General features: G+C 34.4%; 16 protein-coding genes, 2 long non-coding RNA genes and 1 other non-coding gene across 24 annotated transcripts in view; 8 read left to right on the top strand and 11 right to left on the bottom strand.

Annotated features, from left to right (window-relative positions):
* The window catches only part of LOC18009352, a 3,566-nt gene extending 2,133 nt beyond the window's left edge, over positions 1 to 1,433 (top strand). For both annotated transcript variants that reach the window (XM_024156422.1, XM_006391030.2), the window contains exons 8-14: positions 1 to 58; positions 139 to 347; positions 435 to 509; positions 593 to 653; positions 737 to 817; positions 919 to 998; positions 1,109 to 1,433. The exon at positions 1 to 58 is cut by the window's left edge and continues 195 nt beyond it. In XM_024156422.1, the coding sequence (XP_024012190.1) occupies positions 1 to 58; positions 139 to 347; positions 435 to 509; positions 593 to 653; positions 737 to 817; positions 919 to 998; positions 1,109 to 1,187 (643 nt within the window). In that variant the 3' untranslated portion in view covers positions 1,188 to 1,433. The remainder of the gene's footprint in view (positions 59 to 138; positions 348 to 434; positions 510 to 592; positions 654 to 736; positions 818 to 918; positions 999 to 1,108) is intronic.
* A 2,396-nt stretch (positions 1,434 to 3,829) lies between these two features.
* Positions 3,830 to 4,055, bottom strand: LOC18008086. Its single transcript, XM_024156261.1, has one exon. The coding sequence runs from the start codon at positions 3,968 to 3,970 to the stop codon at positions 3,830 to 3,832; it is 141 nt and encodes a 46-aa protein (XP_024012029.1). The 5' UTR covers positions 3,971 to 4,055.
* Positions 4,056 to 7,913: 3,858 nt separating this feature from the next.
* Positions 7,914 to 10,998, bottom strand: LOC18009465 (serine/threonine-protein kinase STN7, chloroplastic). The gene is made up of 10 exons (XM_006391028.2): positions 10,520 to 10,998; positions 10,352 to 10,438; positions 10,106 to 10,225; positions 9,916 to 10,014; positions 9,669 to 9,837; positions 9,481 to 9,574; positions 9,251 to 9,344; positions 9,113 to 9,169; positions 8,343 to 8,756; positions 7,914 to 8,244 (listed from the first exon to the last, which is right to left on the bottom strand). The coding sequence occupies exons 1-10, from the start codon at positions 10,910 to 10,912 to the stop codon at positions 8,083 to 8,085; spliced, it is 1,689 nt and encodes a 562-aa protein (XP_006391090.1). The 5' UTR covers positions 10,913 to 10,998; the 3' UTR covers positions 7,914 to 8,082.
* Positions 10,999 to 12,375: 1,377 nt separating this feature from the next.
* LOC112082886 (glutathione S-transferase T3-like) lies at positions 12,376 to 12,822 on the bottom strand. The gene has a single exon (XM_024150542.1). It carries the CDS (start codon positions 12,820 to 12,822, stop codon positions 12,376 to 12,378), a length of 447 nt encoding a protein of 148 aa, XP_024006310.1.
* Positions 12,823 to 14,636: 1,814 nt separating this feature from the next.
* LOC112086680 lies at positions 14,637 to 15,310 on the bottom strand. Of its 2 annotated transcripts, none has more exons than XR_002899544.1 (2): positions 15,198 to 15,310; positions 14,637 to 14,918 (listed from the first exon to the last, which is right to left on the bottom strand). It is a non-coding gene; the product is annotated as an uncharacterized LOC112086680 (long non-coding RNA). The 2 variants fall into 2 exon arrangements; XR_002899543.1 differs by having other exon boundaries at positions 15,058 to 15,297.
* An 8,255-nt stretch (positions 15,311 to 23,565) lies between these two features.
* On the top strand, positions 23,566 to 24,966 carry LOC18009163 (AP2/ERF and B3 domain-containing transcription repressor RAV2). Its single transcript, XM_006391027.2, has one exon. It carries the CDS (start codon positions 23,664 to 23,666, stop codon positions 24,714 to 24,716), a length of 1,053 nt encoding a protein of 350 aa, XP_006391089.1. The 5' UTR covers positions 23,566 to 23,663; the 3' UTR covers positions 24,717 to 24,966.
* Positions 24,967 to 27,465: 2,499 nt separating this feature from the next.
* Positions 27,466 to 28,127, top strand: LOC18009468. Its single transcript, XM_006391026.2, is given in 4 exon segments — positions 27,466 to 27,751; positions 27,818 to 27,951; positions 27,953 to 27,975; positions 28,079 to 28,127. Coding segments are annotated over 4 exon segments (492 nt in total).
* A 456-nt stretch (positions 28,128 to 28,583) lies between these two features.
* LOC18009329 (peroxidase 11) lies at positions 28,584 to 30,363 on the bottom strand. Its single transcript, XM_006391025.2, has 4 exons — positions 30,065 to 30,363; positions 29,762 to 29,953; positions 29,490 to 29,655; positions 28,584 to 29,190 (listed from the first exon to the last, which is right to left on the bottom strand). The coding sequence occupies exons 1-4, from the start codon at positions 30,284 to 30,286 to the stop codon at positions 28,763 to 28,765; spliced, it is 1,008 nt and encodes a 335-aa protein (XP_006391087.1). The 5' UTR covers positions 30,287 to 30,363; the 3' UTR covers positions 28,584 to 28,762.
* A 1,419-nt stretch (positions 30,364 to 31,782) lies between these two features.
* TRNAI-AAU lies at positions 31,783 to 31,856 on the top strand. Its single transcript has one exon. It is a non-coding gene; the product is annotated as a tRNA-Ile (tRNA).
* A 1,068-nt stretch (positions 31,857 to 32,924) lies between these two features.
* Positions 32,925 to 33,500, bottom strand: LOC112082881. Its single transcript, XM_024150534.1, has 2 exons — positions 33,375 to 33,500; positions 32,925 to 32,963 (listed from the first exon to the last, which is right to left on the bottom strand). The coding sequence occupies exons 1-2, from the start codon at positions 33,498 to 33,500 to the stop codon at positions 32,925 to 32,927; spliced, it is 165 nt and encodes a 54-aa protein (XP_024006302.1).
* Positions 33,501 to 34,289: 789 nt separating this feature from the next.
* On the top strand, positions 34,290 to 35,442 carry LOC18009334 (pheromone-processing carboxypeptidase KEX1). 2 transcript variants are annotated; one of them, XM_024156526.1, is made up of 2 exons: positions 34,290 to 34,709; positions 34,819 to 35,442. In XM_024156526.1, the coding sequence occupies exon 2, from the start codon at positions 34,827 to 34,829 to the stop codon at positions 35,223 to 35,225; it is 399 nt and encodes a 132-aa protein (XP_024012294.1). In that variant the 5' UTR covers positions 34,290 to 34,709; positions 34,819 to 34,826; the 3' UTR covers positions 35,226 to 35,442. The 2 variants fall into 2 exon arrangements, with proteins under 2 accessions (XP_024012294.1, XP_006391086.1); XM_006391024.2 differs by having other exon boundaries at positions 34,292 to 35,442.
* Positions 35,443 to 36,627: 1,185 nt separating this feature from the next.
* LOC18009184 lies at positions 36,628 to 37,441 on the top strand. Its single transcript, XM_006391023.2, has one exon. The coding sequence runs from the start codon at positions 36,917 to 36,919 to the stop codon at positions 37,364 to 37,366; it is 450 nt and encodes a 149-aa protein (XP_006391085.1). The 5' UTR covers positions 36,628 to 36,916; the 3' UTR covers positions 37,367 to 37,441.
* Positions 37,442 to 37,835: 394 nt separating this feature from the next.
* On the bottom strand, positions 37,836 to 38,347 carry LOC112086778. Its single transcript, XM_024156532.1, has 2 exons — positions 38,127 to 38,347; positions 37,836 to 37,976 (listed from the first exon to the last, which is right to left on the bottom strand). The coding sequence occupies exon 1, from the start codon at positions 38,307 to 38,309 to the stop codon at positions 38,130 to 38,132; it is 180 nt and encodes a 59-aa protein (XP_024012300.1). The 5' UTR covers positions 38,310 to 38,347; the 3' UTR covers positions 37,836 to 37,976; positions 38,127 to 38,129.
* Positions 38,348 to 38,555: 208 nt separating this feature from the next.
* On the bottom strand, positions 38,556 to 40,210 carry LOC18009472 (cinnamoyl-CoA reductase 1). The gene is made up of 5 exons (XM_006391022.2): positions 40,021 to 40,210; positions 39,716 to 39,885; positions 39,344 to 39,535; positions 38,903 to 39,255; positions 38,556 to 38,804 (listed from the first exon to the last, which is right to left on the bottom strand). The coding sequence occupies exons 1-5, from the start codon at positions 40,136 to 40,138 to the stop codon at positions 38,663 to 38,665; spliced, it is 975 nt and encodes a 324-aa protein (XP_006391084.1). The 5' UTR covers positions 40,139 to 40,210; the 3' UTR covers positions 38,556 to 38,662.
* A 2,222-nt stretch (positions 40,211 to 42,432) lies between these two features.
* Positions 42,433 to 42,820, bottom strand: LOC112086200. Its single transcript, XR_002899363.1, has 3 exons — positions 42,725 to 42,820; positions 42,580 to 42,642; positions 42,433 to 42,504 (listed from the first exon to the last, which is right to left on the bottom strand). It is a non-coding gene; the product is annotated as an uncharacterized LOC112086200 (long non-coding RNA).
* Positions 42,821 to 43,463: 643 nt separating this feature from the next.
* On the bottom strand, positions 43,464 to 47,462 carry LOC18009291 (agamous-like MADS-box protein AGL30). The gene is made up of 13 exons (XM_024155049.1): positions 47,138 to 47,462; positions 46,346 to 46,429; positions 45,418 to 46,087; positions 45,164 to 45,214; positions 44,646 to 44,831; positions 44,504 to 44,560; positions 44,386 to 44,404; positions 44,230 to 44,294; positions 44,092 to 44,107; positions 43,943 to 44,014; positions 43,757 to 43,853; positions 43,620 to 43,680; positions 43,464 to 43,521 (listed from the first exon to the last, which is right to left on the bottom strand). Exons 4-11 carry the CDS (start codon positions 45,205 to 45,207, stop codon positions 43,842 to 43,844), a joined length of 471 nt encoding a protein of 156 aa, XP_024010817.1. The 5' UTR covers positions 45,208 to 45,214; positions 45,418 to 46,087; positions 46,346 to 46,429; positions 47,138 to 47,462; the 3' UTR covers positions 43,464 to 43,521; positions 43,620 to 43,680; positions 43,757 to 43,841.
* Positions 47,463 to 48,803: 1,341 nt separating this feature from the next.
* On the top strand, positions 48,804 to 49,205 carry LOC18009478 (basic leucine zipper 8). The gene has a single exon (XM_006391020.1). It carries the CDS (start codon positions 48,804 to 48,806, stop codon positions 49,203 to 49,205), a length of 402 nt encoding a protein of 133 aa, XP_006391082.1.
* Positions 49,206 to 50,005: 800 nt separating this feature from the next.
* On the top strand, positions 50,006 to 60,065 carry LOC18008205 (protein PHYLLO, chloroplastic). 3 transcript variants are annotated; one of them, XM_006391018.2, is made up of 28 exons: positions 50,006 to 50,249; positions 50,333 to 50,542; positions 50,624 to 50,844; positions 50,973 to 51,087; positions 51,229 to 51,345; positions 51,778 to 51,879; positions 52,248 to 52,304; positions 52,433 to 52,501; positions 52,912 to 53,016; positions 53,089 to 53,283; positions 53,405 to 53,503; positions 53,619 to 54,182; positions 54,455 to 54,679; positions 54,829 to 55,128; positions 55,339 to 55,406; positions 55,531 to 55,689; positions 56,010 to 56,135; positions 56,217 to 56,348; positions 56,430 to 56,541; positions 56,698 to 56,853; positions 57,107 to 57,346; positions 57,544 to 57,711; positions 57,811 to 57,954; positions 58,202 to 58,663; positions 58,771 to 59,067; positions 59,141 to 59,298; positions 59,399 to 59,506; positions 59,609 to 60,065. In XM_006391018.2, exons 1-28 carry the CDS (start codon positions 50,085 to 50,087, stop codon positions 59,901 to 59,903), a joined length of 5,169 nt encoding a protein of 1,722 aa, XP_006391080.1. In that variant the 5' UTR covers positions 50,006 to 50,084; the 3' UTR covers positions 59,904 to 60,065. The 3 variants fall into 3 exon arrangements, with proteins under 3 accessions (XP_006391080.1, XP_024011888.1, XP_024011895.1); XM_024156120.1 differs by lacking the exon at positions 50,006 to 50,249 and having other exon boundaries at positions 50,984 to 51,087; XM_024156127.1 differs by lacking the exons at positions 50,006 to 50,249; positions 50,333 to 50,542; positions 50,624 to 50,844 and having other exon boundaries at positions 50,984 to 51,087; positions 52,248 to 52,321.
* A 3,509-nt stretch (positions 60,066 to 63,574) lies between these two features.
* On the bottom strand, positions 63,575 to 64,950 carry LOC18009317 (putative defensin-like protein 263). Its single transcript, XM_024150527.1, has 3 exons — positions 64,917 to 64,950; positions 63,851 to 63,904; positions 63,575 to 63,774 (listed from the first exon to the last, which is right to left on the bottom strand). Exons 1-3 carry the CDS (start codon positions 64,948 to 64,950, stop codon positions 63,575 to 63,577), a joined length of 288 nt encoding a protein of 95 aa, XP_024006295.1.
* Between the last annotated feature and the right edge of the window lie 1,253 nt (positions 64,951 to 66,203).

The following is a 66,203-nucleotide window of genomic DNA, read 5'->3' as shown; positions in this document are numbered from 1 at the left end:
ACATGTTATGAAAATTCCATTCATTACCTTTCAAATCATCCTTTTCATGCGCTTAGAGGTACATCACAGACAAATCCATTGCTTTTAGACATGATATTTTTCCCTGGTTTGAGCTGATACTCTTTAATGTCATTCCAGGGAACGCCAGCTTCTGCTAAAAACATTCCGATTTTAGTTCTGTTTGTACCTCTTTTCCTGCTACAAGGAGCTGGGGTTATTTTTGCTACATATAGATTGGTGGAGAAGTCTTTCTTGTTAATAACTAGTGGTGGTGGTTCTTATGGAAGATATTTTACTGCAACATCATCAGCTCGTGAGTTCCTGGGATTCTTTCAACATGGTGCAAGGTACAAGCTGCAAACAAACTGAATTAGAAATCTTTCGTGACTGAGTCCTCCTAAACAATTCATCGTTCTCATTATCTTAATCAACAGATTACTTGGCTGGTGGTCCATCGATGAAGGAAGCCGAGAGGAACAAGCTAGGCTCTACTCTGGAGAAGCTACAGGGTAAAGCTCTCATCTTTTGCTAATATGACAAATTTGGCTCTTTTGACTTATGTAACACTATGTTTGGCTCCTTTTGTTTTTAGATACAACACATTCTCACCAGAGGTTGTGAAGAAAATGCCAAAGTCTGATCTTGTTGAAGAGGTAAAGTACTTACACATAGAGACTTTTAAGTCATTTCATATTAAACATTCTGAAACCAAGCAAGATCTTAAACTCCTAACCAGATATGGAGACTGCAAGCTGCATTGAGTGAGCAAACAGATATCACCAATTATAGCCAGCAGGAGTACGAAAAGCTTCAAAACGTAATACATCTCAACTCATTTTCCGCAATTTGTATGTTCAATAACGGCCATGGAAGTAACGAATTGCTTACCCAAAACAAAACCAAAAACTTGAATTTCAGGAGAAGATTCTTTGCAGAGTTTGCTTTGAAGATCCCATCAATGTGGTTCTGCTCCCATGTAGACATCACGTCCTCTGCAGGTAAACCAAACCTTGCTGCTTCCTTTTTTTTCTCTTATCTCACTTAAACAGTCATTTTTGTTTCTAAAGATATTTTTTTGGGTATTTTTTATCTGGTTTTTGTTGTTCAGTACGTGTTGCGAGAAGTGCAAGAAATGTCCGATTTGTCGTGTCCTGATCGAGGAACGTATGCCTGTATACGATGTGTAGATTTCAGACCAGCATACTGAAGAATATTTTGTCTTCTCTTCGTTGCTTGTTTGGTTTTTTTTTTTTTTATTATTAATGATGAAGCAAGCATTTATATATATGTTACAACTTGCAAAGGAAAATCCAATTCGTTTTCCGGTGGATGTAGATATAATATTGTAAACCATTCGTAAATGTCATCAACATTTGTTTCTCTTTCGCTTCGTTTGTAAACAAAGTAACGAGGTCTACAAAATTAGTTTCCTTTTTCCTCGTGTAATTAATTTTTGATTGTATCGAAATGTGATTTATGTTGTCGAGAAATATAATACATGATTGGATGCTCCAGTTTGGAAACATAATTATTTTTGTTGTTAAACATACATTGCTTGACCCTCGTATATACGTACACGTTTTAGACCAAAACGACCGTGGGAGAATATTTCACATTCTACCCAAATGTTCACAAAGACATGATTATCGGATTTTTTTTTTTGAAAAATGATATTAACCAAAAAGCATCTCAACGTAAAAATTTACGCAAACTGTCATTAACAAAAACTCGTGATCATTATACAATTTGCAAAGATACAAGTATTAATGGTTAAGAAGGGAAGTAATTCTGATTTTTCAAAGACCTCTAAAGTCTAAACTCTACTTTTGCAGTATTTTGTGCATAGTCCAGTTTTGCTTATTTATAAAAAGAGTAGGTAAGGAACTGATGATAGTTGATACATGATTTTTTTTTGGGTGTGCATAATCTAATTGGTTTTGATATTATTCTGTCTACTCATTATTGCTACATCGGCGTATGTGATTATGAAAAAAAATAGACGAGGGGACGCCTCTTTAAATTGGCCGACAACAATAGTGTTTTCATTTCACAAAATGTTAAGGCCCCTTTTTATGCTCTGTTCGTCTCTCCACCTTTTTATAATCAGACAACTTAAAGTTTCAATGGTATAATATATCATTTTGGTATATAGACTACATATGTGATCGATAATTCAAAGGGATATGATTTTATTCTATTTCATAAGTTGGTAGTTTTAAAACTTGGATTTTCTCTTTTTTCTTAGCAGACAAGAACAACAACAGACACCAGAATCCCTTTGAAGTGGCCTATCAACCTGCACACTTTATCTGAGACAGAGAGAATAAATCAAAATCCGTGTATTTTGTTTGTGATTTCGGTATAAAAAATAAAAATCCATGCCTTTTGGCCCTTTTTAGTTTTTTTTTTTTTTAATAATATCTGTTTTGTAGTATTTTTCTCCCACTTAGTGTCGATCAAGATCGTACACGTGGCATATTAGGGGGCGATCACCAAAACTTTAGATAATTCGGTTCAACTCGCTTAATTCTTTACTCGGTTAACTATTAATTAATTCCACAAACTCCTAAACGTGAATTCTACATATATATGCCAATCAGGTAATAACATTAGTTCTAAATAGCATTTGTTTTTTTTGGTTCACCTATATGTTTCCTGTAATCTATTATATAATTAGAGAGTTTTCTCTCCATATAGAATGTCCACATAGCACAAAAAATTAAAACTGAATGATTCAATTAATTCACACACATTTAATAACTATTATTTTTTATTTTTTTTTAAAAGAAAAAACTAGTATTAATACTAAAATTCATGATTTAATTATTACTACACTATTTATAATTATCATTTTTTATCAAGAAGAATAATAATAAGAACTGAAAAAAAAAATAGAAAAAAATGATGATAAAAAAAGTTCAGAGACAATAAAAAAATTAAAAATAGGAGAAAAAATTAAAATTAAAATATAATTAAAACGACAGATGAAGACGAAGTTAAAAAAAAAAGAATACATACATCAAACATCAAACAAGTAAGAATAAAAAACGAAACAAAATAAAAATGAAAATAAAAAAAATCCAAAAAAAAGTAGAAGTCGAAGATGATGAACAGGAAAATGAAAAAAGGTAGAAAGAAGAAGAACAAAAAGTTGATGAAAAACAATTTTGAAAAGTATAAAGATAAAAACGTTGAAAAATGAGAAAAGAAATCGGAATATGAAAATAACAAACTATGAAAATATGAAAAATAGGGAAGAAGTCTAATAAAGTCAATAAAATATAAAAATAAAAAAAAAATAAATACAATAAATTAGCTTTTCAATAATTCATAATAATATTTGTTTAAGGAATGAAATCCTTCACACTTCATATTTGTATAAATTAGATCATGTATGTTGTTACTTCCATTATTATTATTATTATTATGATATAGAATTATAAAGGAGATGTTCAAACCTTTAACTGTAAATTTATATGAAAAAGTGAAACAACCTTTATGAATTTTTAGTGTGAATTAAGGTCTTTATTTCAGAACCAAATGTTAGAATTAATAAAGAAACTTGATCAGCGATAAACAAAAACAAAAGATATTGAACAGATTAGCAACTTTACATCTGAAAAAAAAAACCCTTCATTCGGAAGAAACAGAACTACAAAAAATAATACATATATAGCTCCGTATGGAAGCCAATACATGTAAGCTTCTTCCCAAGGGTTATAAGTAAGAACCCGCAAAAACCAAAAAACGAAACACAAAAAACGAAATATTTGGTTAGTCTTCGTTAAGCCGATAATGATGAGACAATACTGATATGATTTATCTTTTGTTAGTCATGCCAACAAAGAAGCATGACAACACACCTCCTTATGATGTAAAGCTTAGCCTTTTGCTCTCTAACCACTCCTCCCACTCCACGGCTCCACATCTTCCTCTTCCTTCCTCCCACATTCGAACCGGTCGTCTTCATTTTCACTAAACCGATCACAGATTAAGAAACAATAATTTTTTGGAAGTGATCAATGAGTGTAAGAGATAAAAAAGGGAGAGGGCAATTATTTAGGGTATATGTTTTCTTTAAACGCTGTAGATGATAATGAGGAAGGTGATGAATGGAATAGGAGCTATATATACAAGTGGGAAAAAGGGTGGCTCAGGACAGAAACCGAACCGTACCGAACCAGACCGGTCCAGAAAAGAGGCAACGGGTGGGTCCGTTGGGGTTTGTGCACTGTTCCCCAACCCACCGGACACTGTGCCCATCCATACCCACGTGGGGCCCCATCGTGAAGGAATCTTTGCCCTAATTGTAGTTATTTATCCTCTTATAACATGCTCATGCTTCTTTTTCTTCATGAAAACATTACCCAATACCCCAATTTGTAAAGCCGGATCATACTCAATTACATTACCGTTACATTAGCCGTATTGTTAAATGTTACGAATCTCACTTCATAAATGAAATGAGGTTTTAGAACAGTATACGTGGGTTATAGATTCAATTTTAAGTTGGAAAATTTTTAAACTAAATTAAATTTGTAAGTGTCAAAAAATTTGGTAAACATACAGTATTTTGTGACTTCGAACGCACCATGCCGAATGTTTTGCTAAAATCTTTTATATTAACCTTACAACATATAACAATTAATCTGGTTTACACAACTCTAACAATGTATATATATTTTTCACATTAATCCAAATTTAAAACGGCTGCACCTCCACAAATAGATTTTACCAACCGTGAATTTAAGGAACTAGAACACTCATCTAAGTTTGCGTGAAAATTTCAAGGCATAATCTCTCAATTTTACTGTTAGAGTGTTATCCAAAACTCTTCAACCATCTAGCCTATTTATACAACTTGTCTAAGATCCTAAACTAGACCATACACTTCTGATTTTAGAGGAACTCAAAACATTTAAGACTAAACCAACATAACACACCCTGATATTACCAAACAAAAAAAAAAAATTCCGGTATTTATCATTTTAAAACATTAGACTAGTTACCACTGAAAAGGTAACTTAACTGATCCAATTTAAAAGAAGATAATACTATGATTTCGGTTTAGTCTTAAATTTTTTGAGTTCCTCCAAAATCAGAAGTGTATAATCTCTACCTTTTTTATCAGCTGATTTTCAGGATTGAATGCCAAACCGAATTCGACGTCAGCAAGATATGTCACCAACCAAAATTGTCGGGTTTAACCAGCCAAAATCGACACGTAAGCTGTCTCGCACCTTATAAATTAGATTTGAATTTGATAGCCGATTGTGACTGATAAGAATAACTAATAATGAAGACTAACTATTATTTTTTTTTAATCAATTTATATCTCTAACAATACGTAATCTACCATTTGTAAACTGATGATATTTCCATACCAAAATCTGGTAGACACATGGAGATATATTCAAAGCATCGAATATATGTTTAGTTTATTGTCATGCGAGTCAGAATTAAATCATTACTATACAAATTCTATGGAATACCATAGAGAAGAAAAAAAGAAAAGGATCGCGCCGAAATTCGTAAGCGAAACAAACATCAAGAGCAGTTATTAAATACCAAACTATAACTAAATGAGGGACAGTTAGGCGTTAATTAGGTGGCATAATCTTAAATTATAGATTCTTGTATTTATAATTGAGATTCGATCAATCTCTTACCAAATACCGACAGCAAGTTGGTATGATTTGAGAACTTAACCGTCTTTTTCTTATTTGCACTAATCGTAAACCCAAAAGGTAATTCACATTAAAATAAGAAAAAATTAAAAATATAAGACAAATAAACATAATTATTGTCCCCTTACTATTTATATAGTAAATTTTGTCCCCTTAATACTTCTACTAATAATTTAACCTCTTCTACCTTTCTGATTCGAATTTATCCATATTAATTAAAATTTATGATATAAAATTTATTTGAAAAAGAAAGAAATATATTCGAAAAGGAAAGAATTGTAGAAAGATAATTCTACTAAACTGTAGAACAATGAAAAGGTTATACAATACGGTTTCATAACTTTGTAGAATATAGAAGAATTGTAGATAACTAATTCAATATATCTAGTAGAAAACTAATGAAATAGTAGATAGTCTATTCTATAACTTTATAGATTTATAGAATGTGCTTTCTACTAATTCATAAAACATTTGTAAAAAATTGTTTTAAAATTTTTTTTGGCAAAAATATATTATGAAATGTCTTTATCTTCCCTTTTCAGAATTTTTCAAAAAATTTTAGATTATAAAAATATATTTTTTAAATTTTCGTAATTATAAATAAATGATATTTTTGTCTAAAAGTGGTCAAATTTGAAAAAGTATTAAGGGGACAATACTACAGTTTTTTTTGTCCTATAAATATAATTGCCCCCTAAAATAATCACATCTTACAGTTAATATCAAGATTGAAGTTAATTAAAATAATTAGTTACACAATTAACCAAGTAGAGCTAGGTGTGGTTTGATGTGGTTTAAGCGCTCTTGTCATTGGTTACAGTGAAGTCCTCGGACATGGAGAGGGAGCCGCACGTGAGGTTCTCGTGATTCACAAATTGCCTTTAGCTTTTGGTCGTCTAAAAGAACAAGTAAATAAAATAAAAAGTTACAATTATCTTTTTCTTTTTAATTCTACGGTTTTATTATGTGAGTTAGTCTCTGTCATTCTTCTTTCCGTTGAATCTTGTCGTCCTTTTTATCAACCAACTTTTTCTTCACCTCTCGTTGTTAACCATTTTCAACAATTCATTACTCCCGTATCCGTATACGTCATTAATAGTAAAGTTACGTACGTTTGCTTTGTGTGATGGATAAACGTTAGAGATATCATTTTACCTTTTAGAATCCAACAAGCGCAAAAAAACTCCATCGGACCAACAAAAAAAAAGAAACCTTAGATGTTGACAAGTATGTCAGAATCATGGTGAATTATCGAAATAATCGAATACTGGAAACGCTTTAGCTAAAGAGAGTAGCAATCATAAACGCTAAAAGTTAATTTTAGTAGGATTAATGACGTTTTCATTTTTGTAACTATATTTTTTTAACACATTCATGATGACCATAGTATTAGCATAATCATTTTTTTAATATATGATTATAAAATTTTGATAAATATTATAAGTGGAAAAAACTACCGGGATCACGTTTTTTATAACGTGAAATTTGGAAACATACTCAAAAGAATGATAAACCATTCATCGATATTGTAGTAATTATGCTATCATCTAAAGCTTCAACAAAAGAAATCCATAAAAACCCTAAAACTTAGAGCATGTCCATCAAGGCTTCTTCAAGAGTTCATGACACATATTTTAAGATGAAATCTAATAAAATAATAATAAAAAGATAGAAGTTCATGGCTCAGGTTTTTCCCGACAAACCTGAAGAGATGGTATCATCACACATGGAGCATTCTAATTGGTCCAAAAAATAGTTTTCAAATTTAAAAAATAAAAAAACAAAACCCAAAAAAAAAAATATTATTATATTCGGATGAACTCTTTCCTTAAAAAATTCATTTGATGGACATGCTCTTATAATAGTCTGTATGAAAGTATTAATCGCATGTGCTGTCTATTTAAAAATCAAATAATAGTCTGTATGAAAGTATTAATCGCATGTGCTGTCTATTTAAAAATCAAACTTGAGTGAGGGAAACGACTCAAAACTTCAATGGCGTACGAAGGATTTTGTTTAGACAAAATAAAAATAGACAAAGCACTTATCTCGAGAGCCAGCAAGCTAAATCACTTGACCTGTTGTCTGTTGACCATAGACTTGTCAGAATCTTCGTGCGGAGCTCATGGATTCTAAGGTCCGAAGCCCGAAGGGGTAACGTACTGTTCAAGAAACATGCCTTCTCTCTTTTATTTTTAATTGATGGTTTCACAAATTCCTATGATATCAACAAGTATTCACAAGACTACTGAAACTTCAGACTGCAAGTGTGTAGATTTAGGTACAACGTTTTTCTTTAAGGTTACTTACTTTACAAGTAGTAATTTACTAAGGGCTAATAAGATATACATTGAGATTTACACTATCAAGATAATACCGTAAGTACAGTCTGTTCTCACTCCTCTCTTGGGATCCACCGGTTCCACCACACAGTCTTGCGGCCTTCGGTAATCTCGTCCATAGTCTCGTTAACAGTTTTCACAAGCTTCCGTTGAAGCCGAAGAGCCGATGCGAGCGCGTTTCTCTGCGCACTAGCTTTCTTTCGAGGCTCTTTCTCCTATAATAGTAGGAAACAGAAGCAGATAGAAATCAAACTTAAGTCATTCCACAGTTTATGAGTTTGATGTATTCGAATAGTGTAGATTGGCCACGAACCCTGAGTTCCTGGAGCTGTGTTTCTGTGAATCCGCCATCTTTCTCTGTCCCGGATCTCGCCATTAACTGAATCACCCAGTTTGCAGCTTCGCTGTAGTCTTGTTGTGTAGCCCTGAAGTACTGCATCCTCAGGTTTTGCATGACGGACAGCGCAAGCAATCCTTGTCTATCGAAATATGGGTGAGCAAGAGCTGCTTTTGCGCTGATTCTTTGCCTTGCTTTGTATCGGACCATTGATGTAAGAAGTTCCCATCCTATCCCACCGTCTAGATCTAATAGCTCAAAACCTTTACGGAGATCAGGGCTTGCACGAGGCTCCACTAGTTTTCTCCAAGCGGTTAAGTCGTAGTCGCATCTTTTCAGCTGGCGGTTGAACTGGATGAGGCTGCTGTCAGATCGTAAGGATGGGAATGCCTGGAACAGTAAAAGCATGTTTGAGAGATAAACATAGTATAATGCATTTGTTTCCCAACACAAGGAGGCTCATCTGACTAGAACAAAACTGGTTTCTGCTCTGCTTCCCCTAGGCCTAAACCAACAAGATACTCAGCACCTTCAAAACCTGAAGAATATCCTATTTACTCATATCCTAAGCATTGACTGACTTGCTGATGTGGCATGGATAGTTCATGAACAAATTTTTAACATTAATTAGTACAACCAGATTACAGTGACTATTTACGAAAGGATGTGCTTGTCAAAAGATAGTTGAACGTGCCTGAGTCAAAATCTTAGATAAAACAAACAGATATTGGTGGATTGCTACTTACCATTTGAAGGAAGATGAGGCCTATGCTATAGATATCGAACCTATCAGGCAAATTCATCTGTTTGAACAAAATCAAAACCCAACAGTTAGGATGGGTTTATATTAACTAAGCTCGCATAGTTAGTAACTGAGTTTTCACCTGCCACAGGACAGGGGAAAGTGCAGCTGCAACAGGTGCTGAAGGTGCAGATGGAGTTTGGGTGCTCATGATGTATTGCTCAGGTGCTGCATACCTGAAAGCAATAAGCCAAAAACAAAGGTACGACTATCACGGAGAACAATATTTCTGGATCTGCGGTTTACAACGATAAAATGATTCACATATATGATCCTTGGCAGAGAGAGATACTAATTTCGAAAGACGAAGACCTTGGATCTAGGAGAAACTCTTTTGGAATGTAGTTAATTCCCACTCTCAAATCAGCTGCAGCTCCAAGATCGATGATCTTGAAAGCACGAGAACCTGCTCAAGTTTCAGTGTACACAATAAACCCGTGTCTTTCATTCCGTTCATTTGGTTCCTTGCTCGAAAAGGTTCAAAAATTAAGATCACTTACCTTCTGAGAAAATAATGTTCTGAGGCTTAACATCCCTATGGACAATCCCGGTTGAGTGGAGACCATCCAATGCAAACAAGAGTTGCCTCATGATAGTCTGAATAATTATGTTTTCTCTTTCTAACCCTTTAGGCAAGTCTTGCACTTTCCCAAGAATGATAGTTTCTACCTATATCATTGCCTCAGAATGTGACAACCTATAGGAGATGACTGCAAACGAATAAATAGAACAGGGGATAGTACGGACATTATAAGGGAATTCTCTGCTCTGCAGCAAACCAGCAAGTGTTGATTCTCCTTCATATTTCCATAACAGCCAATACTCAGGTCCTTTCTTCGAAGACTTCTGTAATGGATTTAAGACAAACGACGAAAACATTAACCTAGAAACATGACTACTCGAGGGAAAATGTCATCTATAAGGAAGCCAAAATCACCTCGAGAAACCCATAAACAAAATCAGCACAGCTATTTCCACAAGCTCTTCGAACCCTCTCGTTCATCCAAATTTCCACTGCACCATACTCAGTCGCCTTCTTCAATACATACTCACTCTCCTATCATAGACCACAAATATCATCCTCATTTCAATAAATTCTCCATCGTTTACAGTTTTGATGTGGTAATTGAAGGTAACACATCACAATCCAAATCAAACATGAAGCATTTGATCAAGCACTTACCTCGGAAGCACGTTTCTTGGATAATGAAGCTCTATAGACAACACCAAACGAACCTTCACCCAATTTCTTCCCCAAAACGAAATCATCCTACAAAATCCCAAACCTAATCCGATCAATTAATCGAACCCAGAGACACACGCAAAATACTCAAATCATCCCATATTCGACCTTCCTAAAAGTCGGTCTAAACAATCTCTCAACGAAAGCAAGAACAAACATGTCGAAAAACCCAGGAGCCACGCCAGGTGTTGCCCAGAGATACGAGAGAGCAGTGAGAGCTAACGCCACTCCAGGGGCAGTGATCGTGAGACCGTTCGATTTCGGCAAGGTACTGCGATAAATCATATCGCCGCACTCCATCACCGTACATGGAAGACCGACTCCAACTCCGACGAAGAGATTGTGAACCGCGTCGATTAGCTGAGCGCGACAATCGGAGACGAGCTTAGCCGTTGGTTTAGAGCTCGAAATCGTTGGGGTTAGAGAGAACGGTTTGAGTCTCTTGCCGAGAAACGGAGAGGGAGTTCCGATGTAAGCTCCTCCCGGAGATATTGTGGCCATGGCGGAATTTCACCGGAAGAGTTCTTCAGTGTTGGAAGACGCAGTTTTTGCAGAGATTCCTTAAACGTCGTCGATTTCGCACCACTAGTTTCTTTTCATTTCAAATTAATTATTTTTTGTACTTAATAAATGTACACCACAAAGGACACGTGGATCGGGTCAGGTTCGGATATGTATGTTTTAATAATGGGCTTCTTATTCGGCCCATTATGAACAAGTGTCGGATGCTTGTCATATAACGCTAATGCATTGAAACAATATCAACACAAGTTTGTTCAAAACCTAGTATATGCAACATATTTCCAATAAATATAATATACTCAATTCTATGTAATACAAAATCATTTGTAAGATAGTGATTTATATTAGTGATCGTATCATAACATGAGTTATATACGATAAGAAAAGGAAAAAAAAATGTTTTGTGTCCCATATAAAAAATATTTTAGATTCGCCCCTAACTCCTCCATTGGATGGTACACACAGAAATGAGTCTCCTACTTAGATCTAGTTCTCGTAGGCAGCCTTCTAAATTCTTGTTTAGCAGGTCTTGTTTTTTAGCTAACCATTTTAAAGCTAAAAAGCCTAAAATACAGTATCAATTTCAAGTTTAAGAACCTTTTTTCAGTCTTCTAGAATGTAATTACTTTTAGTTTCATCTTATGGTTGTATCACAAATTCCCAAATTGTTTTATACTCCACAACCATTGAGTCACTAGAAAATAAAGAAGTACTAAGAGCACCCTCAATGGTAAGATGTAATAAGGGGCTCTAATTCTTTATTTTAATGGTTTTAATGATTTTGTAGGTTTTAGAAATTCAATTACAGCTTTACCAAATTTGAACATCCAATGGTGGGATGTAATGAGGGGTTTTAAAAAAAAAATTTTTTTTTTTAATTATAATTTTTAAAATAGAATTATTTTATGAATACAAACTATTTTATTAATTTGAAATTTAAACAAACATTACATAAAACCAACTTAAATAGAAATATACAAATCATAATCTTGGAAAAAGATTAGGTGTTGATTAACCAAATTTATTCCATATATGTTCAAGTAAATCTTCTTGTAATTGATCATGCGTATTTTGAGAATGAACTGAATTACGGATGGCCATAATATTGGTGAGATTTGAAGGTATACTGGTAGAATACGTCATATCCACATGTGAAGTTCTGTTTGCTTCTACTTGTGTGAATTCTTCAACGTTAAGCAGATTGTACCGATCTCGTTCGTCTTCTACGATCATGTTATGAAGTATTATACATGCTCGCATAATCTTTCCTATTTTAACCTTATCCCACATCAGAGCCGAGTTTTTTGACAATGGTAAACCGAGCTTGCAAGACTCCAAAAGCACGCTCGATATCTTTACGGTTAGCTTCTTGATGTCTAGCAAATAAGCATGCTTTTTGAACTTCCACTTCCTCTCCACTTCTGATCATGACGCAGTTCTCTCTAGCAGTGCTTCATGGTGAACTTGTGTTTGTAATCATTGAAAAAGATGTCCAAAGCCAGCTTCATTACATCATTTTCATTTTGCCCTGATGTTTTTTGAGCTGAAGCTGCCTCATACGACCCAACAAACGTACACACAGACTCATTTATCTTGGCCCATCTCTGCTTACAGTTAGTTGGACCTCTCTTGTCTTCATCAGAGATCTTATCACTCGCCTCATAATAGATGGCTATCCTTTTCCAGAATGCATCAAGCCTTTGCCCATTGCTAATGATTGGATCCTTGCTTGTATTAAGCCAGGCGCTTATGAGCACAAGATCTTCAGTGGGAGTCCATGGCTTCCTGGTCGTGCGGTTTTTGGCTTGTGAATCACCTGGACTTGGAGCATCACTCCATTGGGTTCCAAACACTGGGTATGGCTCACCGAGTGCAATGGTTTGTTGCATGGGTTCAAGGCTTTGGGTATGGGTCATTTGTTGGCTGGTTAGCAAGTCCATGAAGCCTAAAGTGTCAGAAAATGGATTCCTTGAGTCCATAGGAAGCAATGCAAATGGGAATGAAAGAGTAAAAAAACTAAAAAAGGAAATGACAAGGGAAGAGTTTAGGCGAATGAAAAAGAAATGAGAAGGAAAGAGTTGGCTTCTCTTGGCTTGTGTTGGGGTTTAGGCGAATGAAAAGGAATGAAAAGAGGTGGCTTCTCTTAAAAAAAAAATGTCTCCACCGTTTTATAAAAGCCACAAGTATTGAAGAGTTTGTGTAACTAGTTAAGCATTCATTGTAAGTTCTCAAACCACTTTGCATTGAGTCTTTTAACTAAGAGAAAAGAGTTTGTGGTGCATTAAAGAGAAAATCTTGAGTTTCAGTTTGAGTTTAAGTTTGAGTTGTTTGCATTGGTTGTGAAACTAGTTAGCATTGATTACTATGTTTTGAGTTAAAGTTAGAGTTAGCTTTTGCATAAGAGAGTTAGCTTTCAAGTTTTAACAAAAACTACTAGTTATCATTCAAGAGAGAGTAAACTAAAACAAGTTTTCTCTTCTTTTAGTTAGCATTCATTGTGTCACTTATGTTTTACCTAATCAAAACAACTTTGCATTGATCAAATGTGACATAAAGCACACCAAAGACAACCGATTTCAACCAAGCATTGATTCCACTCTCTAATCCAAAACCTAACTACAGAGCATTGATTCCAAACTACAGAGCCTAATTCAAGCCATCAAACCATCAATCACATCCGCACATCACACACACCCTAATTAAAGCACTCAAAAATTCTTGAATAACTAAGACATGCAAAGAAAACTTACTTGTACAATTGCATGTTTCTGACTTCGGTTGATCGGTATATTGGCATAGAGTTGGCTTGCTCGATCGATTGACTCCGAACTCCTGAACTCGCCGACAATAAATTCCTGTTGTCGGAACAGCGGAACGCCGGATAAGAAGAAGCTCGATCGATTGGCTCCAAGCTTCTTCTTTGGTTGATCATTCCTGACCTCGCCGACAATTTTTGAACTCGCCGACGATAAATTTGTGTTGTCGGAACGGTGGAACGCCGGAGAAGAAGAACCTTGGGTCGCCGTTGTCGATGCCCGGAGGAGAGGTCGTCAAAAATGTCGATAACCACGAAGAAGGAAGATAGAACATTTTCTATCTAAAACCATTTGAAGACTCTATTTCAATCAGAGTCTTTGCTTAAAAAAATAAAAATAAAAAATAAAAAAACGCAACTAACCAGATTGTGCCACGTCAGAGGCTCAACCCAGTCTCCTAAATCTCTAAAATTAGGAACGGCTCGGGCATTTATCATCCATTAATCATTTTTTTTTAAGTTCTAAAAAGAATTACAGCTCCTCCTCATCCTCCCATTGGAGGTGCTCTAACATCATAGAAATCAACGGTCTTGATGAAGTGATTTGACCTTTTCCGTACAATTATTATATGGCAACTACTAGAATTAAAGTTTTTTTTATTTTATTTCATACCTGTAAGTAGGAAATGGTGATTATAATTTTTTTAACTAATATGCCACTCCCTCTCTATATAGTATCATTCTAGAATGCACTAAATTAAAATTCGTCACACAATTCACTACAAAAAACATATCAAAAATACCACAAAAGTACTCGTTAAATTAGTGGAAAATGAATGTTATCAACCGTTTTCCAACGAAATGAAAATGATGGAAAATAGTTCAATGCAAATTGAAAATGATTGGAAAATGGTAGGAAATTTTCTACCAAAATATTGGTCGGAAATACGGTCGGAAATATTCATTGACAATTGGTGGAAAAATAACCCATTGATCCCCACAGAATTCCAACAGAATAGATAAAATTTATTTAAAAAAAATAAAAAACTAAAATACAGCAAAACCAAAAAAAATACAGAGAAATACTAGAAATTAAAATAAATTAAAAATACAAAATACAAAAAAATTAAAATTTTTGCTTTTTAGGTGATGTTCCGGTGATGCCAGAGATTTGGCAGCATTTACATACAAGCTGGTGAGATGAGTCGTGTTTATGCTCCTTTGATGGTTCTGCAAAAAATGTACACACCTTTATTTAACACAGAAAGGAAATTTTCAATATAATCTTATAAACAACACAATTTATTGGTTAAATCCCATATAATCTACCCCTAACCAAACAAAATGACAATAAATTAACAAAGCTAACCTTCCAAAAGATCACGACAAATGGAAGTGGCACATACAAATGGGAAAAGATAAGGAAGAAAAAGAAGATAAAATAATATCTAATACAAAAAAAGAAAAGAAAACGAAAGAAATCGAGAAGGAGGAGGAAAGGAAGCACACCAAACAATTAGAGGAGTAACTGGAGATGAGCGGACGGACAAGTGGTGTACATCAGCGGTGTTTCATCGTTGGAGAAGAGATGGTCCATTAATTAGGCTGCTGGGAGTTATAAGGATAAAGAATTTCAGATCTAGGTTTAATAAACTATGGTGGTCGGGAATTGGTGAGAAATTAATGGTAAATTTGCCACCGATTTTCGACGAAAATTATTGTTATTTAAAATATCAATATCAGTGGGAAATTGGTGGAAAATTTTCTGACAAAAAAAAATCATTGGCAAATTTGTGATTGTTTTTTAACAAAAATCCCGACGGATTTATTTTGATGGGTAATCGGTCACAAATTTCCTACCAAATTTCAGTCAATATATTTGGTTGCAAATAAGCAATAATTATTCCACTAAATTACTAAATTGTAGTATTTTGGTTGAAAATCAGTTGATTATTTTTTCAACCAAAATTTTGGTGGAAAATTTGGTGGTAATATAACATATTTTCTTGTAGTAATTGATCGTCGCAAGGCCAAAACTTTACGCTTGGTTAAGAATTAACATGTGCAAAGCTGGTGGCATTTATTTGAAATACTTTTCAAAACATAATAAATACACACACATACAGTATATATTTATATATATATATATATATACTCAAATTTGATTACAATGAAAATTTATATTGACTTTTTTAGAACATTTCAATCATTACTTAATTTGTCAAAAATATCCAATATGATTAATCCTGAAATTTTGACATTAATATTTCAAAGTAACGGTAATCGATAAAAAAATGCCAAAGAACTAGGTAGTTATTAATTTTGGTCTAGTATAAGTTATTCTTCTTCTTCTTTTAGGTAAAAATCTTCTTCTTTATCCCTAACTTATGAGTAACTAAATACTTACATAGGTTATAAAAAGAAACAAAAAAAAACTAATATAGATTTGTATTGGTTAAATTAATGATGATGTTGAATATAATTAGAGGACGAGTACCATATTTTTATTGGTACCACGTGATTTCTCATCTAGATATGTACTTGTTTTTATTACTTGTATATGTTGTACTGTGTTCAGTGGTGGACCTAGGATTAATTTTTAGGGGGTGCAATCATAAAAGTTAACTGAAGAAAAAATAAAAATAAAGGTATCTCAAGGACTCCTTGAACTCAAATAATGAGTGTCAAATTTAGTCTAAATAAACTTAATTGAGCTAAAAAATCTTTATTTACCCACAACAAAACTGATAAAATATAAATTTATAGGGTGTTATATAACTCACTATAGTTTAACATAGGTCCGCTACTGGCTGTGTTGATATTCTCGTGACCGTTTTGAAAAATCAAAGGTTTAATTAATGCTGGTAGTTGAATTTTTTAAAACATCAAAGTTTTTTTAAAGAAATAAACTACTATTATATTTGGAAATTTTAGAGACAAATTAAAAATCAAAATATAAATATAAGATCGTGTATAAAAACTTTTTTATTTTGCCATCAAATGTTCCAACGGATCCTAGCTTGCAAACCATCTAATGTTCCAACCGATCCTAACGTTAAGCTTTGCCAGGACTCTCCAGAACCTATTCTTGATGACATTCATGCTTACAAATGACTTGTTGGTCAGCTTATGTATCCAACTATAATGAGACCGGATATCACACATGCTGTCAACAGATTATGCCAATTTGCTTCCTCTCCAAAGAACTCATATCTCCAAGCTGCTTACAGAGTTTTATGCTATTTAAAAGGCACTGTTGGACTTGGTTTGTTCTATTCAGTGGACTCTGATTTAACACTCAAAATTTTCACAAATGCAGACTGGGCTTCGTGTGCTGATACTAGGCGTTCTACATCTGATTTTTGCATGTTTTTGGATTCTTCTTTGAAATTGTGGAAGTCAAAGAAACAGTCGACTGTATCTCACCCATGGGCTGAATCAGAGTATCATGCTATGGATTTCACAGTTCGGGAAATTGAGTGGCTGGTTCATTTGCTCAGCGGATTTGATGCTCCTCAAGCTTAATCAGTAGCATTTTACTATGACTCAACAGCGGCAATGCATATAGCATCCAATTATGTGTTCCATGAAAGAACCAAACACATAGAATTGGACTGCCATATGGTTCGAGATCGAGTGGAGAATGGGTTGGTCAAGCTTTTGCATGTGAAGACGGGAAATCAGCTCGCTGACGTTTTTACAAAACCTTTGTTTTCTACTCAGTTTCATTCTCTTATTGGCAAGATGATTTTAAATTCTATATTCTCCCCATCTTGAGGGGAAATATTAAGATATACCGGTTATTGTGTTAGACTGGATTGTACCGGAGTCATATGTACTCATATATAAACCCACATTGTAACAACATTTGATAATAATGAATAACAGAAATCCTTTTTCTTTCGTATTCTTCCTCTCGATTCTACCTAACTGACAGATTCCAAAGAAGCTTTGCCTCTAATCGCATTTTAAGGTTTTTGTGATGGTAGAAAACTGGGTGACTCTCTCCTTTTGTAGACGAGATCACAAAAAAGAGACTCATAAGCTTTTTTTCAAACGTTTCATGGCGTAGAGATATATACCTCGAGAACGCTGGAGACTCAGGAGCTTTTTTTCTGCTCTTTAATATGGTATATTCACAAATGCTATAACCTAACATTTCTTTTGAGGCTAACTTGAGAAAGGAAAACTTATTATACAACAAAAATGATCGCAAAGTAAAAGCAGTTTTGGGAAGCAGGGCCAGCTCTGGGCTAAAGCCCATGAAGCAATGACTTTAGGGTAGCCTAAAAATCAATATTTTTTGGGGCAGCAAAAAAAGTTTACAATTTTTTCCTAAAAAGTATGTATTGTTATTTGTCCGACATCGACCAAATCAAAAAAAATAAGAAAGAAAAGTTGCATTATAAATAAGAGTCATTATCCATTCTTTATTCTCATAGAAAATGTGAAGCTATTATTGGACTTGATTATAATCCACTAATTTTTTTAAAAAGTCGATTTCAAGCTTTAAAAAATTGATTTTAGGAAAAAAAATTGTTTGTCCTATTAAGGACATCATTTTTTTGATGTGTAGATGATTTAATGATCAACACAAAAGCTGCGGCCAAAATTACTAACATTATCCCTTTTGGTCGATTGCCACATGAGGTCAATTTTTAGGAATTGACCCCATATGACAATCGGTTAAGGGGATAATGTTAGTAATTTGTTCGATCTAAGTGATGGTTTGAAATTTACCTCCCAAAAGGATGACATTTTTGTCAAAACATAATAAATACATAAACACACACACATAGTATATATATATATATATATACTCAAATTTGATTACAATGAAAATTTATATTAACTTTTTTAGAATATTTCAATCATTATTTAATTTTTAAAAAGTAGATTAATCCTGAAACTTTGACATTATCATTTTAAAGTAAAGGTAATCGATAAAAAAAAAAACCAAAGAACTAGTTAGTTGGTCTAAATTATTGACTCTAGAGATATAGTAATATGGAGAAGACAAAATTGTTTCAAGCACCGACAGTCGACAGAACCATAAGCGCTCCTTGTTTCAAAGAGAGGAGGACGGGTAGTATAAGTTATTCTTCTTCTTCATCTTTTTTTAGGTAAAAAATATATCTTCTTCTTAATCACTGATTTAAGAGTAACTAAATACTTAATAGGGTTATAAAAAAAAAACTAAATAGGTATGTATTGGTTAAATTATTGATGATGTTGAATATAATTAGGACGAGTACCACATTTTTATGGGTACCGCGTGACTTCTCATGTAGATATGTACCTGTTTTTATTACTTGTATACTAGTTGTGTTGATATTATCGTGTCCGATTAGAAAAATCAAAGGTTTAATTAATGCAGGTAGTTGAATTTTTTAAAACATCAAAGTTTATTTTAAAGAAATAAACTACTATTAAATTTGGAAATTTTAGAGACAAATTAAAGATCAAAATCTAAAATATAATATTGTGTGTAAAAACTTTTTTATTTTCCTACAGATGAACATAAAATCTACACTTTGGAGTATGATGTAAGTACTTCTTTATTTTCTTTGGAGTAAGAAAAAAACTGTTAACATGTTCTTCATAAGAACAAGTGAGGAGTTAGAAAAAAAAAATGAGCAAGTGAGGAGTTAGAAATGAGCATTACCAGTAAAGATTATAAATACCAACAACAAAATATTTACAGTAGTTATATTGGTCAAAATATCCACGACATTTCTTTTTTGTTAAATTATTAATATCCACGACATGAAATAGGTTTTACTATATTTACAATGTGATGAGTCTGATGACCTAACTATTGGTATTTGGTTACGAAAATCCGTAATTTTATATCGGGTCCTAGATGAATCACGTAACGACGAATGACTTAACGGATAGATAGACAAATATTTTCCCCAACCCTTGCAAGTTACAAATTGCAATAAACCCATAACAAATTACAGAAAAGATGTATAAAATAGTAAATAAATGTGAAAAGAATTGTAAGAACATTGACCACAATGTACGCACAACATACACAGCATGTCGGTGTCGATGTTGACGCGTGATCACAGTCAAACATTGCCTCTCATATGATGTTCTCATGCTAATCACTACATTTCGCCACATGATTAAACTAAACTAATCAGGATTATGTTATCCTCATTTAGTATTATTTTATTTATTTAGTTGCAGTTTTGCTCGGCTTTATGAACAAAACAGCGAGTGGAAAAAGTCGCCTTAACTAATTCCAGATAGTCACTTTAAACTAAAGCACTGATTCGATAACTTTCGAATTTATTTTCTTTCTAGTAATTCTAAAAAACGCATAATTATATATTTGATCTAGCAATAATAAATAAAAACATGTGTATAAAAATGAAATAAAAAAATGTTTCATTGCTTATCCTCCGACACAATTGTTGATTTTGCATGTCTTAATTGGTTAACATGTCACACTACACAAACACAACTAAGAGCTATTAACATCTTAGGCTATTATATTCCATATCCTAAGCTTAATCTAGAACTGGATACGGATTAATCAAAATTAAAAATAATACTAGTCTAGATATATGGTAGCACGTAGTAAAATTTTCTATTGATATACCCTACAATTGATAAGTTTTATTGGCCAGATATCCATCAATCAGCCAACTACATCGGATGCTATATGATAGACTCAGGGTTAGTTAAGGTCATGGAATCTTGATAACGAGCGGCTGCTACAATTTTTAAATACTATACCATCTTATCTTGAAGATGCAATGAGAAAAGCTTAAATATTTTTTGCAGCTTAATAATCAGATAATCGTGTTTCAGATGTGTTTCATATTTAATAAGTTGCACGCTAATTCATATATCAGCTTCCTTCTTTTCACCTTTGTATCCAATTAAAAGTATGTGGGAGCCCCAAAATAGATCAATTAATTAAATTAGGCTGATTAGGATGGAGTAAATATTTTAATTTGGTTCTAGCGGCCTAAACTAGGCCACGAGATTCATAATTCCACCAGATTTAATTTGAATTAGTTAGTCAATGACTCAAGTTTGATTATGCCGAAGCTGAAACAATGAAAATGATAATAAATACATGTAGTCTCTGTCTCTTAACAAAATGTCCAAAAATGTACGATCTCAACGATGGAAGATAAGAATCTAAAATCAATGGCTGAGATGGAATCGGAATATTACTCAAATTAGGATGAGATGAGGCTTGGGTCCATGCTAACCAGTGACAATGATGAAGCTGACTTTTTCGTTTCCTGAAGCGTCTCACAAGTTTTCTTTAGATTGTTGACTAAACGCCACCGTTCCAGATGCCTTACCCGGCACGATGTTTCCCCTACGTGCATGGACTTATTCTTATTCTGAAAAATTAATAATTATTATTTTTATTCATTTTTTTAAGTTTCTAACGACTTTATAATCAATTTTCTTATTCTAGAATGTTGTATACTAGTTCAGTAAATTCAAATCAATAGTATAGTTTGTGGTGTTTTAGCTTAATATTTTTTTGGAGAAAATTTTAGCTTAATAGTTTTTTTTTTGGTCGAACATTTTAGCTTAATAGTTTTTTTTTTTTTTTTTTTTGGTAAAATGATTTTAGCTTAATAGTTTGTGGTGCTTTAGCTTAATATTGCTGATATTATATATCATTACTTTTTTTGACAGATAGTCAAATTGATGTTAGGATCTAGCGTATTAGTTAAATGTTACGTATAATGAAATGGGGAAATTTGGTGTACTCCTCTTCTGTTACGTTCATCTCCCCTTGAAATGTACGACCATTCAATCCTCGTGATTTTCTGTTGTCCCTACTCTTATAACATAATTAATGGAAAATCACATAATTTAATAAGTATGATATGACCCCGAAATTATCGATGTTTTTTCTTTCTTTGTTCATGCATATAAACTCGTCATGTGATTTGAGTGATTATTTAAGTGGGATCTTGGCTTCTATAATATATGATGATGGGATCATATTCATAATGATAGGTGATAAGCGTAATATATTGTAAATTTAGAGATATGGGTTCAAATTTATAATTATTATAAATCAGAACCATGGGAGTTTAATAATGGACTACTACGTAGTAGATAATATTTGGATAATATAAAAATTAATATTTTAAAGGTGAGAACAATCTCTCGATTGCCTATATATATATATATATTTTCAATAAAATTTTTTGTTCATTTTATAAATAATTGGACGTTATATGAAAATTATGACTGATGAACCAATAAACATAAAGATAATAAAATAAAGTAAAGAAATATTTAAAAAAGGAGAAAATGGAAACATAAACGCAACGTGGGAGGGTTTCAAATATCTTTGGTTGGATAAGCTCAAGTAATTAAATATCTCCCTCCCAAGAGGGAACACTCATATTTGCAGATATTAAGATGCATAAAGAGAATTATGAGTGGTTGGAAAAAAAGGAGAGAAAATGATGAGTATTTCCTAGTTGTAACTAATACATGCGTTTTATAATTGTGTGGACAAAGGGGAGCTGGAAATTAACAAGGAAACTGAAAACACAAAATGAAAGCAAATTTAGTATGTTAGGATATTATTGTATGAGACAACAGTATCAGATAAGATCCTAATCCTTTCGAATCCAAAAGTCCCTCTTTTTGGTTTTTTCAATCAGTTTACAAAACAATCAAACAATAAATATATAAAGATGGTGAATAAAATACGGATACAATCATACAACAGTTGCTTCATAAGGGGAATGAACTAAGTATGGGGGATGCACTAAAATATAGCAAAAAAAGAAATAAAGAGAGGAAAAAGGTCCAGTTGTCATGTGAGCCCCCATCCCACTTGGCCCTGTTGGTGGCTCCCATTTTTTCATGTAACCATTGGTTCGTCAAAACTCTGACTTAATTTTATTTTTGATTATCTTCTCTGACCTTTTTTCCTGCTTTGATTTGTTTTTTGTGTGCCAATCCCTGACTCTTCTCTGTGCGTCAATTTAACAAAATAGATAAATTCAACATGCTTCGATTGTTTAGTAATATTTTCCATCGCTTTTAGTTATAGTTGAATTAGTTTTATTTAGAATTATCAAACTAAACAAAAATCATGATTTATTTGGTAGAAAACTGAATAAATCAAAAACCGAAGATATCTAACCCAACTATATCGAAATATATATGGAGTTAGTACGATAACGATTTTTCGTGAAATCTGAAATACTGAAAAAACTAAACAAAAAATCAATTCAATATCTAGATTGAATACCCTTATAATTTAGTGATGAAGAAGCACTATCTTAAACGTTATATAGAAACTATATATGAGTTGATATTACAATTATCTATGAATATAATCGAGAGTTGACGTTTGACCATATATAGTCTATTATCTATATGGTAATACAGGATCGTCTGTTAGGAAACTATGGGCTGTAAAACATAAAAAAGAAGAAGTAAAGGTTCGTTATTCAAGAAAATAAATTATACTATCAACTATATGGTTATATACAATACTCCAAGTCTAAGTAACTATCATGATGATACCTTGCGAGATAATGTGTTGTAAAAATGTACTCAAGTCGTTGAAATGTGTTTCTAAGAATGTACATAACAAACGTACGAAAAATACAAAAGCCGTAGTACTACATTTTCTCGGTCTGCCCTATTCAATAGAAACTTCCTTCAAAGTTGGTTTGCCATTCATTTAAGCGTCGACCCCACCTTCCCATTTTTCTTAGTTTATTCAATTTCACCATCTTTTTTCTTTAAGCAATTATTATAACTTTAATATATAATAGATACGAATAATAAACATGTACATTCACTTGCCTCGTCAATTCCTCATCATATCCCTTTTGTTATATATAAATAGATGACATCTCCATATAAAGAAAGACAACAACGTCACCCACATTTTCATCACCTAATTTGTGTTTTCTCATTTTGGTCAGAATATTCAAGAAACTTAAAAAAAAAAGAAAAAAAATGGTTTCATGTTGCATAGACGAGAGTTCTTCCACTTCGGAATCTTTCTCCACCACCACAGCAACCGCCGCAAAGTTCTCTGCTCCTCCTCCTCCGCCGTTGCGCCTCTACCGGATGGGAAGCGGAGGAAGCAGCGTCGTGTTAGATTCCGAGAACGGCGTCGAGACAGAGTCACGTAAGCTTCCATCGTCTAAATACAAAGGCGTTGTTCCTCAACCAAACGGAAGATGGGGAGCTCAGATTTACGAGAAGCACCAGCGAGTTTGGCTCGGAACTTTCAACGAAGAAGAAGAAGCTGCTCGTTCCTACGACATCGCCGCACGTAAATTCCGCGGCCGCGACGCCGTCATCAACTTCAAGAAGTCACTCTCCGAGGACGATAACGGAGAGTTGGCTTTTCTTGAAACTCACTCCAAAGCCGAGATTGTCGACATGTTGAGGAAACACACTTTCGCTGACGAGCTTGAGCAGAACAACAAACGGCGGTTTCTCTCTAACGGAAAGAGACCACTTCAAAACGACACCGTTTCAAGAAACCGTGAAGTGCTTTTCGAGAAAGCTGTTACGCCTAGTGACGTTGGGAAGCTGAACCGTCTCGTGATACCTAAACAACACGCGGAGAAACACTTTCCGTTACCTTCGCCGTTAGGCCCGTTACCGTTGGTGACAAAAGGCGTTCTGATCAACTTCGAAGACGTGAACGGAAAAGTGTGGAGGTTCCGTTACTCTTACTGGAACAGTAGTCAAAGTTACGTGTTGACCAAGGGATGGAGTCGGTTCGTTAAAGAGAAAAATCTCCGGGCCGGCGACGTCGTTACTTTCGAGAGATCGACCGGACCAGACCGGCAGCTTTATATCGATTGGAAAATCCGGTCTGGTTCGAGTAACAACCCGGTTCAGGTTGTGGTTCGGCTTTTCGGAGTTGATATCTTCAATGTCACAAACGCGAAGACGAACGACGTCGTAGCCGCGTGCGGTGGAAAGAGATCTAGGGATGTCGATATGTTTGCGTTACGATGTTCTAAGAAGCAGGCGATAATCAATGTTTTGTGACATTTTTTTTTTCCCATATTTCTTTTCACTTTTTAGTTAATTTTAAATTTAAATTTTGTCAAGTTGTAGGCTGTGATTTTCGCCAAGTTGTACCTAGGAAAAGAGGAGAAGAAAAACAAAACAAAAACTGAAAAAATGTTTTTTGGGAGAAGTGGTAAATAAAAGTACATAGAATACAAGTGGTAATCGTGATTTTGTGTATACTTTTTTTTTTCACCGATATTACTGTTAAACGTATGTCAATTATCAACCTCGTCTTGTCTTATACCGGTGTATTTAACTTAATATTATATTCTAACCCCATTCATCCGCACCGGAATATTTTTTATTGTTTAACGAATTTTGTAATATAATTTGTGTTTTTGAGTTTAGATATAATTATTTTTATAAATATATTTTTTAATAAGTGAAAATATTGATTTTTGTGTTTAGATATATTTTATAGTATTAAAATTAATTATGATTATAAAAATATAATTTTAACCCATCCGCTAATATTAATTCAAAATAAACTATTATAAAAACATAATTCTAATTTTTCCGTTCATATTACCGTATAATATAAATATTTGTTAAAAATTTGAGATGTATTAACAGTATTATTAAGAATTATAATTTTCTAAAATTTAATCAATGAAAGGAGTGTACAACTGGTTTTTCAAACCACATTATAGTGTATGCAATAATTTTTAATTTTTATATTTTTATTTTGTATGAAAAATATATTTTCGATATACATGTATAATTCAAAATTAGTGATTTTAGTTACCAAAATATTTTTAACTCGGTTTTTATATATATTTTTAGTTCTATGAATTTTAAAAAATATATTTTTAATATTTAAATTATACATTTGAATTTTACCTATTATTTTATTATTAATTTGTAAATAAATCATAATTTTAAATATATTATATAAGCAACATAAATATCATATCATTTACATCATTATAAATATTTTATATTTCAAATATGACCATTATTTTTCATATGTGAATTATTTTTTTTTCAAAAATTCTAGATATTTTTGATAAAAATGTTTAATAGTATAAAAATTATTTAAATTAGAATCTTTAAATCAAATCTAAATTAATATCTGATTTATTATTTTTAATCAAATTAAATCAAATCAAATCTAAATTACCTATATTTAAGGAACTCTAAAAATATTTAAATTAATAACTAATTTTCGAAATTAAATATAAATAATTATTAAAATTATTATTAAACACTTAAAAAAAATTTAAGAGTATTTGAAAGCAAATACTAAATGTGATTCTATTTTAATATAATAGATTCACTTTTGAGTTTGTCGTATTCTTTTCATGTGTACAGCTCAACTTAAACTTTTCATTTATCGAAAGTTTGATACAATAAAGCAGAGCATCCACAAATGTTTTAACCTCAAAAGTAAAACTAAGGAGTCAAGATATTATAGACCACAGATACATTTGTGTAATTAGCACACTGTACCAAAAAAAAAATTCTCCTATTAACAAAACATCATTTCAAAACTATTATAAACAAAATATCGTAGACTGTAGACATAGTCGGTTCGAGAAAAAGAAAATATCATAGACATAGCCAGTTGTAAATCCACTTGTCACCACCGTGCTAAATTCTCAAATGAAAAGAAAATGAGAGAAAATATATATAGAAAAATTGACAATGCTGAAGATATTTTTTTTTGTGAACTTTAAAAATAATTTTTTTTTGTTTGAGATTAGATTTTAGTGATCCTTTGTTAGAAAAATCAGATTTTAAATTTATTTTTGGAAATAATAATAGGATTGAATCTGGGTGCATGTACCACACATTTGGTATTACTTTTGTTCTTCTAGAGTAATTACTTTTACATCAAGCTAAAGAGAATACATGTATGTTTTTTTTCTTCTTTTTTTTGTCTTTTTTGTTTTCTCTTTTTGTTAAGAAAAAGTAAATTATACTGGTCTACTTTAACAAAATTGAAGAAATTAATTAGAGAATTGGAAATACTAAATTATCTAATATCTTATTACTATGATTTTAAAATAGAAATAAAGAATATAGGAATGTGTTAAAAGAAATTTATAGACACATGTCAAAATCTTGCAACTCTTTTGACATATGTCACGATCTATTGAGGTATAAGATAAAAACGAAATCAATGGTATCTCATCCTAACGAACCCTAATCGATGAAGATGGAGGCATACGAGTCAGGTCTTGTAGCACATCCAAAACTGTCTTTGGCTGGAAAGTTCTTCATAAGTCTCGCTCCACCGTCCTTGGACAGAACAGAAAGTACACTGCGACAGCAATGGAAACTTTCCGGCGCCTTGAAGGTTTTCCCTTTGGAGAAAGACGACAATATAATCTTATTTGAATTCGAGGAAAAAAGAGACAAGAAGAAAGTTGTAAAGAATGGACCTTGGAACGTTGATGGTATCATATTAGTCCTCAAGGAATGCTCACAAGACATACTCATGGCCGATATTGATTTCTCGGTTGCTTGCTTCTGGGTCAAGGTAATAGGCTTGCCCTATTTTAACTACACAGAAGAAGATGCCGAGAAGATTGGGAAAAAGCTTAGCGATGAACCATTGGTTTCGTTTAACTATGACTATTCAAAAAGAAGCTTTTGGGTTAAAGCTGAGATAAATCTGAAAAACCCTCTAGCTCCCGGGTTTTACATTAATGGTAGAAGTCGCAGGCGTCCGTTTCTTCCGTTCAAGTACAAGAATCTAGGTGATTTCTGTGAAAATTGCGGTATGGTAAGCCACAGGAAGTGTGGAGAAGTCGCAAAGATGAGATCTTTGACAAGAAAGTTTAAAACGAATGTGTATGGGCCATGTCTAAGATACGAACCTGAGCTGGCTGGTAACGATTTACCCGTGAAGTCGCATTACTCTCAGATGTTTGATTACATGGATTGCGACCAGTACGAGGAGACAGTTACTTACGCTCAGTTCTTTGTAGTGGTCGTGGTTAAATTTGTCTACGCGAGCGAGCATGAGTGGGGCGGCAAGAAACTGGTTCGTTCCTTATTGTCGAATAGTGAAGGATATGATTATCAGTTCCGGTTTCCTTGTTTCCCTACACGAGTCATTAAGGATGTTTTAGCGCTTGAAATCGATAAGATCTCACCTCTGACGAAGTTGACGGCAGAGGACAAGGCCAGCATCGTCCATGGCCTCGTGGATCATTTAATGAATAAGAGGAAGACTCGGTCGGAGAAAAGATGGGTTCCTTTGTTAGTTTCTGTCAAGAAAACAATAATGGTACCACCAGTGGATATGGAGGCTATGCTCAAAGAAGACAAAGATATAGAACTTCGTTACACCATTTATGACAAGATTTTTGAAATGGTGGGCACAACTCTAGGGAAGTCAGACGATTCACTGATGAAGACTATTCGAGATGGTTTAGTTGAGGTCGGTTTTACACAGTTCCCAGGTTCTTTCGTTGAGTCGTTGATGGAAGATGTGAAAAGCTTCGGTCCCAAAGTAAGTTTGTATCCTAAAGGTAAGTTTGTCCCGGTGCTTGGCCCTGATATGGATCGGTTTGGTACGTGTTGTATATGTCAAGAAGATTTCTTTCTTGGTGAGCAAGCAAACTTTATTTCTCCTTGTTCTCATCATTTCCACACTCTCTGCATCTACGACTGGGTTCAAGAATCTCCTAAGTGTCCACTTTGTTGTTCCCAGCTTCATGTGTTTAAATCCATGTCTTGAATGATGATATCGAGTCTTCATGTCTTTAGCTAAGCTAGTTTCCATATCCACAAAAATAGGCTCCCAATTGTGAACCAATTGATTCTTGATTTTTTTTTTTTTTTGGTATTCTTATTAAAGCTTTCCAAACACAGAAACTAGAAATAAGGAGAAAAAGAAAATCGATTTCAATTTTTTTTTTATAATGAATAACGTATCATAAGAATGCATTTTCTAGAATGCAAAAACCAATCATAGAAACTAACTGCATCTAGATAGTTTCGGTCGTTATGGGCCGTTATGGGCCGTGATAATTGAAAGTATTTAAAATAGTTTCGGTTGCTAAATGGATGTTTCATGTATTCACGAATCTGCAATTTTTTCTAACTTCTCCATCGACGAAACTCTCGGAATTCAAAATATTCCCCATCTTCACCATCGACTTCGAGAACTGCTCGAAGAAAGCCACCGGATTCTCCGCGTACTTGCTCACAATCCGCCGCGTCTGTATCCCGAACATGCTCGTGTACATCTCCTGGTCCGAATTCAGCAACCCTTCGCCTCTCAGGAGCGTGTGGTAGATCGAATTGTCGAAGAGATTCGGCGTCACGTTGTCGATCGCCGTCACGTTGCTGTCACCTTCTCCGCTGCTCGCCGGACAAATCTCTCGTAGGCTCGCTAAATACGTCTCCGACACCGGATTAAGTGCTGACGTCACCTGAAAATCTCCGTATATCCGCGATCGAAAGTTCCGGCACTGTGCCATCCCGATCGTGTGAGCTCCTACCATTGATTTTGGTAAATTTAAGAGATTTAGTGATCGGTTTAATGCCACCGTAACTTATCCGGCCTAACACAATACCGAAATCAATTGTCCGGTTTTCCTTTTGGTTTTAAATGTTGATTCAGTTTTCCGGTTTTCATTTCCTTTTTAGTAGTCCCATACTTCCATTCAATATCAGATAGATTTGGTCAGATTTAGGGATTTTAACAATCGGTTTGATGTTAGGATACCAAAATCAGTTTCCGGTTTTGAGTTACTATAATTTCCGGTTTGGTTTGGTTTAGAGGTTTGATGTTACCTATAAGGGCGACCATGTCTTCAACAGAGAGACCCTGAAAATAGAATTTAGAGATGATGCTGATTAAACCCTCTTCAGGAGTTGGAAGGTTCGTTGTCGCCAGCTCGTAGCTTGCTGTTTTTGAATCTTTTCTTCCCACAGGAACGTCCCAGTAAGGTCCACCAACCTTTAATCAAACCAAAGATTAACTTGCTGTTACATTTCATAATCCATGTATATACCATATAATATGTTGAATATGATAATTCGTCCACGTGAGAGAGTATATGTACCAGGATTGTAGCATCTCTAGCAGAAATTGTGAGAAGATCAGCGCAAGAAACAACTCCAGGACATTCGGATTCGATTATGTTCTTGATTCTGTCTACAATTTTGTATCCCTTCAATGAGTTTATGTTTGGAGAAGCTTTCTTCTCTCCCTGCAATGTCTCTGTTTCGTCAAGCAACACCGATGCATCACACCCCTGCAATACAATTTGAACCCTTATGTAAGCATCCATAAAGGCAAAGCAAACTTCTTTACTTACTTCTTGTATTTCTTGTATTTCAAGCAAAAAGTGTGGATAAGTGCTTACTTGGACAAAGCAGTCGTGGAAGTGTAAACGAATAAGTATGGCTGCATTTCTAGGATCTTCCTTCACTATGCATTCCATTTCTTTCCTGATAACGTCAAATACGGTCGGGCAAGTAGACTTGTAGTAATCTAGGGTAAGAGGAAGATCCTTTCCCGGTACATCAAAGGAAAAGCAGGGGCCAAAGATGGCGTGGATGATAAAGATCACAAGGAGGAGCTTCATAGTTCTTCTCTCTTGAAACCCCTTTAATAAATGCAACTGTTCGGGGAAAATGTAAAAGTGTTTGTGGGAGATAAGGAGTGGGAGAAATTGGGTGGGACTTGAAAGAGATTTATAAGTTTGAGAGAAGAGGGTATTGTAGGGTTTTAGTTTTCTTGTGTCACAAGGGTCTTGAGAAGTTGGCCAAGTGAGATGCAACTAATTTTGTGAGATGGTTGTTGGGTTTTCCTATGACCCAAAGATTACAAAATGAACATTTATTTGGATTATAGACTTATAGTACAGAGATGATTACCAAAACCAAGATATTATATTATCATAAAATGTGCTATTTCCAGATTTATATATTATTTTTGATGTAACGAAAGATTTTTTGTATGTTTGCGAAAATTCCAACCGGGATCATTATAAAAGTGATTCTTGAAACAAATCTAGAAGTCTCGATGTTTTTGTAATTAATTTGTTCAACTATTTTTATTTATTTGGGCATCAATATGACATTATTTTGGTTCGACTAAGAAATTCAGTTAATATATAGTTTCATTAACAAATTTTCATATTAACGTTGACTGTGTCTGTGGCACTATGGCGACACTAATATAAACCTTGGTCAAAATTATTTAATATCATTCTTACTTTGCCCATAAAAATGGTGGTGAATTTGGAACTATAACTGCCTAATTTGCATCACAGTATCATGAGTAATTGGTGATACATGCAGGTCGCCAATAGGTTACATACTTACATGAATAAATATTTTGGCGTTATTCATTTAAATCAGGCTTTAATAGTTTTGGTATATGAATTTCTCTCAACGTCGGCAATAGTTTATATTTTTTGTTTAGAAATATTATTGCTAAGTGTCCTTCTGCTGTTCTGTTTTTTTTTTCCCCCAAGTGACGAAAGATCAAAAGGTAGGAGGGAAAATATGATCCACTCTTTGGCGTCATCTTGAATTTTACGACTAATTATAAACAAGCTCCAAAATCAACGACGTAGTCCAACGATCTTTGCTAAAACTTACATTTATTTGATTGTCGTTAACTTGTTATTATTTTTTAAGTAGTTTAATTAGTCTTAAAAACGGTTAAAAACAAGGTTATATGTATGTGAGGGATGCATTAGTTGGAAGAAACTTGTGTTAGGTGGTTTTGGTAAAGAGGTAGGAGATTTTGATGATGTCTTTGTCTTGACCTTTTGGATTTGAATCTTCTTCATATCTTCAAACAAAACTATCTTCTTCATATCTTCTTCAAAGAGTTTACTATTCAAACAAAACTATCTTCTTCATATCTTCGTTCTTTCATTATCCGCTCTCCCTCACATTTTTGTATATACATTTTTCATTATACATAAATTACTTACGTTCATATTTGGATATTTGCGTCTTCCATGAAATTATCCAGTACTATTCATCATATTGTACAAGTTTTTTTATTCATTAAAGCCATCAGAACGCCAATGGGTAATATTAATCTCTTTGAATGACTTAGCAACATGGCCCATTAGCTCAGTTGGTTAGAGCGTCGTGCTAATAACGCGAAGGTCGCAGGTTCGAAACCTGCATGGGCCATATTAAATATCTTTTTTCTCAAAATAAAAAGCAAAATGAAGGCTTTTGAAATGTTAGACTTTCTCCTCGCTTTCAAGACGAACACCATTGTTCCCATGCCGTTATGAGGCAAGGCGTACGATTGCAGTATTTCCAAACCTTTGAGCATACTATAGAGTATGAAAAAGCGAAAAAAAAATGAAAAAGCGAAAAAAAAATGAAAAAGAGTGGAGAGTCTGGAGACAATAGATTAACTGCCAAAATGTATGTAAGGTTTGGGCTTGTGATATGTTGAGACTTGTGACGTTTAATGATGTTTTCTACTAGCAAAAAATAGCTGGAGATTAACCTCGTATCCGTAATGTCTTCTCGCTCAAGTTCTCTTTTTATTGACAACCTTTCTCTTTTCTCGAGTGTACTTTACCTTCCAACCTTTCTTATGACCCATAACATATGCTTGGACTAATTAAAATGGCATGGATATGCTGAACTTTCTTATTTTTAGTAGCTTTAATTTCTGTTAGGAAAAAAGGCTATACAATCTGGTACCTTTTTTCGTTGTTGTCACATATAATCTGGTACTTAAAACAAATACATTTTTGTCATATTTTAGGTTGAAGACAAAGTTCTTCACGATACCTACTAGTTTAGAAACTCATATGGTAACGCGTAATTGACTTGACGTTTATGAGCTTATTACAAAGCGAAATGTCTTTCCATAATCTCGTTACGGTCCTAACTTATATATGTGTTCTCATCTAATTGAGTTATGAGAATTAAGGTTTTAAACACACTTTAAAAATCATTGAGAAAAAAACAGTAACAGCAGAGAATTCTGAAACCAATAAATCTATTCAATTATTGCACTTTTTGCATGAAAAAAAATACAAAAAGTTGGGCCGAGAAATCTAATCGAAAGGTATGATGTTACAGCAGAGATTTTTTGTCATCTTATCTAAGATGGCAACCAAATCATGAAAAAAGGCTTTAAGAAGTATAGCGGTGTGTCTAATTTAAATGAGAGAAGTTTCCAAAGTTTATACATACATAATAGTTATATATTGATAAATACAATTTCACATGGGAGACTTATGAGTAAGAGACAAATGAATCCATAGGGAAGTATACCTGACAAAAGCAGGCATTCAAAGTAAAGCAAAAGTTTGGTGCTAAGGGACATACCCACTTTGTTGTTTTACAGCAACCAATTAAAAACACATATTGAAGAATACTACTATTAAACATAAGAACATAAGTTCATCGACTCTTTTACTAACATCATATGTAAATTATTCTAGAACCCATCAGAGAGTGAAAGAGAAGCCAATCCAAGTTATCTTTTTCTTTTTTGGTTTCTCAACTACTCACCCACCTTTGAGTGTCCAAAATAAACATTTTAATACTGATAATTATAATACTGATAATTCAGAAACGTTTTTTCTGAATGTATATATAAATATATATGTTTCTGAATTATTAGTATTATAAGCTAATCCCATTACTAATGAAACAAAGATGTAATGCAGAAACAGTACTCACACGTGTAGGATGAAAGATAGTACAAAGACCCACATGAGAAAATCCAAGGAGTCTCCCAAAAGAAACAAGCTTGGAGGCATTAACGATGCATACAATTCTAATAAATCCTAATATATCTCCACTCATGAGACCCACACTGCGTATTATTATTTGTACTATGAGGATCAAATTTCAAAAAGTCCAAAAACCAAAAATTAATTATATGCTCAAAAGATAGGGGTCAAAGTCTTACTACACCAATACCCTTTTTTTAATGTTACATCTAGATTCTCTCACACTTAATTTGCTTAGCTGTATAACCAGTATGGGTTCCTCCAAATGACTGTAAACAAAATTAATTAGGGCCCAAATTATGCAAAAGGTGAAAGCCAAGCCATATTGAAAGAAATTTACTAATCTCTGTTTTGTCCTTATCCTCTAGAATAAAAGTATCAATAAATCCAGTTGCGTTTCCTTCAATGCAAAAGAAAACAACTCTACATTTTGGGGGAGAGAGAGGAGAGAGGAACACAAAAGGCTGCAACACTTTTTATGACCAAGACAGGACTGGGAATAGGAAGGAGAGTATTAAAGGAATGAGGAAGAGGAACAGCTCCTAACCTAATTAAGAAAATGGGTTTCATATTCCTTCTTGTTTGTTGAGTGGGTCTCATCTGATTCCCACCTCAAAAAGCAGGTCATTTTGTAGTTGTGAGATTGATTATAGCTCAGTGAATGAATGAAACAGAGAGAGAGAGAAGTAAAAACTAGTAAATGTTGTGTCTATCCTATCATATGGTTATTATCAATCAAAAGAAAAAAAGAAAGAAAGAGAAATGAAAAAGGTGAGTCTAACCCACCAATGAGCATTGCTTACACATCACTTAATGAGAGCTCAATTCAGATAACTCTTGTTTGATGGGTATTGATGTTTTCTGTGGTTCGAACCGTGTTTTGGGAACTATAATACTCAATTCCCTATATATATCTCTAGGGGTAATAAGAATTAAAAAATTTTTTTTTACAGAAGTGTACTATTTTTATTTGAAGAAGGTGCTACTAATTAACCTTTCTCCTTCTTTATATATATCTGAAAATGGCTTGTCTTGTAGTGCTTCAATTGGGCGAAAACAATGGTGCAAGAATTGCCATGTGGTGATACTCACTCCTGGTATTCAATTATATAAGTGTGATTCAATAGGCTCCGGCTTTTCCTGATTCTGAAACACAAGAAAGGCAAAAAAAAAAGAAAAGAAAAATCAGACAGTATTTATTGATGATGAAGAGCAAAGCCAAAGACAGCGAGAGACACAGAGGCTATATCAGAGGCTAAAGGGATATTGGAACAAGCTTGAGGTACGTAACGTTAAACAAAAGAAAAAAAGGCTAAGTTAACTTTTTGTGTTAGCAATGGAGTCTCCAAGAATCCATGGAGGTACTGAGGAGAAGACTAGTTGTGAATCAGGATGGACTATGTACATAGAAGACACTTTCCATGGTAACCATCATCGCTCTGATGTTGTCTACCAAGACTATGATGAAGATGGTGACGATGGGGATTTCCGAGTAAAAGATGATGGTGAAGATGGTGGTGATGATGATGACGATGATGATGATAGTAGTGACAATAGGAGCGATGACTCGATGACCTCTGATGCATCCTCATGGCCTAGCACTCAGCTTCCAAGAAACACCAAGAATCATGCAGCAGCTGCAAAGAATAGTAATGCCAAACAAGTCAATCACCAGACAAAGAATAGAGCTTGTGAGAAATTCAGCGACCAAGAAGAGGAATCTGAGCTCAAGGCTAGAACAAGAACCACTGCAAATAGTCGTGTTCAAAGTAGAGGCAAGGTGAGCAAAACCAAATAAGACTCATACTTCTTTTAATAATTTCTATTGCAATCCCAATGTTTCTCTTTTGTCTCAATGAAAAAGAAAAGAACAAGTAGTGTATTTACCATCATTTGAGGATGCTTTGCTTTCTTTAACGGGATTATGTTTTTGCTTAAAGCAAACTCCGTTCATGTAACTTATCCGTGTGGTTAATCATTGTAGCTATGCTAATAATATCTACCTTTTCCACATATACTCTGTTCTAACACAAAAGGGAACATATGTTCTGATTTGCATCTTCAACAAAGGAGCAATCAAGAAGGTAAACAATTCAGTAATCCGTAGTCATTGACTAGCAACAATGTTTACGAATTTTACTCATTCAAACGAATTTCGATCCAAACGATTGAGTTTTGGATAAAACAAAGAGGTTGATGACAAAACAAGAGTTTCTAACGTTTACCAAATTGTTCTATAGGTGTGGCCCCAAAGTAGCTAACACACCATAGCTTTGCCTGTTTAACAGAGAGTCCTGCTGCTTTCAATGCTTTCACATGATTCTTTTATTTTATTTTTTCTCAAAGAACAAATTTCAATCATTCAAGATATGTCATTATCAACTTTCACACAAAATTCTATAATCAAAATTCATAATATACACATCAGGAAAAGAGTTAGTGAAGATCCAAAAAAAGAACCTGTTTGTGCTATTCTTCTCCACCTTTTCCACACAGTAAGAATCATGTAGCTTCTGCCTGTTCACAACAGTAAGAAGAAACAGAGATCAATAACAGAGTTAACAAATCTTTGGATACTCAAGAACTGACAATTGATCAAGCATTTATAAAATTAGTCGCTTTTTTTTCTTCTAATTGTTGCAAACTAACCGTTTGATCTAATGGTTTAATTATTGTATGCTTATCCTAAACCAATCGAGAACGACTAAAATGTTAGTCTTAGAAAATGACTGAAAAAGTATTGAAATGACGACAAATAGTTTTTAGCTGGCAGCTTGCTAGGAGAGGACCGCTCTCACCTTCACGTAGATGTGATTCTCAAGTCACTTTCGACATTGTAATCTCAAATCCACCATGCACGTGTAGATGAAGTAAACAGGTAGATGATAATGAAATAAGGGTCGTCCAATCTAATTCTATGACCCACAAAATGTGAGAGAATGTGACTTAGTAAATGCACAACACATTGCCCCTGGTCTACCAATTTCAACTGATCCGTAGAAAGAACCAAGCATTTTTTTTTTTTTTTTTTGTCAAAAGCTCCATTGGAATTAAAAATGACAAGTTTAATGGCAAGTTTCAAGACAGAAATTTACTGTTAGGACTCCCTTAAGTTCTGCTTCTTAAAACTAAATGAAGAACATGCGGAAACAATTCTGAAAATCGTTCAACCAAGTCACAAAACCATCTACACAACTTGAAAATAGATTGTCTCAAAAACTATATTGATTTTGAAAATTGTTTAAAATGTAAATTATAAAAACAACACGGAAGACAACTCAGTGTTACAAACAAACAATATCCTTAATTTCCTCCCTCAAAACGCTACCACAACACATTTACTTGCAAAAACAACTTCTCATTCCATTTCCCATATTTTCAGGCTCCTTGTACTACCTAATGACAAAAGCATGACACCATATTGACAAGTATATATAAAGGACAGTGATCCTTCTCAGCCTACAAACTATTAAACACCAGAAAGAAAAAATGACAGAACTCAAATATATTTGCATTTGCTTCTCACTAACACTTATACTAACCTTAGGAGTTGGATCTCTAGACCAGAAATGGTCTGGTGGGAATCAGTTTGGTTACGAGGGCGGGTTCTGTCTTCCCGGTCTTTGCATCAGAGGAGCCGGTGGCAGCAGAGTCCAGTATGGTGGTGGTGGTCGTGGGATTCAATATAATGGTGGTGGTGGACGTGGCATGGACAGAATTGGTTTTAGAGAGACCATGTACTGCAAACCGTTGACTTGCTGGTCTGGCTCATGTGATGCACTCCATTTGCATTTAGACAAGGGGATTTACGAGTCCCTCGTAAGCAAGGAGGCAGCAAAACAACCATCTACTGTTGATTTCATCCCAGAGACATTCAAACACAATGCCAACACAAACTATGAAGTGAAAGAAGCTGCAATGGCACCACAATCTAACTAGCTAATCAAGTTTTAGCCTCTGTTGCATTTTAGTTTGTATATCAATAAACATAATCTAATAAAACTCTCATCAGGCTGAGATGTTTATATATCTCAAGGCACTAAACTAGTCCATTTGTGATATAAGTTTCTTCAATAACAACTGTCATGAGTTTCTTCATGCAGATGCTACTTTCTCATGTTATTGGATTAAAAGAGAAGATCGAGTCGTTATCCACAAGTCACACACTCTATGAGAGAAATTTGACAAATTTAGCAAGAAGAAATATGTAGTGTAAAACCATGCTTCTAGGTTGCACAAAACTCCACGTCTCGCCGGTTTATCTCCGGTTTCAGGTCGATCCGACCGAAATTGACAAAACGCCGTCGTACAGACATTTCATGCTCGATCAACAACTAGGACCGTTTAGAGCGTAAACAGAGGAAAAAAGTAATAGAGTAACGAAATTTACTCCTAAATTTTATTTAGTTCCGTAAATCACAAGTTACAGTTCCCCAGATGTTCTAGCAATCTAACTTTAATCAATAATTCTTTCAGACACCATTTCTCGTGATAGTATATCTAAAGAAGCCTTTGTGCGAGTTCTTGTCTCCCCCACCATTTTTCGACTCTGGTTTTTCCGAAAAAAATTGCAGAGATAAATCAAACATTGAGTTATAACTGAAAAAAGAAACGAACTCAATTGACCAAGACAGATTTTTTAAGTGACGAGATCCATGGAAGAAGGAAGGGGTAAGTATATAAAAGGAACATCTCTTACGAATTATCTCCGGCGAGAAGTTAAAATGGAGGGTTCGGAAGGAGAAGCTCTGAGATGGTGGAGGAAAGCAACGGAGCAGAGGACAGAGGCGATGAGAGCAAAGAATCCAAATCCGATCATCAGAGAGAAACCGGCGACGATCAGATCCATTACCGTCTGGATGCTTATTATTCCCATCATCATTATCAACTTTGAAATGGTTAAGATTTTGGAAGAAGAAGAAGAGGAAGAAGAAGCAGAGAAGGTTGTTTCTTAAACAGAATGCATTGCCTTGGGGACGGTGAAACTCGCATTGCCACGTTACGTGATAAACTCAAATTTACGACACCTTGAATAAATCCCAATTAAATATAGAAAAACAAATGCTCCATGCATTTTCATGTTTTTAAAGGTTTTATAGGAAAAAAACAATCAGCAAAGAAATGCAAGAAAAGGATGATGAATATATATTATTTGATGAATTATAAAGAGGATACAAATTTTGTTATTCATGTCACTTAATAGCTGATATATAAAAAAAAAAAAAATACAAGGAATCACACAAGACATTTCTCCTTGAGACAAAGAACAGTATCTCTAAGGCTTGTTTCTGTAGGAGTGAACTCAATTCCCAAACTTTTCACTTTCTCCACACACACTTTGTATGTCACTAAATCAATCCCAATGTCTTCATTATTCCTAAGATTAATTCAAAATAACAATACTGTTAATCTGTACAATAAAAACGTATTTGTAACTAATAAATACATGAGACTAAAAAAGCAAAGAAAACTCACTTATCATCAGCAATGGACAAATCAGGATAGAATTCGCGCAAAACTTTTTCAATGTCGCTCAATGTCACAAGCGGACCATCAATGATGTATCTACCATTGGCTGATGGAGTCTCGAGTGCCTTGACATGAGCTAGAGCAACATCTCTCACGTCCACAAACCTATAATGTTTGCTATTAAACGGATCCTTACCCTTTATAAGATCCACAACCACCTCCACCGAGAAATTAAGACTCGGCTGCAATATTGGTCCTACGACAAGTCCTGGATTCATCACGATCAAGTCGAGCCCATTAGCCTTGGCAAACTTCCATGCTGCATCTTCTGCTAAAGTCTTAGAGAGTGCATACCATTTCTGAAAAAGGAAAAAAAAAAGTAAGAATTATATTGCGAGTTCTCATGAACTCATTGATGTGTTATAACTTTTAACACTATTTAAAGACCTTTTGCTTCTCACAAAAACTTGGATCAGAGAATGTGGTTTCATCTACTAAGTCGTTTGGTCCAAAGCGGGAACCACGGGCAAGAACTGCGGCCATGGACGATGTTACGATGACTCTCTTGACAGAAGACACTTTGATACAAGTCTTTAGGACGTTTAAAGTACCCTTGACTGCTGGATCGATCATATCAGCCTACAAAATCCAGAATAACGGTTAAGTTTTATAAGTTTCCAAGTCAAAACCAAGTAGCTATGAGTCATGACTGGACTAACGTGAGGATGATCTACATATATGTCATTTATGTATTAAGTTATATCCTCTCTGATTATTAAGGATTGTGTTGGTCAGAACAAAGTGATATCGTTGACGAACCTGAGGATCAGCAACAGTGAGTGTAACCGGTGAAGCTGTGTGGACGACAATATCGCATCCATCGATTGCATGGTCGAAAGAACCTTCTTCTAAAAGATTTGCTTTGAATAATTTGAGTCTTTCTTTTGCGCTATCAAGTGCAAGAAGATGATCAGTTTTCTTTTGATCTTCTGCAGAAAGACAACACGTACATATATGTCAAAGTGCACTTCAAGATACCTTCTTTAGTTCTATTCTTCTATATATGGTATAAGGAAAATAATATTTAATTGTAGATTAAGGAAAAGAGAGAATTGGAAACAAACTTGGGTCTCTAACGGTGGCCCTGACGGTGTAGCCACGGAGAAGCAACAGCTTAACAATCCAAGACGCTATGTATCCGGAAGCTCCGGTGACGCAGACCACCTTTCCTCCGCCGTTCATATTTCTTCACTTCAAACGCAATAGTTGTGATGGGTGTAGAAGTGTTCATCAGAATGAGGTTTTTATATTTTTGGCCAAACACATATGAGGAAATATTTATCACTATTCAAAGTCAATATCTTAGAGGAATTAATTCTCTAAAAATACCACAAGATTACCTCTTTTTAGCAAATGGCATCACATACTTTGACGTGTGTCCTTTTGTAATCTTCTATACATAACTCTAATTAATTATGAGATCTTGACTTTTAAATTCAAAAGTAAAAACATTTATAACAACAATAAATTGGGAATCAATGTAATTACTATCTTAATGTATTTTCTATACGTATGTAATCTAATAACTTTAATGAATAAAAAATACAAGAAAATTATCAAATTACACATAAATTTGGCAGTTGTAAACAAAAATTTATTGTCTAGTCTATTCATTACTCGGACATAGGATAATTATATGCGCTTACAGATATGTAGTCTATAATTACGATGACCCTTTATTGCATGTTTTTTTTTGGACGTTAATAATGCCTTGACAGCTGGTTCAATCAGATCAGCCTACAAAATCAAAAGTAACTAATAAATCTTATAGGCTTCAAATTCAAAATTAATTGGTAATGACTGGATTTCATGTCATATACTTTCTGTAATTGTAGATGTGGGACTACTGACAGTAAATTTAATTTAGTGGATTAGTAAATAAGGATTGTGTTGGTCAGAACAGAGTAACATCGTTGACGAACCTGCGTGCTCGAAAAATCCCTTGTCTAAAAGATTTGTTTTGAATAATTTGAGTCTTTCTTTTGCACCGTCAAGTGAAAGATGATGATCTGTTTTCTTTTGATCCTCATGAAAAAAATACCTACATGTTTAATAAGAGAAACGCCACTATTTTATTTCACTCAAAGAAAGAAGTACAAAATCGATCACGTCTAAGACTCTCAGACGATGAGCGATCCGAATCGATCCGAATCGAAACCTCAAGAACAATCTCTTGAGCCTCGCCAATTGCTGAGAACAAACTCTCCAAAAACTATGATCAATCACAAATTCATAAAAGATCTAAAACTGTAATACAGAATTTCTATATACTATTCTTCTCCTCTAACAGACTCCCCTTGACTCTGTCCACGTCAGCCGACGACTCTGCTCAATTCTCTTCTTCTTTATCCTTTGACGATCCAGCTCAGCCTTCTTCCTTAATCTATAGTAAGCTCTTAATGGCTTATCAATGTCAAAGCACTTCAAGATAAGATATGAGTGCTCTTTACTTTCAAAAAGAAAAAAAACGATAAGATAATGTGTTCGGCATTCGTTGTGTTGTGTTGTGTTGTGTGGTTGTTTTTGAGTGTGTGCGTGAAATTCATTTGTATTGTGTGTAAGGTTTTTTTTTTTTCTGCTTTGGTCGTTTTTTATGTTGTGATGATTTGTATTTGAGTTTTGTTCTGTTTTTGGTGCTTTTTGTTGTGTTTTTTTTTGGCAAAAAATGTTTTTTGTTATGTTTTTTGGTTTTGTAGAGAATGTGAGCACTGAAAATCGACTTACTATGGGTGAGGCAATAAACATGAGAATAGAGTAAGAAAATTACTTCCCTTGACTCTTCATTGATCATTGCCTATATAATTTGCATGTAGAACCTTTGTTGTTTGCAGCTGAAAGACCTATGCATGAGGCAAAACACACGAGGGAAAAACAAATAAGACGCAGAGAGTTGATTTTCTTTACTTATGAAGCAAGAAACAAGAGAAAAAATATGAACAGTGAGGAGAATTAAAAAAAAAAAGACGAAGAGAGTTTGATTTTATAGAGTTTGTTTATTTACCTGACCATTCTTTTTTCCCTTAGCTGCTAAAATTGATGATACACTCTTGTTTTTCTACTGAAGGTTCATATTTTTACTCCCCCCAACAGAAAATCATGAGCAACCGTCCATCTTCATATGATGAAAAACCAATATACTCATAATCTAACAGAAGAAAAACAAAAGAATACATCTACATAATAATGGATGCCCTTACATTCTTTTTTTTTTTTTTGGATAACATGCCCTTACATTCTTTCCCCGTAGACTTCATAAAATGTCTTCTTGTTACTAGTGACATTAAGCAATAGCTCAGTAGAGACAATAAAACAACATGAAACTCTGTTAAAAACATCATCATAGAGTGAAAGAGGGATGTAGCTAATCTGGGGCACACCCATTTAGTATATGCTACATTACGTATGAATGAAGAAACTATCAAATGGAATGCTAATAAATGGTTTTAACAGTCTATGCTACTTATTGTAAATCTTACTAGTCTGATCCAAGCGGGGAGTCGACTGCTTGCTCATACTTTCTGTAAATCTAGATCTATTTCAATATGCAACTGCATGAACACAATATGTAAGCTCTCTTAATATACACACATCCAAAGATCTCTAATGTCAAAGTTGATGTGTACCTGATTTATGCATTCCGAGGACATAAATTGATCCTGCTGATGTTGCACTTGCAGCATATTCACCTATATATATAACTCGTAATAAGATGCATAATTTTTAAAAAATGAAACCATAACTAATCGTTTGGAAGATGGATTTATATACCTTATGAGCACCGATTTGATACAAAGATTTTTCTTAGTGAATTTTCTAGTTGCTGCAAATCATCTAAGCTGTCAATCTTCTCTAGCTCGGTCCAATAGCTATATCGGAAAAGAATGTAACACACAAATGAGATAGCAGAAACCGGAGAAGAGAATTTAACTGAAAACATGTAGAAAGATTTTAGCACCTTAGTCGTGTTTGTAATTCTGATAAGTGTGTTTGCAGAAACCTGACTTTTTCTCTAAGAACCTGAAAGTTCCCGGTTGCGAGAAACAATTGAATTAGATGATATTTTCATGATCAGTATTAACATCATAGTAGTTAGTTGTACATACCTCAATTGTTGATTTACTGAGAAAAGACAACAAAAACAAGTCACATTAGTAATAATACTCACAAAGACTAAACAAGAACAAACAGAGAAAGAGTTCACAAGATTATTAATATATGTGTAATAATGTACAAACCTTCTGTTCAGAAACTCTGATATATTTACATCGTGGTCAAGCTTCATAAATATTTTCTTCAAAGCCTGAGATATTGTGAGAAGAAAATAGTATGAAATGATAGTTTAGGAGATAAGAAGAGAAAGAGACCAAACAGAGCCAAGCAAAACTACTTACTTCAAGAGTTTCCAACTTCCTGTAAAACGTAGACAAGAAAGAAAAAAACAAATAGTTACTCTCAGTGTAACATCTACGCAGAAAGATTCGTGTTTTTATAGAGTTAACGGAAGTAACCTCTTTGCCCTTTCTTGAGGAGTGAGTTGAGAAAACTTGGCAATGACTTCTCCAATACTAAACAAACCCCCACAAGCAGAACATCAAAACAACAGCCAGAAACTAAACAGAACGATGATTAAACAGCCTTTGGTACATAGAAAGAGTCACCAGACCTGTGTTTCCCGCAGCACAGTGAAGCCTTTCCCACAGGAGAGAACATGAGAAGCACAACATCTACATCGTAATAAGATGCATAAGTTTTGTAAAATAAATCCATAACTAATCGTTTTGGAATATGGATTTTATATACCTTATGAGCACGGATTCGGTACAAAGATTTTCTTAGTGAATTTTCTAGTTGCTGCAAATCATCTACGCTGTCAATCTTCTCGAGCTCAGTTCAATAGCTATATCGGAAAAGAATGTAACTCACAAACGAGATAAGCAAAAACCGAGAGGAGGTTTTAACTGAAAGCATATAGAAGGATTTTAGCACCTTAGTCGTGTGTGTAATTCTGATAAGTGTGTTTGAAGAAACCTGACTTTTTCTCTTAGAACCTGAAAGTTCCTGGTTGCGAGAAACAATTGGATTAGATGATGTTTCCATGATCAGTATTTAACATCATAGTAATTAGTTGTACATACCTCAATTGTTGATTTACTGAAAAGATAAAAAAATAAGTCACATTAGTAATAGTACTCACAAACACTAAACAAGAAGAAACACAGAAAGAGTTCACAACGAAGCTCAGATTCTTAATATATATGTAATAATGTACAAACCTTCTGTCCAGAAACTCTGCTATATTTACATCGTGGTCAAGCTTCATAAATGTTTTCTTCAAGGCCTGAGATATCGTGAGAAGAAAATAGTATGAAATGATAGTTTAGTAGATAAGAAAAGAAAGAGACTAAACAGAGCCAAGCAAAACCACTTACTTCAAGAGTTTCCAACTTCCTGTTCAAACGTAGACAGGGAAAAAAAAACAAATAGTTATGTTCAGTGTAACATCTACGTAGAAAGATGCGTGTTTTTATAGAGTCAATGGATGTAAACCTCTTTGCCCTTTCTTGAGGAGTGAGTTGAGCAAACTTGGCAATGAATTCTCCAATACTAAACAAACCCCAAAAGCAGAGCATCAAAACAAAAGACGAAAACTAAACAGAACGATGATTAAACATAGAAAGAGTCACCAGACCTGTGTTTCCCGCAGCACAGTGAAGCCTTTCCCACGGGAGAGAACATGAGAAGCACAATATCGACATCGCATAAGATCGATAACTCTTTAGCCGTTTTTATGATGCCATGTTTTCTTTTCGCATACGTAACTTGACGTGGAGTAAAGCTCTCTAGTTTCTTTATCTTTAGCTTCACTCGACCCATCCTGCATAACTTTGGACCAATCAGAACTATTTTACACTGAATCAAATTTCAGGAGCCAAATGCAAATTATAGAACAATCTTGTGCTAATCAGCACCGAATTTCCTTCACTGGCATTAAAAACCGATAAAGAAATATCTAAGTGGCTTAAATCTGACTTTTAGAAAAGCATAAAAAAGACAAAATTATAACTGCAAGTTGGTTCTCCTATTTTGGCTAAAACGATAAACAAATCTTCGAAACTATCTGCTTTAAAGAACAAAATGATAAGTAGTCGCCAGACAAAGAAAACAAATTGATATTGGAAGATAAATGAGAAGAGAGAGGTACTTCACCTGAAATTGCATCGAGATCGAATTACACAATTATGATATGCCATATTTTACCTAAAAAAATCGAGATCAAATTACACAATTATGATATGCCGTATCAAGTTACAAGTCACGTAAACACAACATATATTCCCAAAAAATACTTTATATCAAATTTGGGACAATATATGTTTATTCGCTTTTCATCCAAACAGAGCGTCACAAACAAAAGAACTCCTGTCCGTTTTCATACATATCTAAATGAATATAATAGTTACCTCGTTCTTTTTGTATGCAGGGCAAAGTTCAGTTTTCGCTCGTAGTGGCTTGAATTTCTCTTTTGGAGTAGCATAAAAACAACAAAATCGTTAAGACAGCATAATAAGTTTAAATGTGAGCTCATTTGACAAAAAATTATAAATAACTTTTCTCGAATACTATCAGCTTTGACCAACAAATAATTGATAGTAGTAAAAGACTAAAAAAAAGAAAGAGAAATGGGAAGAGAATGGTACTTCACCTGAAATTAACACCACAACAGAATCTCAGAATTCTTGCCAGTAAAGAAAGATATGCTGTGCTTTAGTTATGTGCCCGACTGCCCGTGGAACTTAACTTTGTTTCAGAGTGTTTTTGATTGGCTCGTTTTTTGTGCTGAGTTTTAGTTTTGTTGTCAAGTTTTTGATTGAGTTTCTTGTGTGTGTGTGATGTGATTTTCTCCTGCTCATTAATTTGTTGTATTATGTTTGAGTTTTGTTATCTTTGCGTGTGTTTTGAGTTTGGATGCAATTTGTTTGAGTGTCTTTTGGATGTTTCTAGATAGTGTGAATAACTCACACAAGCCGAACTAGATCGGCTCGTCAGAGACAGAATAGAGGGAGAGATTTACTTAACATGACCTCTCACATGCGCTTGGCTACAAAATGGCCTCTGGAAACTCAAAGATACCTGCATGAGACAGAACACACGAGAAGAAAGAAATTAAAAACAGTTACCTGACCCCTCATATACTCTTGGCTACTAAATTTCCAAGCAAATTCTATTGGCAGACAACACACAACAACAGAATGAGACTACAAAATCAAGGCCAAGAGAAAAAAATGCAATAAATTAGGAAAACAATCTCACACATTTAAAAGCTGCAAAACGGCTAAGAACACATTAAGATCATCATCTATGCAGCAAGAGTGTTTTTTCAAAACTCACATTTACTCCCGTCTCCGAATAGAGATATGAATTGCCACTTGATTTGCTGAATCATATGACCACAGGCTGAGTTATGTTTGAGCTCTGAAATCACGACATAAACATACAAAGTTAGGAAGACGGATAGCGACCACATACTTGTGTATAGTATTGTCATAGATTGATTAATCTTGCGTGAAATACAACCATTGACAATTTTTCCAAAATTCATCTTCATAGATAAAAGACAGTGATAATGACGAATATGGTGGGTTCCGTAAAATCCAAGCCACAGTTCATTCAGAGTCATGAGGAGAACTCTTTAAATCCTTAGTTTCATTAACAAATTGAAACTATTTCTATATTCACAGTATTAAACTATCCAATCTCCATCTTTCAAAAAATCCATTAAACAAATACGCAATTACCCTAATTGGAAGATTCGGAAGAATCGAATCACTAAACCCCAGCAGGAAACTAAGAAGAAAAAGGTTTCCAAATCAAAACCCTAGATTCCCAAATCAACATTTCGCTATAAACAATGTAACCATATATATAGTTATCTATATGATGTAGACTTTGCGAAACTGTTTCAAAGTATTAAATTATCGGATAACCAAATTTCAAAAGTCCATTAAACAAATACCCTAATTGGAAGATATCGTAACCATCGAACCACTAAAATCCAGCAGGAACTAAGATGAAAGAAGTTTCCAAATCAAAACCCTAGATTCCCAAATCAACATTTACACACCGATCAAGTAGTAAATTCCAAACTTAAAAAACCAAAAAGGAAATCGAAAGCTTACACACCTTCTTGGATTCGGTAGGACGATTCGCACGATCCGAATTCAAAAAAAAGAGGAAATTCGTAATCCTCGAATCCATCGACCCCAAAATCAAAACCCGGATTGAATTGACCCGACGAACCAGACGCCATTGATCAGGGTAATTAAAAATCGATCTGAGATAAGAATGAGAAGAAGGCAGAAAAGGAAAAATCGCTTCTCCACGCAACGATGTGAAGTTATGGAACCCTAACTCGTTTTTCAAACAGGACGATTTGAAAAAATTTGAAATTTCGAATTCTCTGGGCTTCTGGGGGGGGGGTGGAAGGAGAGTTTCCGTTACGAAGAGCAGTGTGAATGGGGTTTTATAATGTACAGTACTCGTTTTGAAGAGTATTTCGAATTTACGATTATAACCTTATTGAGTATACGTTGAAGAGTATTTCGAATTTACGATTATAACCTTACTGAGTATTCGTTGCTAAAGTTTGAAAGGCATTTCAAAATTTACGATATTAACCTTCTTGAGTATACCTGTATACGTTGTCAAATTTGAATGGTTAAAGAGAGAGCAGTGAAAAGGATTTTTCAGGAGGTGAACTTGTGAAGAGTATCAAAAATTTAGCGTAGAATTTTCGGATTGTATACATTTTTTTTATTTCACTTAGGATAAATTTGGTTAGAGTCGCGTAAATTTGTCACAGTAGTAACGCTTACTATAAAGTGTAAACAAACCATCAAGACATCAACCACTAATCAATAAGATGTAACATAACAAGTCTAACAGTTAAAAAAAAACAACAATTGTCGACAAAAAATGTCTAACAATGATCATTTTCTTATATTTAATTTTCTTCTTCAATAATAAAATTTGAAAGTCAACAAAAAGTTATTATTTCTTAAATTTTAGTTTTTTTTTTTTTTAAATATGACGTTAGTCCTTTTTTTAAAAATATGACGTTAGTCCTTTTTCCACAATTCTCGCAAGTATGCATCACGAATAAATTTTGTCCCTTAAAATATTTGTTAAGTTTTGTTGTAGTGTTAAGATTTATGTCAACAGACATAATTAACACCTATTCTTTCATTGCAAAATATCTCACAAAATAGAGAACCAATCCATAAATAAGATTAAAGTTCTATTATTACCAAACGATTTCATATCGAGTATGTTGATGTGAAGACTCTAGAATTGTTTTTTTTTTTTCATATCGAGTAAATAGTCGTTTGGTGTAATCAGGACTGGGTGTAATACTAGCCAAAGCACTAAAATTTCTTAGTTGCCAACAATCTAACACTATGAATTATGTATTAAGGAGTAAAGTCACTTTATGCTATATTATTAGTTTATTACCCACAAATTTCAAAACCCATTGGATTATCAATTAAATATGCTTCAAAAAAGTAGATATGGTAGGAAGGTTCCTCGAGAAGAAACATGGTGCGTCGACGAGTTGCTGCCTCTCATGCTTTCTTCCTCAGAATAATCAAGTAACAACAATCTTAATTTGATCACAACTAATGAGAAATGTTATAAATTACTTGTAAACCTCTTTTACCCACATTAAGTTATTAGTATAAGGTCACTACCCTCAAATTATTATTCATCTATAAAACCCCAATCAGAGTACCATATCATCTATACCATCATAAGTCACGAACGAACACAAAACTTCTAATTTTCTTTATATATGGCTAGTATTGTCTATAACCTTCCCTGTGAAGACTCTATTCCAGAGTTCTTTGGTAATCGAGTTCCACTTCTTGTAAATTTGCCTGCCACGTCAGATGAGCCTAGCCGGAGCGCAGAGGACGATGAGCGGAAGCAGAGAAGGAAAATTTCGAACCGAGAGTCAGCTCGGAGATCGCGTATGAGGAAAAGGCGACACCTGGACGAGCTGTGGTCCATGCTTGTTCAGCTCGTCAATGAGAACCATTGCCTGGTCGATGAGCTAAACCGAGCCAGGGAGGGTTATAAGATGGTTGTAGAAGAGAACACGAAACTTCGACAAGAAAATTCCAATTCGATGAAGATGATTGGTGAGATGGGGCTTAATAGGTTTAACGTTAAAACAAAAAGTTTCTTAACGTAGAGGGCCTTTTGATCGACTCGTAACCTTGTTAGGTTTTTTTTTTTTGTATTTTTTTTCGGGATTTCTTGTCTGCCAAACATTTCTTCACGTGAATCAGATTTGAAATTCCACCATTTACCTCTAAAAGTGCAATATAATAATATTCAACCATATATAGATTATGAATTCATGTAAATAGGTTTTATAAACTACTTATCTTATAGGATTGTTTAAAATAAAAACTGAATCAAGAACTTCAAAAGGTATACGGCCACAAATGTCAGGTCATGTTAATTGGTTGACCCATCAGTGACGGTAATTTGAATATAGGGTGAGCCAAAATCTCAATACAACATGATTAAGCTTTAAAACCAAACCAAACATGAGTTTCTAACTTGTAATTGTATTAGTTAAGTTTTTTTTTTCAGTTATTTGTTCTAATTGTAATTCAAAAGGATGCCCATTTTTTTTTTTTTTGACATCAAAGGATGCTCATTTAAGGGGAACAAATGAAATAAAAGTATATTCAAAGTAAAAAAAACTTGGAAATTTTACTGGCGAGGATTATTGAGAGCAATCTATAGCTCTTTAGAAAGCTCTTGAAAATTCAAATCTAATGTTAGTTTGCTGTTTTTTTTTTTTTTTTTTTTTTTTTTTTATTATTATTGAGAGCAATCTAGCTCTTTAGAAAGTTTCGGTTGTTTTTTCATTTTGCTTTTCCTAATTTAAATAGAATATCTTGAATTTTTAGAAAATGTGAGAAAATATTATAATCAATCAAAAACCAAAATCGACGATTCATAAAATAAAAAAAACGTACTGCGCCTTATCCAAAAACCTCCTCTAAAACCTCTCACCATCCATTGCGATTCACATCCTCAGTTTCATACCAAAGATAAAATGCGATCTCCATGCTATTCGTTTCTGGTCTCGAATCCTCCGTTTCTTCCTTCTCTAATCCCTGGTTACAGCTCCAGAAACTCCTCCTTCAGACGAGGAAGAGAACGCTTCTCCTTCGCCAAATCCCTTCGTGTTTCTCTTCATGGAATCGGAAGAAACATCGAGGTTGGTTATTTTTTTCATCCCATGAGAAACAGTAGGTTCTAGTGTATTCGATTTTGATTTCTGGGTTCACTGTTGTTGTGTAGTTCCCTCAAGGATTACAATTCGATGGGCCGATTACGAGTAGCGACGCTCTGGAGGTGGATGAGGATGATGATTTAATGGTCCAAGTGTGTGTGACTCGTACATTGCCTCCAGCTTTGACTCTTGAGCTTGGCCTCGAGAGCGTCAAGGATGCTGTGGACGAACTCAAGACTAATCCTCCCAAATCATCTAGCGGCGTCTTGCGATTTCAAGTACGAATTTTGCTTTTTTTTTTGTTTGATTTTGTGGATGCAGACATGTTATCAGGTTGAGATTGTGTTTTGATTTCGTAGGTGGCTGTGCCTCCAAGGGCAAAAGCTTTGTTCTGGTTTTGCTCTCAACCTATGTCTTCCAGTGTCTTTCCTGTGTTCTTCCTCTCCAAGGAAACTGTGAATCCTTGTTATAAATCACTCTATGTAAAGGAACCTCATGGTGTTTTTGGAATTGGGAACGCACTCTCTTTCGTTCATTCATCATCAGTTGACTCCAAGGGACGACATAGCACGATAAAGACGTAGGCTTTTTGCTTTTCTACTTACAAATTAGCTTGTTTAGTTTCAATTCGATACTACACTAAAACCAAGATGAGTATTGGATCTTTCTCATTTCGCTTCAAGCAGTTAAGCTAACTAACTTCTGCAGATTCCTCTCAGATGAATCAGCTATGGTGACGGCCTATGGTTTTCCAGATATTGATTTCAGCGACAACTCTATTGTAAATAACAAGGATGGCTCTTCTTACTTTTTCGTTCCTCAGGTGAAGTGGCATCGACTTTATCACCAAGCTCTTAAATTATGTCTTTTTACTTGCTTTTTGGTATCTCTCCGGTTGATCTATGAAATGCTTGTAACAAGCGTTCTTACATTATACATGGTTTTAATATCGAAATTTCAACAGATTGAGTTACATGAACACGAGGAGATCTCTATATTAGCAGTTACACTGGCATGGAATGATTCTCTCTCTTATGGATTTGAGCAAGCAATTAGTTCATATGAGGAATCCATTTTTCAGGTATGCTGATTCTCCGACATTTTCTTATTAGTATCTGCAACTAAATCAGTTTAAAAAAACAAGAGATGACGACATTAGGTTATACCAGGCTAGGCTATGGTGCTCTATATATACACCTGAAAGTAATAATTACCTGTAACTTATCTGCGCTTGTGGTTTGGAAGCAACACTAAACAGTCTAAAACATTATTTCAATACAAAATACAATTTTTTATAGTCTGTTGAATAGAACTTCATCATCTGATTTCTGAGGTTTGGAATTGATCAAATGAAACCTTTTTAGTGCAAATGTGTTTTACTTATGTCAATCAATTGGAAATTAAAATATTTTAGTAATTGCTGTTCTTCTTATTTAAGATTTTTTTTGAATATTATGTTTTCTTCCTTGCCCTGTTTTTCTCTTTAATCTCACTTTTGGTTCGTTTTGTACAGGTTTCTTGTCATTTCTGCCCAAATTTAGAGGAGCATTGGTTCAAACATCTTAAAAGTTTTCTTGCAAAGCTTAGTGTAGAAGAGATACATCCAGTTGAGATGGTACACGCTTTACTTAGGTTCTTTTCCCGTATTTTAACTGAGTGTTGGCTGCTTTTCTCCAAATTTTTAAATAGCTGAAGAAGATGCAAGGATAGATCTGATTATTGTTTTATTTATTAAACTGTTTCCTGCACAATTAAATTCCTCATCTTTGGAGAGAGTCACTTAAACATAATCTGATATAAAAAAATCTAGCAATCTGTGGTCCATTTGGATCTGACTTAGCCGACTCTCTGGGGAAATTTACGAAGTTTCTTTTACAATATTGTTTTGCGCGTTTGGCCCTTAGTTTTTGTCTGGACTAAGTAGTAAGCATTTTAACTCAGTTTCCCTTTTCATGCGACCCATTATTATGTTTACTTTTGCAGGAGCATATGGGGTTTTTCACATTTTCTGGGAGAGATCAGGCTGACGCCAAGGAACTGGTATCTTCTTTACCCTGGTAATTTTCATCCCTGTATTTCAGAATTTTCATCTTCTTTACCCTGCAGGAATTTCTTCTCTTCATACCATTTGGATTCTACACGGTTTGATTTGCCACCTTTTGTTGCAGAAAAGTGTACAATCATCATGTCAGTTCCATTGCAAGCTTTCACATGAAGTTGTTTTCTCAAACAACATGGTATGTAGATATATAAATATGGCCATATATTCTTACTTTATCTTAGATGGTTAGTCCTACGTTTTGTATGACTTGGACTATTTTAAAGACTGTTCATCGTACACTCGGTAGTGTTAAGCTCCAAAATAGAATATCGTGGCCTGCATGTTGTGAGAGAAACTGGACTTCAGCCTGTTTCGGAAGTGGAAGAATCCATATGTAGTTCAAATTTTAAAGCATTCTGATTGCACAAAGAATTGTTTGGAAGGACTGTCTAGTGGCTGTAAACTTTTGAACCTTCAGGCTATTCTAGTTATCATAGCTTTTTAAGAAGCGAAAATAATTAGGATGCACTAGATTTTCCAAAATCTTGGATGGTATGAACTCAAGTTTCTTTTCCTTTGTTTTTCCTGTTTTCTTTTGGCTATTAGCTAAATCAGGAGGCTGAAGTGGGCAAATTATTGACAAATGAGGCTAACATCAATGCTGTATGGGCATCAGCTATAATTGAAGAATGCACTCGTCTTGGTTTGACGGTGAGCTGAAATTTTCAATCATCTGATAAAATCTCAAATTTGGATGTCTTTTGTCATAACATACCGCCACAGTACTTTTGTGTAGCTCCTGGTTCAAGGTCTTCCCATCTTGCAATTGCTGCTGCCAACCATCCCCTTACAACGTGTCTTGCATGCTTTGATGAACGATCTCTTGCGTTTCACGCTATTGGGTATGCTAAAGGATCCCTCAAACCGGCAGTCATTATAACATCATCAGGAACTGCCGTTTCAAATCTTCTTCCAGCGGTTAGAGTTGTACTTATGCTTCACGAAATTATTTTATTAGTTTGTTGCAAGCCACATTCTTCGCCGCCTACATTTGTGTTGCCTTACAGGGTATTTGTTTCATGGTTTTTGACAAATACAGGTGGTTGAAGCCAGTGAAGATTTTTTACCACTGCTACTGCTTACTGCAGATCGTCCTCCTGAACTTCAGGGAGTTGGCGCAAATCAAGCAATAAATCAAGTAAGGTCATAAATAGGACCTTTCTTTGAAACTATATACTATACACTTATTGTATCCCAGTTGGATAGGTTGGCGTGTTCTGTTTCTGTATCCTAAAATTTCTTTGGTGTCACAGATAAACCACTTCGGTTCATTTGTCAGATTCTTCTTCAATCTTCCTCCTCCAACTGATCTTATTCCAGTCCGGATGGTCCTTACTACTGTAGACTCTGCTCTACATTGGGCTACAGGTTCTGCTTGTGGACCAGTACATCTCAATTGTCCTTTTAGAGACCCACTTGACGGTAGTCCAACAAATTGGTCACTCAACTGCTTAAATGGATTAGAAATGTGGATGACTAGTGCTGAACCATTCACAAAATATTTTCAAGTACAAAGCTTTAAAAGCAATGGTGTAACAACTGGCCAAATTACTGAGGTCTTACAAGTAATCAAAGAGGCTAAGAAGGGTCTTCTTCTTATTGGTGCAATCCATACAGAGGATGAAATTTGGGCTTCGCTTCTATTGGCTAAAGAGTTGATGTGGCCTGTAGTTGCAGATGTCTTGTCTGGTGCACGGCTGCGCAAGCTTTTTAAACCTTTTCTTGAGAAGTGGGACACTGTTTTTGTTGATCATTTAGATCATGCCTTGCTTTCGGATTCTGTAAGGAGTTTGATAGAGTTTGATGTTGTTATCCAGGTAAATTTATCATCCTTTATTTTTTGCTTCATGCATCCTTTAATCAGTATGTGGGCACATGTACTGTTGGGAATCTGGTGGTACTTCTCAATTCAAAAATTTCTTCTTTTTTTGATAAAAAGGTTCTTTTGGCGTGGAATGCCTTGAATAAGTTTCAATAATGATAAGGATTTGGAACTATGTGAAGCATGACTAGATCATTCATATGCATCTCATATTTGGGTTCTCTTTTACATATGCTGACTGAGTTTGTAAAATGAAATCATGAATAGGTTGGAAGTCGGATAACTAGTAAAAGAGTTTCTCAGGTGCTAGAGAAATGCTTTCCATTTGCATACATTTTGGTTGATAAGCATCCATGCCGACATGACCCATCCCACCTGGTCACTCACAGGGTCCAAAGCAACATTGTTCAATTTGCTGATTGTGTGCTTAAATCTCGATTTCCGTGGAGGAGAAGCAAGTTGCATGGTCATCTACAGGCATTGGATGGTGCTGTATGTCCTCCAGAAAAACTTCTTTCTTAAAATGCCTTAAAAGATTAAACTGACCGCTTTCTATACATTGGAAACATATGATTTCCTGAAGATTGCATTAAAAATTAATTTAAACTCGTACTGCTTTTAATAGTCCTTTTTTTATGCAGATTGCCCGTGAAATGTCATTTCAAATATCTGCTGAAAGCTCCCTTACCGAACCATATGTTGCGCATATGCTTTCTAAAGCATTAACTTCTAAATCTGCTCTTTTCATCGGGAATAGTATGCCAATAAGGGATGTGGATATGTATGGATGTAGTTCGGGAAATTATTCTCATGTGGTAGATATGATGTTAAATGCAGAGCTACCATGTCAATGGATTCAAGTAACTGGAAATAGAGGAGCTAGTGGCATTGATGGCTTGCTCAGCTCGGCCACTGGCTTTGCTGTAGGATGCAAGAAGAGAGTAAGGTTTTACCTGATTATTTGAATTTTTTCTTGATTTTTTTCTCCAGTTGTACAATTGTTCCCTTTTCCTGGTTCTTTCCTTATTTAGCCATGACATCCCAAATGGAACTCGTAGTTTATGTCTGAAGTGAAAGAAGTAACAGAACCATTTATTCATGTGTCTTGTTTACCATGTCATAATCATGATCAGTCAAACAAATGCAATCAGGTGGTCTGTGTGGTGGGGGACGTCTCTTTCCTTCATGATACAAATGGATTGGCGATTTTGAAGCAGAGGTAGCCCTTTTCCTCTGTTTTATTCCTGTAACTTCACTGTTGGTGGATTTATAGACTGAAGATATGCCCTGGTTTATAAGCCAGTTTGACGGTTGAATATCTGAAGTTTAATCTGACTTGCTAGGATTGCACGGAAACCAATGACAATTCTTGTGATAAACAACCGTGGAGGTGGAATCTTCCGACTTCTTCCTATAGCAAAGAGAACAGAGCCTAGCGTGTTAAATCAATACTTCTATACATCACATGACGTTTCCATTGAAAATTTGTGTTTGGCACACGGGTAAATAAACATACTAACAGTTTTTACTTTGTCTTCCTTTCCCGATTCGCTATTATTTCAATGTGCTCTGGCTCTACAAAATGTAGGTTTTGAAGGATAAAAATGGATATGATTTTTCTGGACGGTTAAGTTTTACAAGTTAATTTATTAATGTACGCATGAAAAAAAAAGCACAGATATAGATAAAACATACAAAAACTAGTAATCCAGTATTGGTAGCGTAGATGGTCATTTAATTTGTTCTCTATATCTATTTATAATGTCCTTAAGTGTGTAGGGTTTATAATAAGAAAAACTCAGCGAAATTGCTAAACTTGCAGTGTGAAGTATGTACATGTTGGGACGAAAAGTGAACTTGAGGAAACTCTATTTATACCCACTGTGGAAGAGGTGGATTGCATTGTGGAGGTTGAAAGCTCTATTGATGCTAACGCCATCGTTCATAGGTTGTTTGGCCGTCTTTTTTCCGGGTTTTACATGTCCTCGCTTTCTCGTGCACTTTGTTGACATTGAATACTCGTTCACAGTACTTTGGAGAGTTTTTCACGTCAAGCTGCAAGTAATTCTTTGGAAATTATCTCGGCCAGTTCTCTTCTTCATCCGATGATCGACAATGTACTTTTTTACCAAGTCTCTGGAATACAATATTCTCGGTACAAGTAAGGATTTGTCTGAAACTATATTAGTATATTTCCGTTCTCTTTTTCTTATTCTTTTTCTAAGAAAAACTCTATCTTCAGAGTCAAACTGTGTGACAGACCTACCATATATTCTGGTGAATCCTCTCAATTCCATCGAGAAGGGTTCATACTCTCCTTGACTTTGGACGATGGAAGCATTGGCTATGGAGAGGTTGGCTTTTTCACTCTTTGTCTTTCTCATCACTACGTACTACATTTTTTTGCTTTTGTACTACTTCTCCCAGGTCCTACTGTCAGAGGATTAGCTTGTATTTAACTTACATTTGCCACTGAGAATCATGGTTCATGTATTGTTTTTCATGAGCAGGTTGCACCTTTGGACAGTAATAGAGAGAACTTAACGGATGTGGAGGGGCAGCTACAATTTGTTCTTCACCTTATGAAAGGAGCTAAATTTAGTTACATGCTTCCTTTGTTAAATGGCTCGTTTTCTTCCTGGATTTGGAGTGAACTTGGAATCACTGTAAGTTTCTGTCAGAACAAAATTACTATATCCGTACAGCTGCTCTCATTAGGAGAAATTGCAAAGTAAAATGAAAAGATTCTGTTGAGCAAGATAAAATACTAGTTCTTCATTCTTTTTTTTCATTTGTGCTAGGTGCAAAAATTTCTCAATCTTTGCAGTCTTCTTGTTTTAAGAAATAGACAACTATTTACAAGAAATATTTGCCTGGAAGTTATAATTGAAGGCTTGTCAATTTCCTTCCTATTTTCAGGCATCGTCTATTTTCCCGAGTGTCAGATGTGGTCTGGAAATGGCTCTTCTGAATGCAATGGCAGTAAGACATGATACTAGTTTGTTGGGGATACGTCATTGCCAGAAGGAAGAAAATGATTCTGCTCAGCCACATTCTGTTCAGATATGTGCCCTTCTTGATTCTGAAGGTACACCATCAGAGGTCGCATACGTTGCTAGAAAACTTGTTGAAGAAGGGTTCAGTGCTATTAAACTTAAAGTAAGCCAACGTTGTTTAATCATATAAACAAGATTACACTCAATCATCCAGAGTAAGATAGCTGGATATATAAAAGAAAATTATGCTTGTTACTTCTTATAGTAGTTTCATGCATGGATTGATATTGTTGACTCTCTCACTGCGGGTTTTCAAGCTATTGATTACTGACTGAGGGATAAACCTGCCTAAAATGATAGGTTGCTCGTCGAGTGAGCTCTGTACAAGATGCTGTAGTTCTGCAAGAAGTAAGGAGAGTAGTTGGAGATCAAATTGAACTCCGTGCAGATGCAAATTGTCGCTGGACTTTTGAAGAGGCTGTGAAGTTTGGCTTATTGGTGAAAGGCTGCAATCTGCAATATATTGAGGTCTGGTACAGAGTGAATTATTGCAATCTGATTGTCTTCTGAAGTAACTTATTTCTCTTCCCTATATAACATCAGTGAAGAAACTTTTGTATATCTCAGGAACCTGTCCAGAATAAAGATGATCTTATAAGGTTTCATGAAGAAAGTGGATTACCAGTGGCACTTGATGAGACTCTTGACGATTTCGAGGAATGTCCTTTGCGCATACTTACCAAATATGCCCATCCTGGGATTGTTGCTGTTGTAAGCCCCTGGTCATTCTTTAACAACCTTTACATGAGCCTGAGATTTTCAAAACATATATACTTTCTTGTGTATTAATTTCTTTCATCATCCTCTCTCTTTTAATTGATTTGGAGATGGTTTTTAGTTCTTATCGGTAGGATCAATAATATATCAGCTCTATCATGTTAAAATTCGGCTTGGTCTTATATGACTTTTGCTTTCAAATCAATTAGTCTTGACTTTTTTTTTCGTATATATTCCTAAGGTTATTAAACCAAGTGTTGTGGGAGGGTTTGAGAATGCAGCACTGATTGCTCGCTGGGCACAGCATCATGGTAAGATGGCTGTTATAAGTGCCGCATACGAAAGTGGCCTTGGTTTATCAGCATATATATTGTTTGCGTCATATCTGGAGATGGAGAAGGTCAAAACATCTAAAGAGAAAAAGCAAGGGATGACCCCTCTTGTAGCACATGGTCTTGGAACCTACAGATGGCTTAATGAAGACGTAATGTTGAATAGTCTAGGAATATTTCGTAGCCCGTACAGTGGATTTGTCGAAGGATTTGTTTTCGATGCTAGCAAAAATCTAAAGGAAGTTAAGATAAACAACGATGTTATTGTTAGAACCAGTAAAGGAGTTCCTGTCCGGAGATATGAAGTGAGGGTGGATGTAGATGGTTTCTCTCATTTTATAAGAATCCATGACGTTGGGCAGAATGCAGAAGTAAGCTTTTCCTTGTGGTTTTGTATGTCAGAACCTAAAAAGACGTAAAGGTTGCTGTTCTTGTTCAATTTCTCCCTTGTTCTTCACCTTGTTGTGATGTATTTCAGGGAGGTGTAGCTTTGTTTCTTCATGGGTTTCTTGGAACTGGTGAAGAATGGATCCCCATCATGAAGGGTATCTCGGGATCCGCGAGATGCATTTCAGTTGATATTCTTGGCCACGGAAACTCAAGGGTACAAAGTCATGCTAGTGAGACCCAGAAGGTGCCGACTTTCTCAATGGAGATGATAGCGAAGACGCTGTATAAGTTGATTGAGCAAATCACTCCTGGGAAAGTTACCATAGTTGGGTATTCCATGGGAGCAAGAATAGCACTGTACATGGCGTTGAGGTTTAGCAACAAGGTGGGTTCCCTTTGTCTGAAAATTCAACATTGTTTAATCATGTGGATAATGGAATTTGGATGCTGTTCTATAGATCGAAGGAGCTGTTGTTGTATCGGGGAGCCCCGGACTCAAGGATCCAATGGCAAGGAAAGTTCGAAGTGCAACAGATGATTGTAAAGCACAATTGCTGGTTGACCATGGACTAGAAATCTTTTTGGAGAACTGGTACAATGGAGGCTTGTGGAAAAGGTGACTTTCTTAATACAGCAGTGTGACTTTGTGTAATTTTATGACTTTGTTATCTGGACTTGAATTTCATACTCTTATGAGTGAGTTTTTCAATGACTAGTTTCAGAAGGCATCCTCATTTTAGAAAAATAGTTGCAAGCCGCTTGCTACATGATGATGTCCTTAGTGTTGCAAAGCTCCTCTCGGATCTAAGCATTGGGAGACAACCGTAAGTTCATCTTGCAACCTTTTTTTCTTCCATGGATTTGATTCACGAGCAATGATTTTTGATGGTGATGATGATGATGATGTTATGTTCTTTGAAAAATAGGTCATTATGGGAAGAGCTGGAGGATTGTGATACAAATATTTCGCTTGTCTTCGGAGAGAAAGATGTCAAATTCAAGCAGATTGCTACTAGAATGTACCACAAGATGAGTAAAAGCAAGAAGAGCGAAAACAACATCATTGAGATGGTTGAAATCCCAGAAGCTGGTCACGCTGTCCATCTCGAAAGTCCTCTGCGAGTGATCCTCGCTCTTAGAAAATTCTTAACAAGAATGCGCAAAAACTCTGCAGAGACGGAGCTTTCTCGGAACCTCTTGTTAGCAGTGAAAGAAACATAGCAAGCTGCTGGAAAACCTGAGAAACTTTTTGGAACTTGAACACATTGTTTGAACATAATTGGACCTGTCTCAGGGCTTTTTAGTACTTAAATTGTATCAAATGCCAATTGTATTGAGGGGGGTTTAGATACATGTTATCAAATGGGAGTAAGCAATTGATTTGAATGTGTTTAGTTCCTCTCTGTCTTATAAATATAAATACAGACAGAAACAGTGTCCACGATTACAGACACATACACAGGTTCTTTTTTTAGACTTGTATTCCGGAGGACAGTACTTCTTGCAGTCATTGTCATGTTCGCAAACACCAGTGGACTCCATTATAGGTGCTACCTGCGGCAAGCAGTTACAGTTCTTGTTTCCTTCGAGACATTCGCTGCCTAGGCAACTCCGCCATCTCTCTTGCATCACCCAAAAACGAACCTTCACACATACAACACCACAAACTATAGTACAAAACCAAACCTAACAAATTATATAACAAAGATAGAAGCTTACAAAATGCTATGACTGTGAGGGAGAACAAGATGACATGCTTGAGAGACGTTTTCTCTATTGCTAATTGTAAATCTCAAGATTTTTCTTGTTTATTTTGATTGTGCTACGTGATGAAGAGTAGTAAGGGTTGTCTCCTTTATATAGAAGGAAGTTAACAAATATTTTGATGGAAGGTTTTACCAAGTTGAGTCGGATATTATTTGATTACATATTAATTAGTCCAACGTTGACCAAATCTTATATATAAAAATTGCTCAACTTTCTCCATATGAGTGACACATCAGCATTTGAGAATTGATATGGGAATGACATGTGTCATTTTTTAATTTAAAATTATAGTTTTTAAAGAAAATTAATTAATAAATTTTAATATGAAATGTTAAACCACTCAAAGAAATGAAAAGTCTTTTTATTAATTGATTCTTAAATAACATTTATGTAAATATTAAACAAAAATTTATGTTATAATTAATTAAAAATTAATATTTTTAATAACTTTTTGTTTTTAATAATATTATATTTTAAATTAATTGATTTATAATAATATACTAACAAATAACAAATGATGATCATACTTAAAAAAAATACAAAATATATAAATTTGAAATAGTTGAAGAAAAAACTTATTTAAAATTACAGTTTTAAAAAGGAAAATTAATTAATAAATTTTAATATTAAATTTTAAACCACTCAAAAATAAGAAAAAAATCTATTAATTGATTTTTAAATAACATTTATGTAAATATTAAACATGAATTTATGTTATCAACTCTTGATTTTTAATGATATTACATTTTAAATTGATTGATTTATAATAATATACTAACACATAATAAATAATGATTATATTTTTTCAAGAAAATACAAAATATATAAATTTGAAATAGTTGATGAAAAAAATCTACACGTTACGTGCGGGTATTCACCTAGTATATATAAAAAAGTTAGTCCAACTTGAGATCTCTCTTTTTTCAGGAAATCAGTTTATAACAATTCAAGAGATTTACAGTAAAGACAAATTAAAGCTCATACAATCTCAGAGAAAAAATTCTAGATGAGAATTCAAAAGATAGCGAATGAAGATTCAAGGCTCAATGATCCAATATGACAAGTTCTAAAGCTTCAAATTGGAGCGTATTTAAAACTGTTGATCAACCATTAGGTAATTAATAATAATACAAAAAGAGAGAGAGAGTGAGAGAGATATTGACACATAAACTGAAACAAAACATTTGTTGGGCGGGAAGCAAAAACAAGCTATTGTTCGTAAAAGACAGATTAAGCAATGCGAGTTTTTTTGTGTGTGTCAAAACAAAATAGGAAAAGTAAGTCAAATCTTTTTTTCTATTGTAGTTTTCTAGGGTTTTCAGAAGCTAGGTTTGCTTCATATCTCTTTGTCTCTCGTATAATATATAATCAATAATGTTATGTATATGCATATATATCTACAACATGTATAAACCTAGCTATGAAAATTATGTCATGTTTTATATATTACGCTTATATCTACTTTTCATAAATTATTCAATAGTATTACCAAAATGAAGGTATTTGGTTAAGTAAAATGTGACGAATCATCAAAATATTTGAACAATATAATGCATGACAAAAAAATTGTTTAACTATATAATAGGAGAAAAAACAAGCTATTGGTTCTAAAAGAAAGAAACAACGTGAGTTTTTTTGTCAAAAGAAAAGATGAGGAAAAGCAAAATGTTAGATCAAGCCTATTAAATAATAAGATTTGTAGAAGGAAGAGAAAAATAAGAAGAGAGTGAGGTTAGAGTGTTCTGGATAATTTTCTTCATTAGATAAGGAACCCTAAAATGGGAATGTAGCCTTAAATACACACTCATAAGTATTCTTGAAATTAAACCACATAGTATTGAGAATAATTTAGTGTATTAAATCATCATTCTTACGTAAAACCATTGTTCGACACTTAAGCCACTTTCAACCACCTTCTGCTCTCTCCCGACTCCTCTACTCTTAATTCTCTTCTTCCTTCACATAAAAGCCATTGGAACTCGGAGTCTATCACAAAACTTATAAGTGAGCTAAAGGAGAATATTCCGGTCATGACTCATGAGAAACAAATTGTTAGCATTCAAAGAAGTTCAAGATGATGGTGCTAAAGAGGATGGAGGAGCGTTCTGCAGCCAACAAAGACTGTCATATTCTAGACGGCGTACATACATAAGACTTCAAAATGAGTTGGTTGATCTTAGCTCCAAAGACGAAGAGCTTCAACGCCTTGATGGTTTTTGCTCTAGAATCTAAGGAGCTACGTTTATAGTATAAGTCTTCCCAAATTGATAGAGATCAAAACTGTAACATCTCGATTTCTAAAGCTCCTGAGGTAAAGATTCCAAAAAAGCGTTGCCTCTACTCGCATTTTAAGGGGTTTTAGATGGTAAAAATCTCGGTGACTTTTTTCAGGGCCGGCCTTGGACTAAAGTCCATGAAGCAAGGGCTTTAAGGCAGCCCATATAACAACAGTTTTAGGGGTAGCAAAAAAAACCCAATTTTTTTTTTAACAGTATGTATGAAACTTTGTCCCACATCGATGAAGTCAAAAAAATAGGAAGAAAAAATTGCTTATAAATAAGAGTCATCATCCACTCTTTATTTTTATAGAAATTGTGGGCTTGTTATTGAGCTCAATTTTCATTCCTCGCTATGGTCATGTTATATGGCTTTAGCTGACAGCACACTTCTCATATTCGGTGGGACAAAAGGTAAGAATATTTGTCCAACCGAATATAAGAAGCGTGCTGTCAGCTAAAGCCATATAACATAGCCATAGCAAGGAATGAAAATTCTCTCTGATACATGGGTATTGCATGCGGCTAAGAAACCAAATTTTTGAGAAAGATTGACCCCATGTAGCAGTCGGCCAAGGGAGGTAATGTTAGTAATTTGGTTGATCTAAGTGATGATTTGAAATTTACCTCCCAAAAGAATGATATCTGATGCCACAAGAAAACATGTTTTGGAACATGTTTCAGGCCTCCAATACTTAATTGTATATAATAATTCCAACTATTTTGAGTGATGCATAGATATTATTTTCAAGGAGAATAATAAATTGATTTAAACAATTTTCTATATCTATTTGAAATCTCTTGTTCCTCTCTGTCTTATAAGTAGATATTATGGTGGTCTCCAATTTTTTAACACTCACAGAAACAGGTTCCAAAATTACAGTTAACAATCTTGCAGCCCTTAGGACAGTACTGGCTGCAGTCGTTGTCTCTACGGCAAGACGCATTAGTCTCACTAGTGTCCATTATAGGTGCTACTTGCGGCAAGCAATTACCACCGAGGCAATTCACTTCTTTCACCATCTCTCTCGCATCACCGAAAGATGAACCTTTGCAAAAAACACACAACAAAAACATCCAAAAAAACTATATAATAAAGAAGAAGTCATCATAGAAGAAGCATACAAAATAATATGATTGTGAGGGAGAACAAGAAGACAAGCTGGAGAGACGTTTTTTCTATTTCTAATTTGTAACCTCAAAATCTTTTTCTTGTTTATTTTGTTGTGTAAGTGATGAGGACAAGAGAAATGGATTGCCTTCTTCTTTTATATATAGAAGAAAGTTAAACGGAAACAAATCTTTTGTTTGAAGGTATTACCAAGTTTAGTCAGATACTATTTGATTACACATTGTGCGTTACTACTCCAGCTTGAAATCTCTCAATTTTAGGAAAACTTCATTAGTGGCAGATTTGTTTCTGTAGAGGGAAATAAACCAACAGTGGAGATACATTGCTTGAAATGAATACAAGTCATAATGAGTATTTACAACACAATATACAAATGACTAATGCTATTGCCAAGAGAGAGATAAACATATCTTCAAATTGAACCATATTTTTCTTTAACAACAGCCATAGCAAAGAATGAAAGACACAGCGCAAAAGCTGCGGCCAAAACTGGTATCCATCTCAAGTTGCTTGCAAAGATGAACTTACGGTTGTCTCCCACTGCTTAGATCTGAGAGGAGCTTTGCAACACTAAGGACATCATCATGTAGCAAGCGGCTTGAAACTATTTTACTAAAATGAGGATGCCTTCTCAAACTACTCATTGCAAAACTCACTCATATGAGTATGAAATTCAAGTCCAGATAATAAAGTCATAAAATTACACAAAGTCACACTGAATTTGCGCAGACTGAGCTTTCTCGGAAGCTCTTGTTAGCACTGAAAGAAACATAGCAAGCTGCTGGAATTCTGAGAAACGTTTTGGAACTTGAACAGATTGTTTGAACATGATTGGATCTGTCTCAGGGCCTTTTAGTACTTAAATTCTCTCAAATTCCAATTGTATTGAGCGGGTGCGGGGACATGTTATCAAAGGGGTGTAAGAAATTGATTTGAATGTGTCTATTGTTTGTTCCTCTCTATCTTATAGTATAAATTACAGTGGTTTTTTGGAACTCCTAACACTGACAGAAACAGTGTCCACCATTACAGGCACAGACACAGGTTCTTTTTTTATACTTGCATTCTGGAGGACAATACTTCTTGCAGTCATGGTCATGTTCACAAACGCCAGTGGAATCCACTATAGATGCTACCTGCGGCAAGCAGTTACAGTTCTTGTTTCCTTCGAGACATTCGCTGCCTAGGCAACTCCGCCATCTCTCTTGCATCACCCAAAAACGAACCTTCACACATACAACACCACAAACTATAGTACAAAACCAAACCTAACAAATTATATAACAAAGATAGAAGCTTACAAAATGCTATGACTGTGAGGGAGAACAAGATGACAAGCTTGAGAGACGTTTTCTCTATTGCTAATTGTAAATCTCAAGATTTTTCTTGTTTATTTTGATTGTGCTAAGTGATGAAGAGTAGTAAGGATTGTCTCCTTTATATAGAAGGAAGTTAACAAATATTTTGATGGAAGGTTTTACCAAGTTGAGTCGGATACTATTTGATTACATATTAATTAGTCCAACGTTGACCAAATCTTATATATAAAAATTGCTCAACTTTCTCCATATGAGTGACACATCAGCATTTGAGAATTGATATGGGAATGACATGTGTCATTTTTTAATTGAAAATTATAGTTTTTAAAGAAAATTAATTAATAAATTTTAATATGAAGTGTTAAACCACTCAAAGAAATGAAAAGTCTTTTTATTAATTGATTCTTAAATAACGTTTATGTAAATATTAAACAAAAATTTATGTTATAATTAATTAAAAATTAATATTCTTAATAACTTTTTGTTTTTAATAATATTATATTTTAAATTAATTGATTTATAATAATATACTAACAAATAACAAATGATGATCATACTTAAATAAAATACAAAATATAAAAATTTGAAATAGTTGAAGAAAATCCTTATTTAAAATTACAGTTTTAAAAAGGAAAATTAATTAATAAATTTTAATATTAAATTTTAAACCACTCAAAAATAAGAAAAAAATCTATTAATTGATTTTTAAATAACATTTATGTAAATATTAAACATGAATTTATGTTATAAACTCTTGATTTTTAATGATATTACATTTTAAATTGATTGATTTATAATAATATACTAACACATAATAAATAATGATTATATTTTTTCAAGAAAATACAAAATATATAAATTTGAAATAGTTGATGAAAAAAATCTGCACGTTACGTGCGGGTATTCACCTAGTATATATAAAAAAGTTAGTCCAACTTGAGATCTCTTTTTTTTTCAGGAAATCAGTTTATAACAATTCAAGAGATTTACAGTAAAGACAAATTAAAGCTCATACAATCTCAGAGAA

The sequence above is a fragment of the Eutrema salsugineum genome, unplaced genomic scaffold, assembly GCF_000478725.1.
Source record: "Eutrema salsugineum unplaced genomic scaffold, Eutsalg1_0 scaffold_9, whole genome shotgun sequence".
Classification (NCBI taxonomy): Eukaryota; Viridiplantae; Streptophyta; class Magnoliopsida; order Brassicales; family Brassicaceae; genus Eutrema; species Eutrema salsugineum.
Note: the sequence above shows the minus strand (reverse complement) of the source record. Positions and strands in the feature narration are given on the sequence as shown.

Excerpts from the sequence above, each read along its gene's own strand:
- LOC18008086 (XM_024156261.1), bottom strand. The coding sequence starts at position 3,970 with ATGAAGACGACCGGTTCGAATGTGGGAGGAAGGAAGAGGAAGATGTGG.
- LOC18009465 (XM_006391028.2), bottom strand. The coding sequence starts at position 10,912 with ATGGCCACAATATCTCCGGGAGGAGCTTACATCGGAACTCCCTCTCCG. Across the intron at positions 10,439-10,519 it reads TTAGACCGACTTTTAGGAAG|GATGATTTCGTTTTGGGGAA; the intron begins GTCGAATATGGG and ends GGGATTTTGTAG. Across the intron at positions 9,345-9,480 it reads GAGTTTCTCCTAGATCCAAG|GTATGCAGCACCTGAGCAAT; the intron begins GTCTTCGTCTTT and ends TATTGCTTTCAG.
- LOC112082886 (XM_024150542.1), bottom strand. The coding sequence starts at position 12,822 with ATGCAACAAACCATTGCACTCGGTGAGCCATACCCAGTGTTTGGAACC.
- LOC18009163 (XM_006391027.2), top strand. The coding sequence starts at position 23,664 with ATGGTTTCATGTTGCATAGACGAGAGTTCTTCCACTTCGGAATCTTTC.
- LOC18009329 (XM_006391025.2), bottom strand. The coding sequence starts at position 30,286 with ATGAAGCTCCTCCTTGTGATCTTTATCATCCACGCCATCTTTGGCCCC. Across the intron at positions 29,656-29,761 it reads CTAGAGATGCTACAATCCTG|GTTGGTGGACCTTACTGGGA; the intron begins GTACATATACTC and ends GTTTGATTAAAG. Across the intron at positions 29,191-29,489 it reads AGACATGGTCGCCCTTATAG|GAGCTCACACGATCGGGATG; the intron begins GTAACATCAAAC and ends AATCAATGGTAG.
- LOC112082881 (XM_024150534.1), bottom strand. The coding sequence starts at position 33,500 with ATGAGTGGAGATATATTAGGATTTATTAGAATTGTATGCATCGTTAAT. Across the intron at positions 32,964-33,374 it reads CTATCTTTCATCCTACACGT|GTATACTTCCCTATGGATTC; the intron begins GTGAGTACTGTT and ends TGCTTTTGTCAG.
- LOC18009334 (XM_006391024.2), top strand. The coding sequence starts at position 34,764 with ATGGAGTCTCCAAGAATCCATGGAGGTACTGAGGAGAAGACTAGTTGT.
- LOC18009184 (XM_006391023.2), top strand. The coding sequence starts at position 36,917 with ATGACAGAACTCAAATATATTTGCATTTGCTTCTCACTAACACTTATA.
- LOC112086778 (XM_024156532.1), bottom strand. The coding sequence starts at position 38,309 with ATGATGATGGGAATAATAAGCATCCAGACGGTAATGGATCTGATCGTC.
- LOC18009472 (XM_006391022.2), bottom strand. The coding sequence starts at position 40,138 with ATGAACGGCGGAGGAAAGGTGGTCTGCGTCACCGGAGCTTCCGGATAC. Across the intron at positions 39,886-40,020 it reads GGCCACCGTTAGAGACCCAA|AAGATCAAAAGAAAACTGAT; the intron begins GTTTGTTTCCAA and ends GTCTTTCTGCAG. Across the intron at positions 38,805-38,902 it reads TTGTCCATTGCTGATGATAA|GAATAATGAAGACATTGGGA; the intron begins GTGAGTTTTCTT and ends AATTAATCTTAG.
- LOC18009291 (XM_024155049.1), bottom strand. The coding sequence starts at position 45,207 with ATGGCATATCATAATTGTGTAATTCGATCTCGATGCAATTTCAG. Across the intron at positions 44,832-45,163 it reads CGATCTCGATGCAATTTCAG|GATGGGTCGAGTGAAGCTAA; the intron begins GTGAAGTACCTC and ends AAAGTTATGCAG. Across the intron at positions 44,561-44,645 it reads CTGTGCTGCGGGAAACACAG|TATTGGAGAATTCATTGCCA; the intron begins GTCTGGTGACTC and ends GGGTTTGTTTAG.
- LOC18009478 (XM_006391020.1), top strand. The coding sequence starts at position 48,804 with ATGGCTAGTATTGTCTATAACCTTCCCTGTGAAGACTCTATTCCAGAG.
- LOC18008205 (XM_006391018.2), top strand. The coding sequence starts at position 50,085 with ATGCGATCTCCATGCTATTCGTTTCTGGTCTCGAATCCTCCGTTTCTT. Across the intron at positions 55,407-55,530 it reads TTGGCGATTTTGAAGCAGAG|GATTGCACGGAAACCAATGA; the intron begins GTAGCCCTTTTC and ends CTGACTTGCTAG. Across the intron at positions 59,068-59,140 it reads CGTTGAGGTTTAGCAACAAG|ATCGAAGGAGCTGTTGTTGT; the intron begins GTGGGTTCCCTT and ends GCTGTTCTATAG.
- LOC18009317 (XM_024150527.1), bottom strand. The coding sequence starts at position 64,950 with ATGACTGCAAGAAGTATTGTCCTCCAGAATGCAA. Across the intron at positions 63,905-64,916 it reads TATTGTCCTCCAGAATGCAA|AAAAAACGTCTCTCCAGCTT; the intron begins GTATAAAAAAAG and ends AATTAGAAATAG. Across the intron at positions 63,775-63,850 it reads CCTCACAATCATATTATTTT|GTTCATCTTTCGGTGATGCG; the intron begins GTATGCTTCTTC and ends TTTTTTGCAAAG.